Source organism: Canis lupus, chromosome 18 (genome assembly GCF_011100685.1).
Source record: "Canis lupus familiaris isolate Mischka breed German Shepherd chromosome 18, alternate assembly UU_Cfam_GSD_1.0, whole genome shotgun sequence".
In the NCBI taxonomy this organism is placed as follows: domain Eukaryota; kingdom Metazoa; phylum Chordata; class Mammalia; order Carnivora; family Canidae; genus Canis; species Canis lupus.
In genome coordinates this window covers 40,856,228-40,918,313 of record NC_049239.1, presented here as the reverse complement: position 1 = coordinate 40,918,313, position 62,086 = coordinate 40,856,228, and the positions used below count along the sequence as shown (strand labels likewise).

The 62,086-nt window shown below is 38.0% G+C and overlaps 3 protein-coding genes and 1 pseudogene across 3 annotated transcripts; 3 read left to right on the top strand and 1 right to left on the bottom strand.

Annotated features, from left to right (window-relative positions):
- Positions 1-5,465: 5,465 nt before the first annotated feature.
- OR4C11F (olfactory receptor family 4 subfamily C member 11F) lies at positions 5,466-6,398 on the bottom strand. The gene is given in 1 exon segment (NM_001389137.1): positions 5,466-6,398. A coding segment is annotated over 1 exon segment (933 nt).
- Positions 6,399-22,836: 16,438 nt separating this feature from the next.
- On the top strand, positions 22,837-23,766 carry OR4A82 (olfactory receptor family 4 subfamily A member 82). Its single transcript, NM_001389112.1, has one exon. The coding sequence runs from the start codon at positions 22,837-22,839 to the stop codon at positions 23,764-23,766; it is 930 nt and encodes a 309-aa protein (NP_001376041.1).
- Positions 23,767-31,737: 7,971 nt separating this feature from the next.
- On the top strand, positions 31,738-32,650 carry OR4P10 (olfactory receptor family 4 subfamily P member 10). The gene is given in 2 exon segments (NM_001389110.1): positions 31,738-32,229; positions 32,231-32,650. Coding segments are annotated over 2 exon segments (912 nt in total).
- Positions 48,650-49,573, top strand: OR4P28P (olfactory receptor family 4 subfamily P member 28, pseudogene; annotated as a pseudogene).

Here is a 62,086-nt window from a genome sequence, read left to right as displayed (position 1 = left end):
TTTAAATTCTTCTCTAGTTTCCTGGTTGACACTTTCATCTTTTAGCAGGATGGTCTTAAACTCCATGTATTTGAATTTCTTCCAAATTTCTTTTTGTGATTTAGTTCTAGTTTCAAAGCATTATGGTCTGAAAATATGCAGGGGAGAATCCCAATATTTTGGTATCGGTTGAGGCCTGATTTGTGACGCAGTATGTGGTCAATTCTGGAGAAAGTTCCATGTACACTTGAGAAGAATGGGTATTCAGTTGCATTCAGATTAAAAGTTCTGTATATATCGGTGAAATCGATCTGGTTCAGTGTATCATTTAAAGTTCTTGTTTCTTTGGAGATGTTGTAACTAGAAGATCTGTCATTTGCAGAGTGCCGTGTTGAAGTCTCCTACCACTAGTGTATTACCAGCTAAGTATGTCTTTATTTTGGTTATTGATTGCCTTACTTGGCAGCTCCCACATTAGGGGCATAAATATTCGTGATTGTTAGGTCCTCTTGTTGGATAGAGCCTTTAAGTATGATATAGTGTCCCTCTTCATCTCTTACTCCAGTCATTGGGATAAACTTTAATTTATCTGATATGAGGATTGCTACCCCAGCTTTCTTTTGGGGAACATTTGAATGGTAAATGTTTCTCCAACCTTTCCCTTTTCAGGCTGTAGGTGTCCTTCTGTCTAAAATGAGTCTCAAAAATAAAAAATAAAAAATAAATAAATGAAATGAGTCTCTTGTAGATAGCAAATAAATGGGTCTTACTTTTTTATCCAGTCTGAAACCTTGCATCTTTGTGATAGGATCATTTATCCCTTCACGTTCAGAGTTACTATTGAAAGATATGAATTTAGTGTCATAATAATATCTATTCATTCCCTGTTTTTGTTGATTATTTCTTTGTGTTTCCACTTTCTTTTACAGGGTCCCCCTTCCTATTTCGTGCAGAACTGGTTTGGTGGTCACATATTCTTTCAGTTTCTGCCTATCTTGGAAGCTCTTTATCTCTCTTTTTATTCTGAATGAGAGCCTTGCTGGATAAAGTATTCTTGGCTGCAGGTTCTTCTCATTTAGGACCCTGAATATATCCTGCCAGCCCTTTCTGGCCTGCTAGGTCTCTGTAGAGAGGTCTGCTGTTAATCTAATATTTCTCCCCATATAAGTTAGACATCTCTTCCCTCTTTCTTCTTTAAAGATAGATTTTCTCTTTATCTTTGGAATTTCCAAGTTTCACTATTAAATGTTGAGGTGTTGAATGGTTTTTATGGATTTTAGGGGGGGACCTCTCTCTCTCCTGTTCTGAACATCTGTTTCCCTCCCCAAGTTAGGGAAGTTCTCAGCTATGATTTGTTCAAATTCTTTTCTGGCCCTCTAGCCCTCTTGGCACTCTCTGGAACCCCAAATATATGTAGATTTTTCCTTCTGGGGCTATCACTTATTTCCCTTAACCTTTCCTGATGGTCTTTTAATCGTTTTTCTCTTTTTTCCTCAGCTTCCTTCTTGCCATCAACTTGTCTTCTATGTCATGCAATTTATTCCACCTCATTAACCCTCATTGTTACCAGTTTGGATTGCATCTCATTTAATTGATTAATTTCAGCCTGATTAGATCTAAACTCTGCAGTCATGAAGTCTCTTGAATCCTTTATGCTTTTTTCCAGAGTGTGGGCGACCACGAACTAGCTGGAGTAACTGAACCAAACCAGGCCCGGACTTGCATCCTTCATTCACTCAAAAGGTTCAGGAGCCTAAAGGGTGAATGGTTGGTAGACGCTTGAGAAAGGGCTTGAGCAATGGTTCTCAGGGCTCGCTTGTACGTGATCGCCCACATAACACAATAGATACAACTTATTCTGACCTGGTCATAAATGTAAATAAGGGTCTGTCTGTCCTGCTGGTCTGTTTACCATACCTAATATTCCTTTGAAGTATGCACATCTGGAGCAACAAGCTTATCTATTTACCAAGGTCTTCTGGAACCGTGAGTCTGTCTTGCATGCTGAGAAAAGGGAACTTTGGAGGGTTTCACAAACCTGCTAAAAAATAAACACCATCTTGGCTTTGTTTAGCTCATGCTATAGAATGTTGTAAAACCTTGAAAAAGCTGGCACTGCTTGGACATCATCCACTGTGTCCCTCCTGTCCCCATCTCTTTACTTTTATTTTCGTCATCCCCTTATCCTCAGGACCCTGATCGTGTTGTCGCAGCGCGCACAACACCAGAGCCACTAGTAGCTTTATAATTTTGCTTCTGAAATGACTTTCTGACATTTAATTGTAATCCAAATTTTGTAACCCTATGGCAGAGAGTACTATTTCTGATTCTTTCTTTTGTGGGGAGTTCTTTCTTCTAGTCATTTTGTTCAGTGCAGAGTGGCTGTATGAATGGTCTGAGTCAAGAACACCAAGCACAACCTAAGTAAATTTGACCCTAAATGATTCTTCCAATGTCAAAGACCAGAAGACATAGACCAGAAAGTAATAATACAAAGGAGCACTAAAGTGACAAACAAATTTTAAAACAAAGTAGTAGGGCAGTCCTGGTGGCACAGTGGTTTAGAGCCACCTTCACCCTTGGTCTGATCCTGGAGACCCCGGGATCAAGTCCCACATCTGGTTCCCTTCATGGAGCCTGTATCTTCCTCTGTCTGTGTCTCTGCCTCTCTCCTCTCTGTATCTGTCATGAATGAATAAATAGAATCTAAAAAAAAAAAAAAGCAAAGTAGTAAAAAATAAAAGGCCAAGAATCACAAAGAAGAAGAAGAAAAAAGAAGAGGAAAAAAGGAAGCATAAGAGGAAAAAAAAGAAAAAAAATAGGAGAGGAATTAAAGGGGGGGGGGAACTGGGAGATGGTGGTGGTGATGATATTGTAGTGGAGGGAGAATGTAGTCTACCTGACAGGTCCTACAGTGTGATCGTCTTGGTTCTGAGTATATTAAGTTTTGTATTTTAGAAGATGCTCAGTCCCAAATTTATATAAACCAGAAATGCTTGTAGAAAGCCCCAACATTGATCACCAAAGCGTAAGTGAGATATAAAGAGGGGGCAGAATGGGAATGAAGAATCTCACAGAATGAACCCATGCTGTATATACCACTTGGTTCTGGGTGCATGCTGGTCTTGTTTAGAAGGTATTAACTTCTGCCATTGTAGAACAAATGAGGCAGAGGAAACAAAAAACACAAAACAAAACAAAACAATAACATATCTTATATATCTTCTAAAATTAAGTTGAGTATGTTGAAGGGAATCTAGACGTGGAAAATATATCGAAAAACTGTAATTGTAGAAATATGAAAGTGAAAAAGGAAGAAAAAATGGTAAAATATTGTAGCTAAGGTCGGAAAAGTGAAAAAAAAAAAACACCTGGAAATTTACAGTCTGATATAAAAACAAGTGGAACTTGAAAAAGGAGAAAAACAAAAAGGAGGGGTGCCCTCTAGTTCTATATACTGTAAATCCCTCAACTTCTCCTGGAGCTTTCCAGCGCTGCTCGGTCAAGAACTTGCTCTTCCCCTGTCCTTCCAGGTGGTCTTCTGGGGGAGAGGCCTGTTGTGCTGCTTCTCAGGTGTGTGTACCTAGAGAGCTGCCCTCCCTACCACTGGGTTCCAGGCTCAGTGGGAGCTGTTTATCCTGGGAGGCCCTAGTCCCCTGACGGCCCCGCCCCTCCCAGGCACAGGGTGACACCAGGAGGAACAACCCCACTGGTGTCAGCCAGCTCTCCAGCCCTTGTGTCAGCTCCTGCAGTAACTCCCGCAGGTCCCAGTCAACAGGAGCCTGGATGCTCCAGGGGATCGGGGGGCGCTGACCTGTACAGCTCAGGGCACCCTGCAGCAGGAGCATCCTTGCTGTCCTGTGCTCTCCCCACCTCCGCCTGTCCTGGGGGAGCCGCAGGATCCTGGCCTCTGCCCCCTGGTGCCCTGGGATCCTGGGCCTGTGCTGCTGGAATCTTGCTCCCTGCTTCCTGGCGGTGAAGGCAGCAGGGCACAGCCCCCTCACGTGGAGTCGCTGCCTGAGCTGCTCCCGAGGCCCCACCTGGCGTGCTCCAGCCCTGTATCGCGCTTGGCCAATGGTGTGTGGGGCGCTCTCCCCTGGGCGCACTTCCTTTGTGACTCCGGGAGACTGGGGGCTCCACGATCCTGCACCAGTTCCCTGCTAAGCGCCTTTCCATCCTGGAAGAATCCCGTGCAAAATTTTTAAGTTCGCCCTTCTCCGGGGCGGGGCTTTCCTGTCCCTGAGGCTCCTGCTGCCCCCTTAGTCCGACTCCTGGTGGGGCCCCTCCCCCACTTGATTCTTTTTTATTTTTCTCCACCTTCCTACCTTGTTAGAAGCCAAAACCTTTCTCTCTGTAGGGTACAGGCTTTTCTGTCTTTAAATCTCAGGTCAGATTCATAGGTTTTCAGGATTGTTTGAAGTTATCTTCCGTAACTTTTAGAAGTTGGTGGAGCCAGGTGAATTGAGGCTCCTACTCCTCTGCCTTCATGCTCATTTTTTCCTTCAAACTAGGTTTTACCTTTCTGTACTTCGATCTCAGAAAATATGTTGTATCTATGGTGCATTTTAAAATCTTATTTAGTCTTGCCAGCCTAGATTAGTTTGCCTGCTTCCATCTTTGGCTTATAGAATTCTCTTGGTATAGCACTTATATAACAACCACACAAATTAGCTGAATATCTCAAGATCTTTATAATAAAACACTTCAAATATCCTATGCATAATGTGTCAAATACGTTATTAACCAAAAGAAACATTAAGAAAAAAAAATATATCTATATATACACACTTACACACCTTGAGGCCTTTGGTTCACTTGTATGGAACTTTATAAAGATAAACTAATGGGGGAATCCCTAGGTGGCTCAGTGGTTTAGTGCCTGCCTTTGACCCAGGACATGATCCTGGAGTCCCAGGACCGAGTCCCACATCAGGCTCCCTGCATAGAGCTTGCTTCGCTCTCTACCTGTGTCTCTGCCTCTCTTTCTGTGTGTCTCTCATGAATAAATAAATAAAATCTTAAAAAAATTAAAAAAAATAAAATATAAAGACAAACTAATGATATAATTTAAAGAATTTCTAATGTCCCCCCCCAAAAAAAAGTCCCATTGCTCATAATGTGTTGAAAAGACAGTAGGATACCTTATTTGGAACGTGCTATACAGGTAATTACAAGTCATAAAATATTTTATTTATGGATGATCATTTTTTGAACAGTTGTGATTGTATAAATATCTTTCTTATTAATATACCAGAGTGTAGACAGAGTTTTGACCAGTATTTCCCAATCAGCAACATCAGAAGTGAGCTCTCAATAAAAGAAAGAACCAGGCTGGCAATATAAGGGAAGCTACTAGTTTAAGGGCAGAAGTACCGAAAAAAGTAAGGAACTCTGGTGCGATATACTAGAGTGTGTTGGGTAAATCAGGATACACAGTATCATATTTGATATCTGTACAGATTAAGTAATCAACCAAAGTCCTCAATTCATCTTCCGCTTTCAGTGGTAATCTTGATATGCCATAGCTTTCTCATGGCATTTTTCACTTCTGCATTCCTCAATGTGTAGATGAGTGGGTTGAGAAAAGGTGTCCCAATAGTATAAAATACAGCCATCATCTTGTCTATGGGGTAAGTGGTTGGGGGGCGTGTATAAATGAATGTACATGGACCAAAGCATAAGACTACTACGATGATGTGAGAAATGCAAGTAGAGAGAGCTTTTTTCCTCCCTTCCGCACTGTGGTTTCGCAGGGAATGCAAGATGACAATGTAGGAGATCATCAGAATCACAAAACTGCTTGAACAAATGGCCCCACTATTAGAAACCAACAGTAGGTTGATCTTATAAGTGTCCATGCAAGCAAGTTTCAGCAAGGGCTGCAAATCACAGCAGTAATGATCAATCAAATTGGGTCCACAGAAGGGCAATCTCAAAGCCAGGATAATCTGGGCTGTAGAATGGATAAAAGATCCAATCCATGCCAGAACAATTAGGATGGTGCAGACCTGCCGGCTCATGATGGTTGTGTAATGTAAGGGCTTACAGATGGCCACATACCGGTCAAAGGCCATGAGGAGGAGGACAAAAACCTCCATGCAACCAAAGAAATGCAGTGCAAAGACTTGAGTCATGCATTCATTGTAAGTTATGATATTTTTTGCAGAGAGTGAATCCACAATTAGTTTGGGGGCTGTGGAAGTTGAAAAGCAGGAATCAGCAAGGGACAAATAAAATAAGAAATAGTACATGGGGCTCCCAAGTGTCCGGCTGGACTTGATGGTCACAATAATAAGCAAATTCCCAACCACAGTTCCCAAATAAAAAATGAAAAATATTACAAATACCATTTTCTTTTTCATAGGATCTTGGGTCAATCCTAACAGTATGAACTCAGTAGTACTGTTATTTTGCTGCATTATTTCAGGCAAAGTGGAGAAAATGCAGGTTAGAAATAATTAATCTGCAAGGAAACATTCTGTGAAATGAACACTCCATATTTGGAGGTTTAATCCATATGTTTGATCCTTGAAGTGCCACTACCAGTGTATAATCCGCCATTCATGTTGTTTTCTCCTGAATAAAGTGGAAACCACAATATTTATTCACAACTTATTAACTTGGTTGCTTAGGAAACAAGAAATATATCAATAACTATAGAGACCTGATTATTCAGGCATAATAAACATTAATTTAGAGGATTCGATAGAAGACGGCATCTTTCTGAGTTGAATGTGTTTTTTCAGTTTCTAGCAAGGACCTATTTGGATACAAGTCTACAAAATGGGGAAAATTCATCATTATTTACATAATGCACTTTCACACTACTTCAACATGGTAGGTTAGTAATAAAGTATCTTACAATAAATATTCTGAACATTCAAGGATCATGTAGAAACATTTGATAGTGTTTTCCTTAATGAAACCTAAAAGAAAGAAAGAGAGAGGCAGAGAGGACAGGAGATAAACCATCAATGTTTTAGCCGTGAATATTCAGTCAATTGGTCAGTCCATTGTGAAACGTATTTTTTAATCTGTTACCTCGACTGAGTTTTTATTTTTGTTATTTTTGTTATTTTTTATTTTTTATTGGTGTTCAACTTACCAACATACAGAATAACCCCCAGTGCCCGTCACCCATTCACTCCCACCCCTGCCCTCCTCCCCTTCTACCACCCCTATATCGTTTCCCAGAGTTAGCAGTCTTTACGTTCTGTCTCCCTTTCTGATATTTCCCACACATTTCTTCCCCTTCCCTTATATTCCCTTTCACTATTATTTATATTCCCCAAATGAATGAGAACATACAGTTTGTCCTTCTCCAATTGACTTACTTCACTCAGCATAATACCCTCCAGTTCCATCCACGTTGAAGCAAATGGTGGGTATTTGTCATTTCTAATAGCTGAGTAATTTTTTATTTATTTATGATAGGCACACAGTGAGAGAGAGAGAGGCAGAGACACAGGCAGAGGGAGAAGCAGGGTCCATGCCCCGGGACCCCGATGTGGGATTCGATCCCGGGTCTCCAGGATTGCGCCCTGGGCCAAAGGTAGGCACTAAACCGCTGCGCTACCCAGGGATCCCTCGACTGAGTCAGCTGTAGAGCCAATTCTGGACTCAAGGACTTTACCACCTCATGCCCCAACAACACTGTCATTCACTACAGGTTCCACTGTAGTTTCAAGAAATGGCAAATACGTTCTTTGTCCAAATCCAGCAAAGAGGAATGAAATCTTGTTCATGGTATCTAACAATTAAGTATTATAAAAGCATTATCTATCTATTGTTCTATCAGTCCACCTATTGATCTATCATCTATATACCCATCTACATATCTACTTGATAGAATTATAGTTCGAGACATTTGTATAGTTCACATAATAATAGAAGAGTGGCATACATGAAAGAAGCAAAATAAAGTAATTTTTATCTGTTCACTGCTGATTTTAAGCATCTAGAAAGAAGTACATATTTAATAATAAGTATTCATAAAATGAATGAAATATTTAAGAGAATTTACTATTGATACAACCCAATATCTTTGGTCCTATTCAATACTCAGTTACCACTGAAAAAGGCTCCTACTTCTTCCAAAGTAAAATCATCATCTCCGCGGAGTATTTTCTGGAACACTCAAATAGATATTATTTCTATTTGATTATCTCTCCACCAGGAGCTGCTGTCCATTTCTTTTATTTCAACTTCTCACATTAGATTGTAAAACACTTCTAGAAAATTCTCTAAACCTTCTATCTTTCCACAAATGTAATACTTAAAAACGTGTTAGGTGTGCACTGTAGCATTGATCAGATAAATTTTCTCTGAGTGTTAAATACAAAGTTAATCCCCAACACAAATCTTACCAGTTTTGATAAGAGCTTATTCAAAAGTTAGGATGTTCAGTCAACCTCTTTTCTTCTCAAGAAAGAAAGGAATTTCTCACTCACATGAGAATTTAAAAAAAACAAAAAGTGTTCTAAAATTCTGTCTGAGCTCTTTGCTGTCACTGAGGCTCAGGTTCTTGCCTGCATGCCAAAGATAAAGTTGGTCTTGATTTCATCCCACACCTTCTGAAATCAACTCTCACATGGAATTTTTACTGGGAAATGCTTCTCTTTTGCCTTTCCTGCAGCAGTATTTAAACAGGAATGATGCATAATATAGGAGTCTGGGGAAAGTCATTCCCTAAAGTGTCCCTACTCTTTTAATTAAAGCACATGAAGTAGGTGTGATAAAGAACTTAAAGTTCAATATATATTAATAGATTATGGGGAAAAGGTGATCTCTTCTTGTAATTAAGGGTGTTTGATAGGGTCATAAATAATATTTTTTGAATAGAATGAAAAACCTGTGATTACATAGTAATCTAGAGTCCAATACTTGGTATCTGATATCATTATTCAAGAAAATGAATTAATATTTCTTAAAGAAATGGCTGATTCAAAAGATAAAAATTAAAAAAAAAGAAATGGCTGATTCTAAGTTTTGGGCAGGGAATGTACAAGATGAATTGGAGTATCTTGTAATGCAAGAAGGTAAGGATGCTAACACATTCACACACATACACAGTCATTCACACTGTAATGAGAATATTACAAAGGGACAAAAGAGCCAATGGAAAGCCCTCCCACTGCCCAGTGCCAAAAACTGGAAAAAAATATTGAGCAACACAATCAATGACAATGAATTGAAATGTAAAAAATCCACAAGTTGTTATTGATATAACCACTTATATAAATAAATAATAAATCAGATGCAATAGACAAATCTCACATTAAAAAGAATTTCTGGGCAGCCCTGGTGGCTCAGCAGTTTAGTGTCGCCTCAGCCCTGGGTGTGATCCTGGAGACCTGGGATCAAGTCCCATGTCAGGCTTTCTGTATGGAGCCTGCTTGTCCCTCTGCCTATGTCTCTGCCCCTCTCTCTCTATCTGTGTGTGTGTGTGTGTGTGTGTCTCATGAATAAATAAATAAAATCTTTAAAAAAAGAATTTCTAATGATTTTGTAGGTCCTCTCAAAGGGTTATAGGATAACTCTCAATCTCTTATTTGTGGCCTCTACCAACTTAAGTTCCTTCCAAAAGTCACATTTTGGGATGAGGAAGGGGGAGTAAACCTACAGAGGAGAAATCTAGCAACACCACCTTAGCCAGGTGATCAGGCTAAAAGCAGTGGTGATGAGTCACACTGAAAGTATGTACCTACTGGTATGATGTGATGCAAATGGCACTTTGTCTCAGTAACCTTTGTCCCATAACCCACAACCCAAGTCTAATCCTGAGTACAGTACCAAACTCCATGTGGAGGTTTTATAAAATGTCGGAATAGTTCTCCTCAAAACTGTTTTGTTCATCAAAAACAAAAAAATGTAAGGGGCCCCCAGGTTGCTCTGTTGGGTAAACCTCCCACTCTTGTTTTGGCATGATCTCAAGGTACTGTGATCCAGCCCAAGTAGGGCTCTACAATAAGATTGGAGCCTGCTTCTCTGCACCCTCTCTCTCTCCCTCTTCCTTTCCCTCTGATTGCACACACACACACACACTCTCTCATAAATAAATAAATAATAATAAATAATAAATAAATAAATAAATAAATAAATATTTTAAAACTCAAGAAAAGTTAAGACTACACTTATTGTAATGGGCACTGAGTAAGCTATAGAATTGTTGAATCATACTATACACCTGAGACTGCTAGTGCTGTATGTAATCATACCTGAAATAAAGAAAGAAAAGAACATTAGGAGAAACTGTTATGTCTAGAGGTGCAGTAGAAGACATGACAACTGAATGCAATGAGGTATGCTGGTTGAGATTTTGGCAATGAAAAATGGCATTGGTTAAAAACAAAGTAAATGAATAAAGTACAGATGTTAATTAAAACTAGTGTGTTCATATTTGTGAAAAATGTGCCATGTTATTTAGGATGATAACTGGGAAAACTGAGATCAGAGTATATGGGAACTCTGTATCATTTCCACAATTTTCCTGTAAATATAAAACTGAATAAAATATAAATTTATTAAAAATGGATAACTTATTTCAATTAATAATGTCATCAGAGTTTATCTGTTTCTAGCATGGGTCAGAAACTCCTTCCTTTTCAATGCTGAATATTCCGTTGTACACATGCCACAAAACTGAACTGCAAAGTCTATGTCCCATTTTGAGTCTAAAGACTACAACGTGCTATAAACCAGTAAGAGGTGATGTCCCAGTTTAGTCTATAAGCAGTAGGAACCTGAGAATCAAGAAGAATTAATGTGAAAGTGACAAGCCCTCAGACATGAAGAGCTAATGGTTCATAAAATAAAACCATAAAATGGTTTATATGTCATAAAAGTTTATCTGTGTTGTAGCATGGATCCGAAATACCTTCCTTTTCAATACCAAATAAAATTCTATTGTATGTATAGCACAGTTTGTTTATTCCTATGTTTTTTTTTTTAATTTTTTTTTTAATTTATTTATGATAGTCTCACAGAGAGAGAGAGAGGCAGAGACACAGGCAGAGGGAGAAGCAGGCTCCATGCACCGGGGGCCCGACGTGGGACTCGATCCCGGGTCGTCCAGGATCGCGCCCTGGGCCAAAGGCAGGCGCCAAAGCGCTGCGCCACCCAGGGATCCTGTTTATTCCTATGTTGATGGACCCTTGGGTTGCTGACACATTTTGACTATCATTACTAATGCTGATATGGAGGACATGAGTGTACACAGATCTCTTCTGGTGCCCACTTTCAATGCTTTTGGTATATACCCAGAAGTGGAAATGCTAGGTCAGCTGGTGTTTTTTTTTTTTTACTTTCTGATGAATGTCATACTGCCTTTCACAGTGGTTGCACCATTTTTGTATTCTTATGAACCTGAGTTTCCTTAGTGATGTTTGGTATTTTTTTTCATGTACTCTTTCTCTGTTGTATATATATTTTTTGAGATGTTTATTCAAGTCGTTTTTTGATATTTAGTTGTAGGAATTCCATGAATTGCATTTTCATTCTTTTGATTGTGGCCTTTGATGCATAAAAGTTTTTAATTTTAAGGTAGTTTAATTAATTAACTTATTTTTCTGTAGCCTGGGGTTTTTTTGTGTCATATTCAAGAAATTATTGCCTACGATAATGTCCTGAAGCTGTCTTTTTTGTTTGTTTTTTTGATAGTCACACACACACAGAGAGAGAGAGAGAGAGAGAGGCAGAGACACAGGCAGAGGGAGAAGCAGGCTCCATGCACCGGGAGCCCGACGTGGGATTCCATCCCGAGTATTTCAGGATCGCGCCCCGGGCCAAAGGCAGGCGCTAAACTGCTGCGCCACCCAGGGATCCCCCCTGAAGCTGTCTTTTTAATTTATATTTTCTTCTAAACGTTTTATACTTTTAGCTCTTATACTTAGGTCTTTGATTCATTTTATTTTGTAGTTAGTAAAGTTAGGGGTCTGCCTTCATTCTAAACGTGAATATCTAGTTTTTCGAAAACTACTTTTTGAAAAACCTACCTTTCCCCTTTATTCCCTTTCACTGTTATTTATATTTCTCAAATGAATGAGACCATATAATGTTTGTGCTTCTCCAATTGACTTATTTCAATCAGCATAATACCCTCCAGTTCCATCCACATCGAAGCAAATGGTGGATATTTATCATTTCTAATGGCTGAGTAATATTCCATTGTATACATTGACCACACCTTCTTTATCCATTCATCTTTTGATGGACACCAAGGCTCCTTCCACAGTTTGGCTATTGTGGACATTGCTGCTATAAACATCGGGGTGCAGTGTCCCGGCGTTTCACCGTATCTGTATCTTTGGGGTAAATCCCCAGCAGTACAATTGCTGGGTCGTAAGGCAGGTCTATTTTTAACTCTTTGAGGAACCTCCACACAGTTTTTCCAGGGTGGCTGTACCAGTCTGGATTCACACCACCAGTGCAAGAGGGTTCCCTTCTCTCCGCATCCTCTCCAACATTTGTTGTTTCCTGCCTTGTTAATTTGCCCCATTCTCACTGGTGTGAGGTGGTATCTCATTGTGGTTTTGATTTGTATTTCCCTGATGGCAAGTGATGCAGAGCATTTTCTCATGTGCTTGTTGCCATGTCTATGTCTTCCTCTGTGAGATTTCTGTTCATGTCTTTTGCCCATTTCATGATTGGATTGTTTGTTTCCTTGCTGCCTGATTTCAGGTTGTACGACAAAGCTGTGGTCATCAAGACAGTGTGGTACTGGCACCAAAACAGACACACAGATCAATGGAACAGAATAGAGAATGCAGAAGTGGACCCTCAACTTTATGGCCAACTTATATTCAATAAAAGAGGAAAGACTATCCACTGGAAGAAAGACAGTCTCTTCAATAAATGGTGCTGGGAAAATTGGACATCCACATGCAGAAGAATGAAACTAGACCAATCTCTTGCACCATACACAAAGATAAACTCAAAATGGATGAAAGATCTAAATGTGAGACAAGATTCCATCAAAATCCTGGAGGAGAACACAGGCAACACCCTTTTTGAACTCGGCCACAGTAACTTCTTGCAAGATACATCCACGAAGGCAAAAGAAACAAAAGCAAAAATGAACTATTGGGACTTCATCAAGATAAGAAGCTTTTGCACAGCAAAGGATACAGTCAACAAAACTAAAAGACAACCTACAGAATGGGAGAAGATATTTGCAAATGACGTATCAGATAAAGGGCTAGTTTCCAAGATCTATAAAGAACTTATTAAACTGAACACTGTCAATTTAAAATGAGTTTTAAAATCAGGAGATGTGAGACCTACAACTTTTTCAAGATTTTTTTGACTACATATCCCTTGAGATTGCATGTGAATCTTTTAGCTGATTTCTCTATACCTGCAAAAATTGTCATTGGGGTTTTAATAGGGGTTGTATTAATTGTGTGTTGTTTCAGATATTATTGACATTTAAACAATATTGAATCTTCTGATCCACGAAAATGTGATATCTTTCAGAGCACACACACACATTGTTTTTTATAATATGATTTTCTATATATATATACCTGTGATATAGATTAATTTCTAAATTAGGCACAGTAAGAGATTAACAACAATAATAAAATGGAAAAATTACCACAATACAGTATAACAAAAGTTATCTGAATATAGTCTGTGTGTATGTGTGTGTGTGTGTGTGTGTGCGTGCGCATGTCTTTCTCAAATACCTGAATTTACTGTACTCACCCTTCTCCTTAGGATGATGTGAGATGAGAAAATGCTGTTGTGATGAGATGAAGTGAGGGGAATAACACAGACATTGTATTATAGCATGACTCTCCTACTGACCTTTTGACAATATGTGCAAAGGATCATCTGCTTCTGAACTCAAGATAATTATAACCATGGAAAGCAAAACCATGAGTCACTTGATAAATAGACCATAGTAAAACACTCAAATGAAGAATCTGTTGCCTTCCCAATCCAAAGAGGCCTACTGGCTGTTGTGCATTATTTTAGTGTTGGAGGGGATAGTTGGACCAAGATACTCTTCACTTTAAAAGGGATATCTTTTGGTTTGGTTTTATTTAAATTCAAGTTAGTTAACATATTGTGATTATCAATTTGGGGGTAGAAATTAGTGATATATCAGTTGCATGGAACACCCAGTGCTCATCACCTCATGTGCCCTCCTTAATGCCCATCATCCAATTACCCCAACTCCCCATTCACCTCCCTACCAGCAACCCTCAGTTTTTTCTGTGTACTTAAGAGTCTCTTATGATTTTTCTCCCTCTCTGTTTGTATCCTATTTTATTTTTACTTCAAAAGAGCTATCTTGATATGCTTTATATCCCTTAGACCATGGAAATTTCACTAAGCTTCAATTACTTGAATTTTAATTATATATATATATTTTTTGCATCCTGTGACTGCATCCACAGAAGTGTCTTACCAATAAGTCTAGAGTAGTTATGTCTTGATCATTGGATCCACTCAGTGTAATGTCATCCTTACGATTGACCAGTATGGATTCATTGTATAATGAAAGACAATCAAGGTTCCTACAAATTAAATTATGACATTGTGCCAGAGAGTTGACACACCCCTGAGAGAGGTCAGTGAAGGCATGTTGCTGGCCTTGTAAGGTGAAATAAAATATTAAAGGATTTTGATGCAATCTTGCCTCACATTTAGATCTTTCATTCCATCAAAATCCTAGAGGAGAACATAGGCAATACCCTTTTTGAACTCAGCCACAGTAACTTCTTGCAAGATACATCCATGAAGGCAAAAGAAACAAAAGCAAAAATGAACTATTGGGACTTCATCAAGATAGGCTTTTGCACAGCAAAGGATACAGTCAACAAAACTAAAAGACAACCTACAGAATGGGAGAAGATATTTGCAAATGACGTATCAGATAAAGGGCTAGTTTCCAAGATCCATAAAGAACTTATTAAACTCAACACCAAAGAAACAAACAATCCAATCATGAAATGGGCAAAAGACATGAACAGAAATCTCACAGAGGAAGACATAGACATGGCCAACATGCATATGAGAAAATGCTCTGCATCACTTGCCATCTGGGAAATACAAATCAAAACCACAATGAGATACCACCTCACACCAGTGAGAATGGGGAAAATTAACAAGGCAGGAAACCACAAATGTTGGAGAGGAGGCAGAGAATAGGGAACCCTCTAACCCTGTCGGTGGGAGTGTGAACTGGTGCAGCCACTCTGGAAAACTGTGTGGAGGTTCCTCAAACAGTTAAAAATAGAGGTACCCTAGGACCCAGCAATTGCACTGCTGGGGATTTACCCCAAAGATACAGATGCAATGAAAGCCGGGACACCTGCACCCCGATGTTTCTAGCAGCAATGGCCACGATAGCCAAACTGTGGAAGGAGCCTCGGTGTCCAACGAAAGATGAATGGATAAAGAAGATGTGGTTTATGTATACAATGGAATATTACTCAGCTATTAGAAATGACAAATACCCACCATTTGCTTCAACGTGGATGGAACTGGAGGGTATTATGCTGAGTGAAGTAAGTCAGTCGGAGAAGGACAAACATTATATGTTCTCATTCATTTGGGGAATATAAATAATAGTGAAAGGGAAAATAAGGGAAGGGAGAAGAAATGTGTGGGAAATATCAGAAAGGGAGACAGAACGTAAAGACTGCTAACTCTGGGAAACGAACTAGGGGTGGTAGAAGGGGAGGAGGGCAGGGGGTGGGAGTGAATGGGTGACGGGCACTGGGTGTTATTCTCTATGTTAGTAAATTGAACACCAATAAAAAAAAAAAAAAAAGACTCCTAACTCTGGGAAACGAACTAGGGGTGGTGGAAGGGGAGGAGGGTGGAGGGTGGGGCTGACTGGGTGACGGGCACTGAGGGGGGCACTTGACAGGATGAGCACTTGATGTTAATCTGTATGTTGGTAAATTGAACACCAATAAAAAATAAATTTATTTAAAAAATATCTGAGATCAAGAGTCACATGCTCTACAGACTGAGCCAACCAGTAACCCCCAAGGTGCTTAATTTAAGTCTTTTAAAAATATGCAGAAGTAGGATTGGTACATCATATCTATGGTAGTACATTTTTTAAGTTTTTGAATTCTGACCATATTCTTTCTCTAATGGCCATGCAATTTTGCATTGCCACCAACAGTGTATAAGAGTTTCCTGTTGTTCCCATTCCTACTAACATTTGTTATCCCTTGTCTTTGTTTTATAATAACAGTCTGAACAGGTGTGAGGTGATATGATTGTGGTTTTGATTTACACTTCCCGTTAATGACGTTGAGCACCTTTTCATATATTCTTTGGCCTTTTATATGTCTTCTTTGAAAAAATGACTATTCAGGTCTTTTGCCCAATTTCAATTGGATTATTTATTTATTTACTTGTTATTAAGTTACAATAATTCAATATGCATTTTCTTGTATTTTATGATTTTTTTTGTATTTTATGATTTTTAAACTTCTTATCAATTACATGTTTTGTGAATATTTCCCCATTCTGTAGATGCCTTTCAATGTCCTGTGTCTTTCCTTTTTTGAGCAGAATTCTTTGATTTGATATAGTCTCATTTGTTTTTAGGATTTTGTTGCCTGGTTTTCTTTTCTTTTCTTTTCTTTTTTTTCTTTTCTTTTCTTTTCTTTTCTTTTCTTTTTTCTTTTCTTTCTTTTCTTTTCTTTCTTTTCTTTTCTCTTCTCTTCTTTTCTTTTCTTTTTTTTTTTTTTCTGTCTGATCCAAGAAATAATTTGCAAAACCAAAGTCAAAAATCTTTTTCCCTCTTTTTTCTTTGGGGAGTTTTATGGTAGTAAGTCTTATGTTTACTTTTGATTTACTCCAATTTAATTTTATGATTTTGTGAAGTAGATGTCCTATTTTATTTTATTTTTTCATATGGATATCCAGTTTTCTCAAAAATATTTTTTGATGATATTGTTCTTTCCCTATTGTGTGTTTTGGAACCCTAGTCAAAAATCAGTTGACTATATGTATGTATGTTTTTGTCTGGGTTCTTTGTTCTGTGTCATTGTTCCATGTACTGTTTTTATGCCAATATCATACTGTTTGTTTACTATAGCTTTGTCATCCAGCTTGAAATCAGGTTTGGGATGTCTCCAGGTTTACTCATCTTTCTCAAAGATTGCTTTGGTTATTCAGGGTATTTTTGTAGTTCCAAAGAGAATAAGGGTTGTTTTTGTCTCTTTCCGAGAGAAATGCCATTGGAATTCTGATCAGAATTGCATTGAATCTATAGATCGCATTGAGGTATATGGATATTTTCAGAATATTTATCTTTCTAATCCATGAGCACAGATTATCTTTCTTTTTATTTGTGTATCATTGAATCCATTTCATCAATGTCTTATGGTTTTCAGTTTACGAGGGTTTTTCCTGCTTTGTTAAATTTATTCCTAAGTAGTTTATTGATTTTGAAGCTGTTGTAAGTGGGATCACTTTCTTAATTTCTCTTTCGGGGTTTGTCGTTACTTTGTAGAAATGCAATTGATTTTTATATGTTAATTTTTATTTTTCAACTTAATGTGATTCATTTATTATTTCTAATATTTTTTGGTGGAGTCTTTAGGATTTTCTATATATATCATGTCATTTGTTAATAGAGTGCTACTTCTTCTTTTCTCAATAAGATGCTTTTATTTATTTTGTAACCTAGTTTACTAAAAGTCTTTTGAGTAAAAAGTTGAATATAAGTAGTGAGAGCGAATACCCTTGTATTTTTCTGACTTTATCAGGGAAATATTTTGTGGATTGTGGATTTTGGATTGTTTAGTGATTTTTCTAAATTGTTTTCTTAAAAATCTTTATTTTTTGCTATGTCCAGTTATTGAACTGTCCCTTCGATTAGTGTAGTAGTTAGCAAGTTACTTGACAGAGACATCTTTAAACTATTTGCACAAATATAATAATACATAAATCTTGATCTAACATTTGTTGTGTTCAGATTTGATGTAATGTATCTTCTTTAATAGATGTTACAGCTTTTTCTTTTTTAATAATATAATACTTGTGCAAAAATTCCAGCTACACATGCAAATAATGTGTATTCTTTGTTAGATGTATAATTTTATGTATGTGTCTACAGTACTTTTAAAAGTATTGTTTAGATTTTCTCTATCTTTCCTGACATATTGTTTGCTTTATTTTTCAATAATTTAAAAGGGAACACTGAAATCTTCTGTGAAGATGGATTCATATTTTTTTCATATGGATTTACTTAATTTTGTTTCATGCATTCTGAATCTGCATTATTAAGTGCATGTATGAGTCGGAGTCCAGTGGCAAGGAGAAGACAATTGCTATAATTTAAGAGCTGTATTGGAAGTGGTTATTTTCATGATGTGTACAGCTGTAGGAGAACCCAAGGAATGTGTAATGGCCCAGCCATGTGAAGTTGAGTGTATTAGAGTATGGTGGGTGCACAGAAGGGGCGAGCAGAAGAATGGAAATAAGCAATATAGGAAAGAAAAATATATTATAAAATAAAACCTTAGATGGACCTTCATGGACCCATGACGATTATCTGGTATTAACTAAGGGCTATCATTTACTCAACCTGTTCCCATTAGATTCTACTGACATTCTATTTCTCTCTCACCCAAGGTAGGGAGGGAGATAAAAGAAAGCAAAACAAAAACAAACTAAAATAAGGAGAGAAAATGATTGTGCATTGTGGCCTTTCTAAATTCTTTCTTTCTTTCTTTCTTTCTTTCTTTCTTTCTTTCTTTCTTTCTTTCTTCTTTCTTTCTTTCTTTCTTTTTTTTTTTTTTCTTTCACCTGATATCCTTTATTATAAGCAAAATCTCTGTTCCTGCTACATTTCATTAACATAATTATTATGGGAATTTGTTAAACGTATATGTATAAGGACAGTTCCGTCTTTAAATAGGGCTAATTTTAACTGCAGCATTGTAGACAAAGGAAAGCATGGAATCAAAATCTAAATCTGCACACAATATGGATGTACCGTATGTTTACATCTCATTTTTGTTTGCTTGTTTAGCTTTCATGAATTTATTTTTTATTTTATTTTTTCAATAATAAATTTATTTTTTATTGGTGTTCTATTTGCCAACATACAGAATAACACCCAGTGCTCATCCCGTCAAGTGCCCCCCTCAGTGTCCATCACCCATTCACCCCCACCCCCCACCCTCCTCTCCTTCCACCACCCCTAGTTCATTTCCCAGACTTAGGATTCTTCATGTTTCCAAATTCTGACCACATCCTGAACTAGGTAATATCCAGTATCACAAAAAGGTTATAATTGGAATGATAAAAAAATTCAATACTTATTATAGATATATACTTTTAAGTATATATATACATATATAGTATCATGATAAAACAACAGAGACCTCAGTCTTTAAGGGAATTATTCTAGGATAGGAGAGAGGGGGAAAACAAATACCCATAACATTACATCAGTGCTATAACACTAGAGAAGTATTGAATCACTCAGGTAATAACTCTCATGAGATTAATAAAATAAGCCTCAAGCCCATATATGGGCTTCAATGATCTTATAAAAATGTGAGCTTTATTTATCAAATAATAGCCACATATGCATTGGCCACTGTAAGATGCCTGTGGGAGTTTCAGGCCCCTCTGTGCTTTTAATTCAAGGTATTCCCAGTAATGCTCTCCTGAAAGGTTCTTTTGGTTGGAAGATTCACAGGAGAGTCAGAGACATTCCACATGTGTTTCTGTTGTATAGCACAGGCATAGAAATTAAAAAACAAAACAAAACAGCCTGAAGGATCCTTGACATTCCAAAGAGATGTAAAATCCTGCAGAAGTGAGCATCCTGGTAAGTATGTCTGTGTGTGTGTGTCTATAGTATTTTTATATATTAATTTTTACATATATATGTATATTTAAATTGGGAGAAACTAGGATTTTTAACAATTCATTTCAGATAAAAATATTGATCTTATTGAAATCTTATCTTTACATTTAAATTCTTCTGGAATAAATTTTCTTCATGGTTATTTCTAAGATAAGTCATTAAAGATATTCAGAATAAAATATGGATAATTTGAGGACAAATTGAAGATTTAATGATTTTCTTTATACTTGTGAGAGGGTATTTAAGCAAAATGAATGAAGTGTGAGCTCCCAAATCATACAGAAAAAGATTAGATACAGACTCCCCCTTAGTGCTTGTGTAACCTTGGGTTCAAATTTCCTTATTTGCGAAACAGGGACAATAGTACAATAATATACCTCATCAAGTCATAGTGTAGGTGAAATGGTTGTTATATAAAAAGTACTTACTAAATACTAAAGTGCCTAGAATATAGTATTACTTAATATTTGGTATTTAAACATTTTAGTCTAAATATATCACATAATTCAGCCCATACCTTTCTTTTTTTTTTAATTTTTATTTATTTATGATAGTCACAGAGAGAGAGAGGCAGAGACACAGGCAGAGGGAGAAGCAGGCTCCATGCACCGGGAGCCCGACGTGGGATTCGATCCCGGGTCTCCAGGATCGCGCCCTGGGTCAAAGGCAGGCGCTAAACCGCTGCGCCACCTTGGGATCCCCAGCCCATACCTTTCAACTTCACATTTTACTTTATTATAAATATGATAAATCATTTTAAAAAGCCAAAAAATCTGGGTGCCTTGGTGGCTCAGTCAGTTAAGCATCTGACTCTTGGTTTGAGCCCAGGTCATGATCTCAGGATCTTGAGATCAAGTCCTTCACTGGCTCTACATTCAGTGTGGGGTCTGCTTGAGATTCTCTCTCTCCTCCTGTCCCTGCCCCTGCTTGCTCTCTCTCTCAAATAAATAAATATTTCTAAAAAGGCAGAAAAATCATGTCAAATTGTCCTTGATGGATTTTTATACTATCTATAGACTCTTATGCCTTAGTCATAATCCCCACTTCCAAAGAAGCTAATGAAACTTTTTTCTTTTTAACCTGTAGTTGACAAGTGTTTGCAAATAATTCCTCAGATATTGTTCTCAAGTAACTTAAAATTTAAGGGGAGATTCTTGAAAGAAACTCTTTAAATAAAAAAATATGCTAAAAGATGGACTCAAAAGAAACTCCAAAACCGTGCAAATATCTGTGGTTTGTGTTTGTATCGGGGGGGGAGGGGGGGGGAAGAGAGAGAAGTGGAACAGGTTTTGTTTTGTTTCTATTGATTAAATAAATACCACAAGAAAATGATTTGAAGATGAGCCTGGGGATATTCATGCATAAAGGAACTTTCCCAGAGGATTCTATGGGCATTGCTTTGTAGAATGTTTTTCTATATGGATCTGTGTTTTCCTAACTGATGTTCAATCACTGTAAGCTGAGCCACACTGGACCAAACATTGGGAGGGGTGAGTCTTGGACCAATGTCCAGGACACATTCTGAACTGAGAGTTTAACTTGCTACAGTTTTGTTCTACAATTTTATGAAAGATTATCCTTGAATTCATATATGTTCTTTAATCAATCATATTCTTCCACATAAATAAGGACTAGGTTTGGATATTATCAATTTATACATAGAAAAAACTTTGCTAAGCTCTATTGTTTCAACCCAGAACAAATTGATACAAACACCAATTTTTGCCTTTGCATTTAATGTATGTGTAACATGAGTTTTTCAACTATCCCATTGTAGTAGAATACAAAATGCACAGGGAAAACCAATTCACTGATGAAAGTACTGATAATCTGTTTTCTTATACGACAACTTGTTCTTTTCCATTTTGGGGAGCATTATTCTTCATCCTTGATCATATCAGAATCATAAGCCTCTATAATATAACCTTAAATGAACTTTATTTCGCTCTTGGCACAGGGCAGGCATATACAGTATCACTACCAGCTGAAGAAGGAGGATTGGGAAGAATGAATTGCTCAGTACTAAGAAAAAAAAGAATTTTTACAATTTGCAACAATGTGTGTGGAGCTAGAGTGTATTATGTTAAGCAAAATAAGCAACAAATCAAGTCAATCAGAGAAAGACAAATACAATATGATCTCATTCATTTGGAATTTAGGAAACAAAATAGATGAACACAGGGTAAGGGAAAAATGAAAAAATAAAGAAAGGGAAGCAAACTTTAAGAGACTTTTAACTACAGAGAACAAAATGAGGTTTGTTGGAAGGAGGTGGGTGGAAGAGGAGCTAGATAGGTAATGGGTATTATGGAGGGCACATGTGATAAGCACTGAGTGTTATACATGTAAGGTACAAATCATTAGATTTCAGACCTGAACCCAATTTTACCATATATATCAAGTAGCTAAAATTTAAATAAAAAATTGAAACAAAAAAGAAATATGAGAGCTACACATAACACACACAGATATATATAGCACAGTGAAGGGATGGTATTTGTTTAAACTTATATGGGTAGTTAATGGCAGAAATGGAGTAAGACCCATATCTTTTAAGAAGGTGGAAAACAGCTGGAAGCCTATTTACTCAGTGAGTAATGTGGCATAGACATTAAGAGCATAAAAATTGCATCTGATACAGGCATCTGATATCTTAGGTTGCTACCTAATACTTTAATGATTTGGTGCAATTAGTGAACCAACCTATTTTTCTGTTTCCTCATATGTAAAATGAATATCAGAATAGTAACCATTGCGTTGTTATGATTTCAATGCTTGCAAAATGTTTACGATAATTTCAAACATAATATGTTTTTATTCAATATAATTTGAAATATAATGATACCCTTGCTCTGAAAGGCTTTATAAGAGTGTAACAAATTCTCTAAATCTTTTTTTATAAATAGTCCAAAACTTAAAAAACACTATTGAAGATGTAACATGTTCTTTATCATTTCAGATGAATTAAGTTTCTGTTGTGTCTCTGGAATGACCTCAACCTCATGGAAAATCAGAACAATGTCACAGAATTTGTTTTCATGGGTTTGTGGGGAAATAAACAAATGGAGCTACTGTTCTTTTTCCTGTTCCTGCTCTGTTATTTGGCCATCTTAATGGGAAACTTCATCATCTTACTCACGATCATCTGCAGCCATCTAATTGAACAACCAATGTACTACTTTCTCTGCCACCTTTCTCTCATGGACCTCTGCTACACTTCCACTGTAGTCCCCAGACTAATCAGGGACTTAGGTGCAGCCAGAAAAAACATTTCCTATAACAACTGTATGACCCAGCTCTTCACTGCCCACTTGCTGGCAGGGGTGGAGATATTCATCTTGGTGTCCATGGCTTTAGACCGTTATGTGGCCATTGTCAAGCCCCTGCATTACATGGTCATCATGAGCCGGCGGAGGTGTAACCTGTTGATTTTCATGGCCTGGAGTGTGGGGTTTTGGCACTCTGTTGCTCTATTGCTCTTGGTACTCAATTTACCTTTCTGTGGTCCTAATCAGATAAATCATTACATATGTGATGTGAAGCCTCTTTTGAAACTGGTGTGCAGAGATATTCGTGTTGTTAATATCTTAGTGATTTCAAACTCAGGAATGGTGGTGGTTGCTGTGTTTCTTGTCCTGGTGGCTTCTTACATTCTCATATTATACAATCTGAGGACCCACTCCTCTGTAGGGAGACGCAAAGCTCTCTCCACGTGCAGCTCTCATGTAATGGTGGTCATTTTATTCTTTGTGCCTTGTATCTATATTTATGTTCTACCTGCAGGGAGTGAAAACAAGGATAAGGAGATCTCTGTGTTTTACACTGTGATTGCTCCCTTATTGAATCCTCTCATCTATACCCTGAGAAACATGGAGATGAGAAATGCCATGTGGAAGGTGTGGTCTAAAATGGCACATACGAAATTCAGGTAAAGGTGATATTCATTCCACTTCTGACCATGTGTTCCCAGAGCATTTATTATTTGAGATGTTATGGAAACATAGCTTTCTTTGGGGAATTGGACTAAATGAGCTCTAACATTATAAGAGACAAAGAAGCAAGTCACTGTAGTTCAGATTGCAATATGTACACTAAAGTTGCCAACTGGTTCCACATGTGGTTGAATGGGTTTGAGGAATGCTAGAAATGTCTTTCTAAAACACATGCCTAATCATAGCACTGTCCTCTCCAATAATGTACACAGAACAATATTTCCTTGGAATAAAATCCAAAGTTCTCACTTGTTTATCACAATTGGTCCTGGCTGAATCTGCTAGTCTCAGAAGGCATTATAATGGTAGAAAGGATGGTGTTAAAATGACAAGTTTTGGGGTCAGGGAGAGCTCAGCGATTACTGACTCTGGTACATTTTTATCTTTGTGTCTTGGTTATTTGCTTTAATTATATATGCATCTCCATCTTTCAAATATCTATGAAATGTGTAATGATGTACTTTATAAAGTTGAAATATTTCTTTGGCTAACACGTGTGAAGATTGAGGAGGGCATGTGGCTTCTAGAAACATAGATTTTTCCTCTTTTTGTACTTTTCTTCATTTCTTTCCCTTTCCTAGGCTGCTTTCAGTCAGCTACACTGCACTCCTCTACATTCTCCAAACATACTGTAAAGTCTATCAGCTCTATAACTGTTCTTCTATCTTTTCTGCTTATAATGCTGCTCCCACGATGCATTCGTGTTCATATCTTACATATAAAACACACTCCTGATATTTTCTTATTCCAGAAGATTTTGCCAATTCATAAAAAAACCAGTAGTATTTATTATTTCTTCCTTGTTCTTTTGTTGCTATGAAACTGTGCAATTACTCCTTTTAAAATAATCCTGTGTTCCATATTGGTGTTTCTTCCTATGTGTTTTTCCAGTTGGATTGAGTCAACTCAGTCAAAAATGTACTGTATCTTTATTTTTCTTTTATCTATTTTCTAGGAAAACCTATACAAATTAAATAAACAGTGAATTAAATTCAAAGATGCTATCTTTTCTTTTTATTGCATTTTACATGCTGTTCTCACATATCCAGAACTTCCCCTTATGTTATGAACTACCATGCATTAGTAATAAAATATGTAATGTCAGAAAGGTTAAAAATTAAACATACATCCCATGTAGCTCCCTGGAAAGGTATAAAATCCATGAGATTCCAGCTCCCTATTATGTCTTTTTACTTATTTTCTACATTTGAAGGTGCTATTACTTTAATTTTCTTTTATCCTCTTGTCTTTTGAATCACATAATCCCATTAGCTCTGTGTCTTGGTTCCCATTTGTGTAGACATTTCTCTCTGCTTTGCCTTTTCTCAGAAGAATGATTGCATATTTTGCACATTGAGTTTGCTCAGCTGAATTACTCCTGCCCGAGAGTAAGGAGAAGTCCAGGAGAAACCATAAATGTGATGGTGTTTATCTTCTATGTCAGGAAACCTTCCTTTGTTATTTGTAGTCTTACAACTTTTCACATCTAACTGATTACTGATTTTTTTCATGGATCCATGATAACCTGTAGGATAGCATTGGAAAATGTTCTATTTCTAGGAAATTAAGTCTGTCTAGTTATAGTTTGGTTTGACTTCGTTTAAGATATTAATTTTCCAAGGATTATTTGGATTATTTTGTAAAGAATAGGAATGTAGTGTGTATATTTGTTCTAGCCTATAGAACATAGTCTTCAAAAATAATGTCTTCAAAAATACCTGAAATCTATTTTATAAATAATCCCATATAACCCACAAAACAAATGGTTTTAGAAGTGGTTAGAAAATAAAGAAAAATAAAACAAAATCAATTCTCAGAAGAGCGAGTTAATGTGAACTGAGACACATGGAGGGCTTAGGGTTACACACAAGGTACTTGTATGCATCTCTAAGGAGTATCCCAGTGTATTTGTGTGTGTCATTGGTAAACATATGACCAGCTATATCCTTTTGTGTATTGACACAAGCTTTGAGAGAAGCTTGTTCAAAAACATTATGTTGAAATAGACACCAGTAAAACAGTGAGTTCTGATTCCATCATACTAAAGTAGTAGAATCTCTTATTTCTGCAGGGTTACTACAGTTTCAAAGCCTGAAGCAAATAGTAAACATAAAAACCTGCTCCTTTCTGTCACAGAAAGCACACATTTCCTTTTCTTATTCTTATCTAGTAGCTCATTGAGCAAATTGTTTTAACTTATAAAGAATTGTGTTTTTTTCTTTACACACACACACACACATATGTATATATATTTATCGAAGTTCTATTTTTTACTTTATAAATTCCTTTTTTATTGGAGTTCATTTGCCAACATATAGTATAGCACTCAGTGCTGAAGCATATAGTATAACACCCAGTGCTCATCCCATCAAGTGCCCTCTTCAGTGCCTATCACCCAGTCACCGCATTCCCCCATTCCTCCCCTTCCACTACCCCTTGTTCATTGCCCAGAGTTAGGAGTCTCTCATGTTTTGTCACCATTTCTAGTTTTTCCCACTCATTTCCTCTCCTTTCCTCTATAATCCATTCAAGAAACAAACAATCCAATCATGAAATGGGCAAAAGACATGAACAGAAATGTCACCAAAGAAGGCATACTCATGGCCACAAGCACATGAGAAAATGCTTCGCATCACTTACCATCAGGGAAATACAGATCAAAACCACAATGAGATATCACCGCACACCAGTAAGAATGGGGAAAATTAAGAAGACAGGAAATAACAAATGTTGGAGAGGATGTGGAGAAAGAGAAACCCTCTTGCCCTGTGGGTGGAAATGTGAACAGGTGCAGCCACTCTGGAAAACTGTGTGAAGGTTGCTCAAAGAGTTAAAAATAGAGGCTTCCCTATGACCCAGCAATTGCACAACTGGATGTCTACCCCAAGAATTGTGTTCTTATTGGAACAATGGAACTAACATTATTTATCTTACAATATGCACTATTGTGAGATGAAATTATATGATGACCCTAAGACACAAAATAATTTCTCAATAAATTGTTGTTATTGTGGTTGTTATCATTATTTTGCAGTGGTTAAGATCCTATAACAATTAATCTAAAGTTTAATGTGTATAAAGGAAATTGTTAATATATGGATCTGTGCATAATGGAAGAATATTGGTTCACTGAATGTCAGTGTGCACATTTTGGGCTCAGCCAAATAACCTGCAGAAATGAAATCACATGGGACTAAGCCAAATGGTAAACAGAATAAATTTTGCATTGAGTTCTGTTCCCCCCCCCCATATTTTATTATATTCTCACCTGACAATATAACTTTTTTAACCTAGCGTGTATAAAGAACATGTTGTTTATTCTTTTACCATTCCTTTTCTTCTGCCCTCCATTCCCCTACCATTTATTTCCTCATTGTTAATCCATGACAATAAATAACCCAAGTTCCAGTCCTGATATTGTAGGTCACTATTCTATCCATCTATGTACTCTACTGATGCAGGTTACTGTAGATAATGATGCATATTGGACTGTACTGCATCTGCTTGGTTCTGAAAAACCAAAAAAATCTGAGTTTCCCATCTCAGATTTATCTAAACTACTGTAAAAGTAAATTTCCAACTGGAGCAAGAAAGCCTACTTAAGAGAGTCTTTCTTTAAAAATAAGATCAGGAAGCCATAAGTGAGGAAGAATTTATGCACGTCCTCATTGAAGAAACCATGAAGATTTTTGAAATTTTCAGAGAGCTGCAAGCCCTCAGCCTGGACTTAACTTCTTCCTCACCATGACCCCTCAATCATCTGCATTCTTTACTTCTAAAGGAGCTCTAATCCCTCATTTAGCCCAACCAATCCCAGCTGCCCTAATTCCAACCTCTGTTTTGCATTCGAGAACCTGAATGAGAATTACACTCACAGCCTTTCAGCTATATGACTCTGCTTCACTTTGTCTTCCTGGGAACACACTTTAGATTTCTACTTGAGTCTGTATCTTTGAAATTGCAATTCTAATGGCCCAAATAAATTTTCATATTATTATTGTTATTATTTTTTAATGCATGAGAGACACAGAGAGAGACAGAGACATAAGCAGAAGGAGAAACAGGCTCCCTGCAGGGAACCCAATGCAGGACTCCATCCCAGGATCCCAGAATCATGCCCAGAAATGAAGGCAGATGCTCATCAACCACTGAGCCACACTCAGGGATCCCAAATCGTTGTATGTTTTGATTTTCAGTGAATTCTTTCTTAGCACTACCCTAATACTATTTCATGCAATATGATTTTTTCTTCAGAAAGCAAGATGAGCCCAAGGTCGGCTTGTGGAGCCTCCAGAGAAACTTCTTGACACAGGCTAGCACACAGATAAGTAAAGTTATATCCAGAAAATGCCCACAGGCACCAGGGTCAGTACCATGGAGAGCAACTCAGAGCCTTGGATGAAGTTCTGTTCAGAAATGCCTCTGGGAGATAATTTTTCAGAGTTGCAAATACCTATTAATTCTTGTGTTGTCATATGTTATAATATGCTCTTTTGAATCAATTTTCCCTTTAGAGTTATGCACAAAATAAATAACTCCTAGAACTTAAAATGTATATTTGTTTTTGCAAGAATCTCAAAATACTTAAAATTTTTTGAAGTCTGAAAATCCACTTCTTACATTCCTGATGGTCAATGGATGTTTAAGTTCTACTCTCCTTGCATATATATAAAATGTCCTAAGACATGTTGATATTCTTTAAATAATTTTAGAGAATCAACCTAAATGTGTCTAAATAATTGGTTTATAATCTCTACATTTTATTTCATCTTTAGATACTGGAGAAGAATCGGCAGAGTGAGTACCTCAGGAGGGAGCCCTCCTGATTTGATCTAAAACTCTTCTTACAGAGACTGAAAGCTAATGATCGGTGAATTAACCATGGCACTTTCATTGGACAATGCTCCACCAAACTGTGCTGCTTTGGATTGGTTATCTGTTACTTAAATTTATTCCATTTAATCTCACTCGTAGGCTTTATTTTCTGTAGCAGCATAAGTTAGTTTGACTACTACAAAAACAATTTAACCAACAGTAGTCTTATTATACATTATTATGAGGAGAATTCCACTTGAGAATGAGAACAGTAGAGTTGAGGTTAATGAAATCTTTAAGTTTCAGTGAACTTTATTGAGTTCCTTTTTGGTTGCTTTTACATTTTTCTCCATATTCTCTTATAAATAGCCCAGTTTATGATTGCATGTCCCAATGATGAATAACTTACTAACTTTCAAAAAATCTTGTCATCCTAAAATGGACTGGATTTATCTGACTGAATTAAGGTAACTTTATAGTGGGCCATATTCTGATATCATTAGGTGAAAATTTGAACTCATTGTGGAAACTCTACTTTAACTATAAGAACAATTATTCTTATTGTTTAAATAGCACAATCAAAAGTCAATGCAGCATGATTATGTAGTGCAACCAAAGAAATAAAGTAATAATTTGTATCTTTACAGTGCAGGGAAATGGCAGGCTAGGTTATTAGTATTAAGAAATGCCAAAGACAACCAATGTTTTAGAGTAATTCTATTTCTCTTTACTAACTGATTGTTCCAAATTGAAATTTATCACGGTCATCCTCTTTAATATGTGTTGTGATATTTTGTGGGAGGATTTTGTTTCCTTGTGAGGCTGGCTATATATGTGCCCGTGGCAATTTCAGAGACTGTTGACTCCAAAAGGTAAAAAAGGAAACTAATGTGCGGATTTGAACCTTGAATGACACTGGGGTGGTTTACATTATTTTTTTTATTCCTCAATATATTTCTGGATTATGTAATAGTTTATGGATTCTATAAATGTGGACAATGAAGTTTTAAGAGGTCAGCAATAACCTCAACATTCATAAATGTTATGGAAGGGGAAAATTAATTTTGTGTACTGAGGTCTTATTAAAAGTTATTGGATATAGGAAAGGCAGACAATAAGGTAAGTGAGGAAAATGTTTGAATAGTGTCTTTGCTTATAATTGTTGATCGACTTCTCATAGAACATTGGCCAGATTAGTCTGATTTTAAACTGTACACATCAATTGTAAATAACCATAACTAAAATGGAATAAAGCAAATATAAGGACACAGTTGACTTAATATCAAACCTCTGACTAGTAGGAACATTTAGGTAACTGGTTTTCTTTTTATATTCAGATTGTTACTGCTATAGAAACACAATCTGAATCAAAACCGTTCTCCATTCAGAAATTATCCTACGTTGTGTGTCTACGTCTCTTTTGTTCTGTGTTTCCAACCAGGGAATGAATATTTTTTCCTTTCATCACTTATGATTTCAATTATTTGACAAATTGAGAACATGTCATCAAGAATATAGTATGTGTTTCAAGGACAATAATTTTCTCACTGGACTGCACTCACATCTTCCTTTTACTTCAGCAAACAGCAGTGATCATGATAACATGTCCCTTCATAAATCAGGATAAATATTTAAGAGCTATTGTGGGTGGAACATCTCTGATAATCCAGACATTGAGACACAATCTTACCTGAACGAAAGCTCAGTTTGCTAAAACCCATTTAAAATTATTTCAAAATTATTTGGAATCAAGAATGCTGGACCATATATTTATATGAACTGCAAAATATATCCCCCCAAGTATTCATAAACATAGATTAGGTAATTGGTAATCTGTCACCTTGTATACTTTTTTTTTTAAATTGGGATGAGAATCAATATGCCTCTTCTCCCTGCAGGCCTCCCGGATACCCCACCTTTGTTCTTTGCTCACAAGAATGGGATGCAGCCCTCAGACTGGGTGGGAATCAAGATATCTGTCCTCCACATGATTTTACATTCTGATGCTAATAAACTACTTAGATTGCCTTTATCTGAATCTCTTTTTGAAAATCAGGGGTTTGAGTCTCAGTGCTGAGACAAATCTCCCTTGGAATTACACTCTATAACAGCTTCTTTGGTTGGATTTTATGCCTAGACTATGTATAAAAACTGAAAATCCTAGGAAAAGTCCTGAAATGCAAATATTCTTGGGTAATTTCTTTTTTATTTTTCATTTACACTTGCTATCACAAAATTATATTATTTTTTTTTAATTTTCGTTTAGTTTGTAATCTGTAAATCAGATAAATGAATAAATTGGCTCTTTTTTTTTTTTTACAACTTAAATCCTTTGACAGTCTATTTGCTGCATAATTTTCAAGCATTCTTTGCTTTTAATGTGCCTGAACCTATTTTAGTTAAATATGTACAATTTATTTTTGTCCACAGGGCAAGAAAGATTATCTTTAGTTTTTAGGGTTTTTTTAGAGAGAGAGAAGAGGGAGTGGGGCAGAAGCTGAGGGAGAGAATCTTAAGCAGGTTCCATGCCTGACACAGGGCTCTCTCCTGTTCTTCTTTCAGGATGATCTGGACAAATTCTGTTTTATTCGGGACTGTGTTTTCAGGATAGATAATTTATTTAAAAATATCAGTTTGTGGAGCGCCTGGGTGGCTCATTTAGTTAAGCATCCAACTCGATTTCAGCCCAGGTCATCATCTCAGAGTGCACATTATAACGCACATGTTTATTTTTAAAAATCATGTAAATTATATTCATTTTGTTATCTAATAGTATAACTGACAATAATAAAATTGCTTCTTTAACAGCAAACTAACATTTAAATATCCCTGAATCATTAATGGTAATGTTGAAAATCTACCCTATTATTCATGTTATAGAATTATTTACAATAGATTTCTAAAATGAGAAATATAAAAAAGAAGCATAACTCTCAGTGTCAGGAATAATTAATATTACTTATTCAATAACATCAATCTGCTTTTTGGTCAATTTTATGGTATTGTTCTCATGATGCTAATTTTGTATAGATTCATGGTTTCTTTCTTTTCAGATACTGAACCCATCTGTTTACAATATATGCCCGTCCAAAACACATGGAGAGCCAGAGGAATGTCTCAGAATTCATTCTTTTGGGACTTTCGCATGACCAGAACATGCAAATATTTTGCTTTGTGCTCTTCTTATTCTGTTATGCTGCTCTCTTGGTAGGAAACCTTCTGATCCTTGTCTCTATTCGATGCAGCCCTCTTTTTCACCAACCGATGTACTACTTCCTCAGCCACTTATCCACTTTGGACATCTGCTATACCTCTAGCGTTACACCCAAATTAATTGCTGACCTGCTAGTGGAAAGAAAAGCCATCTCCTATGGTAATTGTATGTTACAGGTCTTTGCCATGCACTTCTTTGGAACGATTGAGGTTTTAATCCTTACAGTCATGGCCTTTGATCGCTATGCTGCCATCTGCAAACCTCTCCACTACCTGCTTATCATGAACAGGACAAGGTGTAATCTCCTAGTCTTAGCTGCTTGGGCTGGTGGGGCTGTCCACTCCTTTCCTCAATTTTGTATGGTAATCAGGTTGTCCCTTCTGTGGGCCTAATGAGATTGATCACTATTTCTGTGATATATTTCCTTTGCTAAAGGTTGCCTGCACTGATACCTACATCACTGGTGTCCTTATGGTTGTCAATTCGGGAATGGTTACCTTGGTGACATTTGTGGTTTTATTTTTTTCTTATGTCATTATATTATTCACTTTAAGAAATCACTCAGCGGAAGGAAGACGCAAAGCCCTCTCTACCTGTGGATCTCACATCACAGTTATAGTTTTATTTTTTGGGCCTTCCATCTTTGCCTACCTTAGACCTCCAACCAATTTCCCTGAGGATAAAATATTTGCTCTGTTTTACACCATCATTGCTCCTATGTTCAATCCCTTAATCTATACTCTGAGAAATTCAGAGATGAAAAATGCCATGAGAAAATTTTGGTGTCAAACATGAGAGCTCAACATCATTTTAGCAAAACAGAGGGGCAGCTACATGCGGATAGGGGAGGGAGGAAACCATCTGACAGGGCAATTCTCATACTGGTATCATGTTATGAGTGACAGAATTTAGGACTTAGAGTTTCATAATAACTCAAAGAAATATTAATTCAGCCATACAAACATAAGCTTAAAACATAGTTAATTTTGTGGATTTTGAGATGGCATGAGCGAGTTTACATGCATAAAGAGTTATATGTGCAGTTAAGACAATGCCATATGAGCTGTGAATTATGATGTAGAAAAGAAAATTCTAATAATAATTGTATTAGAAAAGTCAGGTTTGGTGGCTAGACCACATGATGAAACACTCTGGATGGCAAATGAGTAGTTAAAACCCATGATTTTATAACCAAGTTTTGGTTCATGATAGGATCTTCACCTAAGTGAACTCAAGTGGTATTTAGAAGTGAATTTCACATCAAGAAGTTTGCATTATAGAACCTGATTTAAAGCGATTCCCTGTTTTTAAACTCTTGGCTACACATCGGAAATAAAAAATAAACTAGTATGGCAGCCCAGTGGCTCAGCGGTAGAGCACTGCGTTCAGTCCAGGGCGTGTTTCTGGAGACCCGGGATCAAGTCCCCAGTCGGGATCCCTGCGTGGAGCCTGCTTCTCCCTCTGCCTGTGTCTCTGCCTCTCTCTGTGTGTTTCTCATGAATAAATAAATAAAATCTTTAAAAATATATATATATATATATATATATATTACTGGTAAAAATTGATTGAAATCAGTCACTCAGGATATTAAAAATGCACTCACTGCTCTTGTACTGTTGGCTCACGTACAAAATCCATAAAGGAACTGCTATCTATGAAATGCCAGAAATTAGTATTAAGTCTCTGTTTATTAGACCCAGAGACTTTCTTATGTTCACAAGTAAAACATAAGCAAAAAGCAAATAAGAGCTCAAACAAACAAAAACTTCAATCAAAAAACCCCGTGACATAAGTCATGGAAATGAGTGGAAATACAAATCATCTTTGTAAATAACCTGAAGAGTAGATGCATGAGAAATATTTCCTAGAGGAACCTGAAAAAAAATTCGATGTGATCTGTTTAATTTGAATGTCTGACGAGATACAAAAAGAAATGACTTCTTGGAAACCAGAGCAAGTATCCTAAAGACAGAAGAAATTGTGTAACCAGGATAGGATGATGATGAAAATACACAAGGATGGTTTTGTCCATATAAATGCAATACTAAAATTATAATGATTATATAAGGCCCTATACAGAAGGAAGGAAGGGTGGAAAAATTGACTAGGGAAATGTAATTCATTTGTGTTTTTATAGCAGAGACTAACTGGACAGATGACTAGTTGGTCGAGTTACTAATAAAACAAAAATATTGCCAGATTTAAAAGTTCAAGCTTTACCCCTTATTTAATGTTTATCTTTTACCAAATTTACTCAGTTTACCATTCTGCAGTTCTGCTCAGATAATATCACTACATACGTGATATAAAGTCCCTTTTGAAACTGGTGTGCAAAGACACCTGTGTTGTACTATCTTAGTGATTGCTATTTCAGGGATGGTAGGGTGGTGGTGGTGGCAGCCTTTTCTGTTGTCTTGGTGGCTTCTTACATATTCATATCACATAATCTTAGGACCCACTATTCCACCAGGTAATGCAAAGCTCTCTCCACCTGCAGCTCTCATGTAATGGTGGTAGTTTTATTCTTCATGCCCTGTATCTGTACTTAGGTTCTACCTTCAGGGAGTGAGAACAGAGATGAGGAACTCTCCATATTTACACTGTGATCGCCCTCATGCTGAATCCACTTAACTGGATTTTGAGAAAGATAGAGATGAAAATTGCCATGGGGAGTGTGTGGTCTACAATGACACATCAGAATTCATGTAAATAAGGTAGGATTCATTGTACTTTCAATCCTGTATACCAAAGGCCTGTATTATTTGAGATATTATACAAAGCATATAAGCTTTCTTTGGGCACTTGGGTTAAATTACCTTTGACTGACGTTACGTGAACCAAAGAAGCAAGTGACTGTGAATCAGATTGCAATCTGTCACCTCTATGGATCGAAATAGTTCCACGTGTGACCATCTGTATGTGAGGAAGCAAGAAATGTCCTTTTGAAGTACATCACTGATTGATCATATCACTCCTTTCCCCCCAAATCTGTAAGGGATCCTATTTTCCTTGGAATCCACCCAACCTTCCTGCTTCTTTATCAGAAACCTTCCATAAATCATTTGAGTCTAATTTGCCATTCTCAGAAGTCTCTATGTTGGTTGAGTGTGTGGTGTTACAATGACAGGCATTGAGGTCAGAGAGAAGTGGGTATATACTGACCGCTAACTTTTATCTCTGGGTCTTGGCAATTTGCTTTCATATTATGAGTCTCCCTTTTAAAAATATCTATAAAATGGTGTGATATTGTACTTCCCAAAGATGTAATGTTACTTTGGCTAACACAAGTGAAGTTTTAACATGGCACATGGCTACCAGACTCATGATAGTTATTTTTCCTCTTTCTTTGTTTTTCTCTCTGTGTGACCCTTTGCGCAGATGTTTTCATCCAGGTATTCTGAGTCCACCTTCATTCTCCAAACACACTCTAGAATCTATTTGTTCTGTGGCTGTATTTCAACTATGGAATTTCCTGGTCAGCAGTACAAAATTTAATGATAGACCCCATCCATCCCCCTTAGGAGGGCAACTTTGCCTGAAACAGTGCACTCTTCCTTTTTTATGGTTTCCTCTGCTTTTAAAAACTTTTCTTATTCTGCAGTTCTCTAGACCTCTTTTCTATTATCTAGGTAGGAGCTGCCTGATTCATGAATCATTCAATAAAATCAGCTGGATCTTTTAAATGACTCTGGTGAATTTTCGGGTTTAACAGTAGTAAGGATTCTTTAAGTGCTCGCATTTTGTTATTTTATTAGGATTTTAGAAGATTTAAGTATCTTACCCAGACGTGTTAAGCAGTAGGGCTAGGAAAGGGTATCTAAGCTCTCTGAGTTTCAAGTTTCAAGTTTTCAAAAACTATGCTGCCTACCTGTCCACGAGCAGCAGTAACTGTTGTTCTTACTAGTAACTTTAAAAAGAAGCACAGATGTCTGGTTTCCGGCTTAGCTGGGGCCACCTATTGATGAGGAAATGGAGATGATGTTCTTGATTTTGTCCTGAAGTCAAGTTTGGGCTTGAGTGGTACTTGTTTCTGAGGAACAGGGGTGTGTATTAATGTTATGTTTTCCTTAGAAGGAAAGAAGAATCTTGGAAGCCACTATTTGGCCTGCACAATGGCCTGACCCATTCAATAACCATCCTCGAGTTCTGCCAGGGTCTATCCCATGTGCGAGGTCTTTTGGATTGGATTGCCAAACACTTGTTACTATTTTATATCCCAAATTTTAAACTTAATGTAATGGTTTCTTTCACTGGTATCATTTATTTCTGGTCTTTCAGAAATTGTAAATTCTATGATAAATTTATGAATTAACAAATTTCTAATGATATGTCCATATCACAACTATACCTAAAACATAAGGACGGGCAATACACCATGTTTTACTTAAACATATTCCTTTTCTTTCAACTGCAAAATCTTTGCTAACTGTATTAAGACTTTTCAGGAGCACTCTCTTTGTAATTCATTGTTTATCAAACTGCTTCTTATTGTTTATTCAAATTTGCTTGTCACAGGCTCTCCATTCAAATCACCCAAATCATAAAAAACAAAAAAAAAATTGAGTTGAGGTCTCAATCTAACTTGAGAGGTTTCACACAGAATTTGTAGGCTAATTTCAAGTTGGGTCTTGGCACCTTAGACTCTGCAGAACACGTGATCTGTCCTGTTTGCTAAGATTCCTGCCCCATGTGCCCCATCCAGGTTGCAAGAAGTCTGGCCTTAGAGGTTTTGGAACTGACTCTGAAATGGCTCTGTAAGCTGATTTTAATTGCAAGGACTCATCTCTATTTGAGTATAATTGGTCATCTGCTCTTTGAAATTTATTACAAACAAAATCTGGCAAAAAAAAAAAAAAGTCTGAGCCATAAGGTCATGTGACACATTGTTTCTCTTAAGACCAGGTATAACTCCATATCTAATGATGCTAACTCTATATTTAACTGGTGATACTTGGACTAGTCATGCAATATCATGGATTTCTAAACAAATATCTGAACCTAGAATTGATGGAAAATGTCTTATTGTAGCTTAAGTAGATACTATCAAACTATATTTCAATGTTTTTGTACAATTTTGCACTTCACTAGCAATATAGAGTTCCAGTCCTGATACTGGTAATTTGTTTTTCTTTCTCTCTCTTTTTATTCTCTCTATTGATATTGATAAGTTTTTCTTGGTTTTATTCATCTCTTTAGAGGACCAACTTTTGTTTTTGAAGGGGAGCAGAATATGTGATCCCAGAATATGCCCCTTTAGCATGTAGCCTATTTTGAGCTGAAGGCAAGCAAAGTCCAACAGACTCAGGTAGAGTTGTTTTACCTCTCCTTGAAGTGCCTAAGATAATTTAGGTAGAGGGCTGTATCAGGAAGAGAGCTAACAATAGACACAGATTTTTTACATCAGAAAGACTTATCTGATTGGCAGGACAAACATCTGTTTACCAAAGTTTTGCTCTTCTATCTTCTTGTGAATTGTCTTCTTTGCCTTTGAAGCTCTAGAGCCCAATCCCTTCTCCTGAGCTCACGACTGCACAAATTTTAATTGCCTGACTCTCAGGGATTTTAATTGGGATTCCTATATGTACAAAATTAAATTTCTTTTTAATCTGTTCTGTGTCAATTTAATTATTAGATCAGCCAAGGGAGATCTGTACATTAGATCCAGAAGGGAGAAGGGAGAAGAGATAGTTTCCATCCCATATATTTTCTTTTTTTAATTCTCTATTTAAGGCTGCTAGCTATATCCTTGACTTCATTCCTATTATAACTAGTAAATAAATTTATAATCTAGTATGTCCTATTTTCATATTTGGTCTTAATTTACTTCTATATTTCGAGATATACTTTCTAGGATATTTGTAGACCATTGATCACTAAACACTTATTTTTCATGATAGAGGCAGTATCACTACACATTCTACAGATTTTAGATGTATAATAAAGGAATATAGTGATCATAACAATATCAATATATTCAACAATTTAGATAGGTGGGCAAATCCTTTAGTATTAATTACCCAAGCACATTAAAAAATAATAGATATTTGGGGCACCTGAGTGGCTCAGTTGATTAAGCATCCAAGTCTAGTCTTGATTTCAACTCAGGTCACGATATCAGGCTTACAAGTGTGGAACTGCTTGGGATTCTCTCTCTCCCTCTCCCAATCAAATACATAATAAATAAATATGTAAAATAAAATAAGATACTCTCAATAGTTTGTATTTCTCAAAGAAACTTAGTATATTGTTTTGTCTCCCTACGCCCTGTCCACATAGCTTCAAACTTCATAGCTTCATAGCTTCAAACTTTAAAGAAAACAGTAATATTCATTTTATACAAACTCTTTTAAAAAGAACAGAAGCAAATGTTCTGCACTGAATGTACTAGTCTAACACATCTTTGAGACTTATCAATTGTACTAGCTTCTCTGAACCTTCCTTAGACCTTTCAATCACTTCACTGTCATTGTGGACAGTTTTAGTTCTTCTACATTTTAATGTGAATTTAGCATGATTGCAGGATATAATATCTGTTGGGCTGGCGAGCCTGGGGACCTCAAAACGGCCAAACCCAAGCCAGCAACCTCTCAATAAGGCTGCTTGCCACCCTACCCTAACTTAGCACACAAAGACCTGTAACCCTTGCCCTAATCGGAATGCTGGCCTGCTCCCATCTTCCCGCTGAAAACTCTTTATAGACCCCCCAGCAGTTTGCTTGGGCATGACTTCCTTGGCCCTAGACTTCCCTGCTCTCTTGCTCTCTCCCTCCCCTAAGGCTGTGGAACCTCCACCGAGAGGATGTCCTATTAAAAGCCTGTTTCGACCAACTTTTGCCTGGCCTCTCTATTCCATTACACTACCGATCCGATTAAACCTGACATTTGGTGCCGAAACCCGGGAGGAGATTTAAGGATCGCTCCAGGAGAGGGTCCTCTCTCCTCTCGCCACCAGGACCTCAGCTGAGACCCAGGAGATCGAGGCCCCACGCTGGTGGGGAGCCTCTCTCCTCTCACCACCAGGACCTTAACTGAACCCAGTATCTGGAAACACCGGGTAAGTCCCCCATTCCGTGTCTCCCTCTGGGTGGTCCTGCCTGAAGCCCTGGCCGCGCCAGGGCACCTCCACCGAGGCACCAGGTGGCTCTCCACGGGTCCCTGGGGATCAGGAGACGCCGTCATCCTCACGGTGATCTCCGTTTCTGTCTGTGACCCTGAGCTGCAAACGGGGACGCCTGTTTTCAGTCTCTGGGTTACCCAGCGGGAATCATGGGAACTGCCCAATCCAAATTTGACCCTGAAACTCTGTTGGTTTTTTACTCTGTTGGGTAAAAACTCCATTTTACTAGGCCAATTTCAAAACTCTGGGCCTTTCCCAGGACCTGAAAAGGCGCCACCTCATTCATTACTGTACAGTGGCCTAGCCCCAATATCGCCTAGACAATCAGTCTCAATGGCCCCCTGAGGGTACTTTTGACTACCCAATTCTCATGGACCTGGACAATCTCTAACCAGGGCAAGTGGACCGAGGTCCCACAGCGCAGGCTTTCTGGGACCTCTGCTCTCGCTCCTCCCTCTGCTCCCAATGCTCTACCACTCAGGTCCTTTGGCACCGGCACTGCTCCCTCCCTCCCTTCCACCTATTCCCTCAGCTCTAAAAGCCCCAGAATCCTTTCCCCCTGCCCCTCCCTCGGAGTCTCCTGAGACCTTGGCCCATCCACCTACTAGGTGGCTACCAGCCCTCCCCCCTCCCTATCCGGAATCCCTTGCCCCCTCTCCTTCTCCTCCTGTCTCCCAACCACATACCTCTTTACCCATTTCTGACCCCCGACCTTCAGCCTATACCTCCCTCTGATCTCCAGCGCACCAGATCCCACAAGGTCTCCTCCACCCCTAACCTGGCCTGCCCCCTGCGAGAGATGGCAGGAGCTGAAGGGGTTGTTCAGGGCCATGCTCCTTTCTCTCTCCAAGACATTTCCCAAATTAAAAAGCGGCTGGGCTCTTGGTCTGCTATCGCAGGAAACTATATCAAGGCATTCCAATATTTGGCCCAGGCATAGGACTTGACTTGGCATGATTTGCATGTTGTCCAGACCACCACCCTTACACCAGTGGAGAGGGAAGGCTGCTGCCTGAGAACACGCTGACCAGGTCCATTTAACTGAAGCTGCTATGCCCATCAGTGCTCAGTTCCCACCCGTGGATCCCGGATGGGATTATCAGGCTGGCCAGGAGGGCCGCGGATGCCTGCAGTTTTCCTTATTAGGCTCACTGAGGCCTTAACCCAGTACACTTGCCTGGAGCCTGTCTCCCCAGCCGGGGCTACTGTCCTGGCAACCCATTTTATCACTCAGTCCTCCTCTGATATCTGTAAAAATATTAAAGAAGACTGAGGAGGGTCCTCAAACTCCCATTCCTGACCTGGTGAAAATGGCATTTAAAGTCTTTAACACTCGAGAGGAAGTGGCTAAACTTATGAGGCAGGCCTGGTTCCAGCAGAAGGTCCAACTCCAGACCCAAGCCTTGCTGGCAGCTCTGGGGCTGGTGGGCTCCGGGAGCCCACAGAAAGGGGGATCCAACTGCACCCCACCTGGGGCTTGCTTTGGATGCGGCACCGAGGGACACTGGCCTGTCAGTGTCCCAATCGCCAATGCAGCCATGCCCTCAATGTCGAATGATGGGATACTGGAAATCCGCCTGCCCTGGTCTCAAGGGATCCTCGGCGCCTCCATACAGAGGAAACCCACACCCGGGAAGTCCATCCTTCCAATTACTCAGATTGGACGATGACTGAAGGGGCCCAGACTTGGACACCTAACTCAGCCTGAGCCCAGGGTCCTGTTCCAGGTAGTGGGTAAGTCCATCACTTTCCTGTTGGACACAGGGGCTACTGACTCTATTCTGCCTTCCTACTCGGGGGCCAGGGTTCCCTCTCCAGTAGTGGTGATGGGAATTGATGGTACCTCCTCTATTCCATGGACTACCCCACTCCTCTCTTGCAGCCTGGATGGGTTCTCCTCCCCACACTCCTTCCTTATAATTCCTTCCTGCCCAGCTCCTCTCCTCGGCCAGGATATCCTATACAACCTCAAGGCCACCATTCGTCTTTCTCCCTCACCCACTCTTTCTACTCCCCTCCTCTTCATCGAAAATCCTGACATCTATCTATCAACTTCTCCTCGTTTAAATCCTGCTACCCTCCTACTTCCCTCCTCTACTAACCCTGAACCATCCCATTCCTGCTCTCATCTCCTGGAAGAGCTGACTCCCCCACATCCAGGACTTTCAAATCAGCCCCTCCCTAACCCTGACCAAATCCTCTTTGTGGCCAGAGACATGCAGCATAGGCCATTGTTACCCTCCATGCCATCCTGGAGGCAGTTCCCTCCCCCTTGGGACAAGCTCTCGGAAGGCAGAACTTAGAGCTCTCACCAGGGCTCTTCACCTGTCCAAAGGGCAATGAGTTACCATATACACTGACTCCAAATATGCCTCCCTCATCACACATACACATTCTGTCCTCTGGCAAGAACAAAGGTTTCTTACAACCAAGGGAACCCCCATAATCTATGGGCCCCTCATTTCAAAACTACTAGAGGCCCTCAGCCTTCCCACTGAAGTAGCCATTGTCCACTGTCACAGACATCAATCCTCCAAAGACCTGGTGTCCCGGGCCAACAACAAAGCCGACTCAATTGCCCGAGCCACTGCCTTAGGCTCCTCACCAGCTCCCCTCCTCTTCCTCAACACACCACATTCCCACTTTTACACAGACAAGGAAACTCAGACACTAAAAAAGATGGGAAGAATAGCCGGGGGAAAAGACCGGATCTTCATTCAAAAGAAACTCGCTCTTCCAAACCACTTAGCGCCTATGATCATTTCAGACATACATCAATCCCTACACATTGGTCCCAAGGCCTTACACCAATTCCCAGAACCCCTTTTCCACTATCCACATTTCTGAAAGGTAATTGGAGAGGTGCATTAGTCTTGCAAAACCTGCTCCACTGTAAATGCTCAAGGGGGAATTCGCAGGCCAGGACCCAATCACCAGCTCCAATCATGGCTACCAATCTGGCAAGGACTGGCAGATTGACTTTTCCCACATGCTGTGCCATAAATCCTTTTGCTACCTATTAACCTTAGTGGACACCTTTACAGGGTGGATAGAGGCTTTCCCCACAGCTTGGGAGATGGTAGATGTGGTGGCCACCATACTTATCGAACACATCATTCCGAGATTCAGCCTCCTGCAGATCCTACAATTTGACAACGGCCTGGCTTCCATCTCCAGCCTCACCCAGCAGGTTTCCGGGAGCCCAAATATTACCTGGAAACTCCATATCCCATATCACCCCCAGTCTTCGGGTAAGTTAGAGTGTGCCAACGTCCTTCTCAAGGAACATCTCACCGAACTTACCCTTGAAACCCGCCTGTTCTGGACAACCCTCCTCCCACTGGCTTTAACAAGACTCAGAGCTACCCCTAGAGGACCATAGGTTCTAAGTCCCTTTGAGCTTCTCTATGGGGTGGCCCTTCCTGTTCACTTAAAATCTTCCATCATCACCTCCTCTTCTCCTATCTTACCTACCTTACCTAATTCTTCTAAGAGCCCTCCTGCGGGCCCATGTGGATTCAGTCACCCCTACTCCAGGAGAACCCACCTACAGGCTAGCCCAGCTCAGGACCAGGGCCCCTTCTGGATAAAACTTATCCAACAAGGCCCTTCCCTTGCCAGCAATTCCTGCATGGGCAATCTGTCCCACTGTTTTATCTGTGCCGCTTTAGGCAAAACTCCCCTTATGGCCATTCCCCTCCCCAGTGCATTCACCCACACCTCCAGTACCTTATCTCTCTCTCACTAATGTTCCCCTATTTCCTGACCCTCTCAACCATCAATTGCCCTTCCGTTATTCCATCCCTAACTCATCCCTTTGCAACATTACCTGGTCAAACGTCACCTCTCCTCATGCTCCTATTGGCCATTTCTTTTGGTCCAGCGGCACCCTATCTAAATTTCCCAATACCTCTGCCTTGCTCTTGTCTGCCTGTCTCACTAGTTCCATGATTAACTATCTATAGTCAGGCAGAAGTAGCCCTCCTCATCAGCTCCCTGGAAAAGCAGAAACGAGTGATCTTTCTCCCACTGGTTGTCAGGGTCTCTCTGGCCTCAACCCTGGTGGCCACAAGGTTGGATACGGGGGCCTTAATCCACTCTGTAGATTCCTCCAAGGACCTATCTGAGAGGCTTCAAATGGCTATAGAGGCTTTGGCAGAGTCTTTTGCTTACCTACAATGCCAAATAACCTCGGTGGCCCAGGTAGCTCTTCAGAACCGAAGTGCTTTGGACCTCCTCACAGCCGAGAAAGGAGGAACTTGTATGTCTTTCAATGAAGATTGCTGCTACCATATCAACGAAACAGGTGTAGTTGAAACCAATCTCCACATCCTCGCCAAAGTTCGTGAGTCTCTCCAAAAACAATATCACCCTCTCAACCCATCTACACCCCAATGGTGGCAGACCCCACTAACCACATGGCTCCCACCTCTCTAAGACCACTCCTAATCATTGGCATACTATTAATGGTGGCCCCTGCTTTCTCCGATTCATCAAGGAATGAATCTGCAAAATATCTCGGGTATCAGTCAATCAACTTCTTTTACACCCCTACACTCGCCTGCCCACCTCCGACAGGCCCCACTAAGCCCTATATCAGCAGGAAGCAGCAAGATCTGAATCTTTGCCCAATTATAACATAACAAAAAGATCGGAATGTTGGGCTGGCAAGACTGGGGACCTCAAAAACGGCCGACCCCAGGCCAGCAACTTCCCAAAAAGGCCACCTTGCCGCCCTACCCTAACTTAACAAAGACCTGTAACCCTTGCCCTAACTGGAACGCCGCCCTACCCCCATCTTCCCACTAACACCACTTTGCTGCCCTACCTTAGCACACAAAGACCTGTAACCCTTGCCCTAATCGGAATGCTGCCCTGCTCCCATCTTCCCACCGAAAACTCTTTATAGACCCCCTGCAGTTTGCTTGGGCGCGACTTCCCTGGCCCACAACTTCCTTGCTCTCTCGCTCTCCCCCTCCCCTGTGGGCTGTGGAACCTCACCTGAGAGCGTGTCCCATTAAAAGCCTGTTTCGACCAACTTTTGCCTGGCCTTTCTATTCCATTTCACTACCGATCTGATTAAACCTGATAATATCAATATTTAAAAATTAATTACATAGCATATGCTAGTAACTAACAAATAAAAATTATATTTTAAAAATCCCGTTTGTAATATCATAATCTTATAAAATTGTAAAATAATTAAGGATGACTATAGCAAGATGTAAGGCATACATTTTCTCTGAAAGCCAAATATTTGTTAAGAGAATATAAACACCTTAACACAGAAAATACACTGTGTTCATGGACAGATGACTCAACGTTATTAAGATGTGAATTCACCCCAAAGGAACCTCCAGAGTCAAGCATTTTCAAAAGCAGAATTATATGCACATCTTTAAAATTTTTCAAAATTGATTTAAAACTTATATGGAAATGAAAGGGCCTTAAACTGGGTCCCACAACTTTAAAAAAGAACAAAGTTGGTGAACTTAAGCCATCTGATTTCATTTCATTCATTTGTCCCTCTGAATGAATTGTCTTTAGGCATAGGCATAAAATAAGTGGATGATTCCTAAAACCTAAGTACTTGTGTTAGCATTTGCAGGCATATAAAAACACATTTTGCTTATTTTTTTCTTCTGAGCTATTTTTAAGGAGTTAAATCAACTCTAAAAATTCCCAGCCTGCTTTCCTGTGGGATGAAGATCCACTTCTCTCATCACTGAGTTTAAGTGAATACTTAAAGTCCACTTCCCTTGTAAACTAGAAGGTTTAAGACATGTTGAAACTTTCAAAGTATTTGTAGAGAATTAATCTGAATGTGTTTGAATTATGGCTTTGCAATTGCCTTCTTTTATTCCAGGTTTTGACTAGAGACAAAGTGGCAGAGTGAATATCTGAGGACTGAATGCAGCCCCAAACTAACCGGACAGACATTGAGATCTTATGGTTAATGGATTACCCCTTGTCACCTTGGTTTGGGAAGGGTACCACCCCACGTGTGCTAGGCTAATTGTGTGTTCTTTACAATAATTGTATATAAATTCATCCTAAAGGCTACAACTTCTCCTGCAGCATATGACAATTTGATTACTATACAAATGTTTTAGCTTACTTCAGTTTTAATGGGACATTAGCTTTAAGCAAAATTCCCCTTTTTGGAGAGCAAAACAGTAGAGTTAGTTGAAACATGTTCAAATTGACATTGAATTTCATTGTGACCCCGAATCTTGCTTACAGGCAGTCCTCCGTATTATTATTATTAAGAAACAGACTTTATGCTTGAATATGTACAATGACAAAGAATTTCTTATTATTTCAAAACATCTGCCATCCTAAAATAGAGTAGTTTCATTTGAGCCAACTACGGTAAATTTATAGCATCCCACCTTCTGTTACACTAAGAAAGTTTGAATGTGTGGTAGAAACTTTTATTCAAATATAAGAACTTCTTTATGAATACTGTAATTCAAAAGACATACATAATTTGTATTCAACAATACCAAAAACCAAAGTAATCCTTTGAATAGCTTTTTGTAGAGGAAAAAAATTAGACTAGTGATTAGTGTCAAGAAAAATGCTACAATAACCAATTGATTATGACATTAACACACTTTCAGTAACAGATTGCTGAAATGGGAGTTTATCATGATCATACTTGCTAAATCCATGTTATGAATGTTCTTTTTAATTTCCTTTATTTTTCCATTGGTTGTGTGTGCACGCATGACGATCTGTGGTCTTAAACTAGTCATTCAAAGAGGAAAGACGGTAAAAGAAAAATGACAGCTTTAAATGATACATGTCACTGGCTATTTCATATTACCTCATGTATCCCTCATTAAAATTCTGAATTTTGTAATGGTATCTTAATTGTGAAATGAGTACCATGAGGCCCAAAGAGATTAAGCAATTCACTCATGGATCACATTGGCCAGTTTATTTGAGATGTCTCAATGTTTTGCACCTTTCTGTGTTGCTATTGTTTCAATCTTTTGTTCATGGTTCCCTGAAGTTCTTACCTCACCAACTGTGACTTCACTTTTCTCATGGGAGGATTCCTCAGTATCACTATATTGTTTTATGACAATAATTCTCATCAACTGACTCTTTCCTCTTCCCCTTTACCTCTACAAACAGCACTGATCACAGAGCAAGGTCCCTCAGAATACAGGATGAGGTTTTGAGCTATTGGAGATAAAATCCTAATGATGATTAGGAAGACAAGCAGGATCGTGTTTTTTTTTTTTTTCTTCTTCTAAGATTTATTTATTTATTCATAAGAGACACACACACACAGAGAGAGAGGCAGAAACAAGCAGAGGGAGAAGCACAGTCCTCTCAGGGAGCTCAATTGGGAACTCAATCTCAGACCGAAATAAGGACCTGAGCCAAAGGCAGAATGCTCAACTGCTGAGCCACGCAGGTGTCCCAACAAGCAGGAATCTTGATTAGGAATATTTGTCTTTGTAAAACTGAAGGCAAATTATTTCAAATGTTTTAAAATCAGAGAATTCTATAATATGTGTGTATATTAAATATTCCCTACCTCTTTACTAACATAAATACTCAAAAGACAGATGGGTTGTCTGTTAACCCGTTGTCTTGCATATTCCTTTCTGCTCAGATGAGGAACCAAAAGAGTTCTTTCATGCTCTCCTTTATGACATTCCTATCAGTTAGGATGATAGATAGCCCCAGATTGAGGAAGAATCAGAATTCCTGTCTTTTAATATATACAGTGTATTCCTTTTCAAATCAGAGAAATTACTAGGATTCTCTTAATGTCTCTTCTTTTTAGGCTCAGAGAAAAATTACTTACATATAAATCAGTTTGTTATAGTAATTAGGTATATCTTAAGAATTAACATTGTTTCTAACTCATGAACACATACCAGTACCAGGTGTAATGAACAGAAGATAAGTCAATGATCCTCATGCTCCTAAAACTTCTCAGATTCTTTAGTTACTGTTAATTGCTGAACACTCTATGATATAAGTAGTGATGTAATTATTTTATTTTTTATATAATGGAGGATAGGAAGCCTTGTTAGGATTCTGAAAGCAAAGTAGGAACAAATTGAAAATTTCTACTTTTATGAGGTTAGAATTGCGAGTAGTAATTTAAAATAGAATTGATGTGGTAAGGTAGAGACCATTCTAAAAATGTCATAGCTGTCAATTATTTGCCTTGTAAAATCTTCTTAACGCCTATCAATAACATTGATATTAAATTTGTGAGTCACTCCAGATGATGGTTGCTAAATAATATTGCAACATGATTTACAATTTTTTATTCTTTTTTTTTAATTTTGTTTGAGAGAGGGAGAGCATGTGAGAGAGCATGAGGAGGGGGAAGTAGTAGAGGGAGAAGCAGACTCCTAGCCAAGTAGGGAGCCCACCTTGGGACTTGATCCCCGGACCCCAGGATGAAGACCCGAGCCAAAGGCAGCTGCTCAATGGATTGAGCCACACAGGTGCCCACATTTCTTATTTTTAAAATAAACACCTGATGGTCAGATAAGTCTGTCACTTCAGAATCAGACTAAGGTAGAAGATGTGTTAGTTCTTGCAAACCCACTAGGATCAGATATTTCCTCCTTAGTGGGTAAAATAGTTTTTCTAGATGTTTTTTCATTATCCTACACTCATTTTGCCCCGATTAAATGTCTTAAGATAAATGTTACAAAGATGTGATTTCCTGAATATTACATTTAGTCATTATTGCAACAAATACTACCAAGTGCTACTTACCACAAAGTTTGTCTTCAAGTTGCTTTCACCTTTATTTCCTTTAATTGGCATTTGATTTTTCACATTGTAACTAAAGAATGAAATTTTCAGTAAGAGCCATGACTCATGCATAATTCAAATATATTTGGGCAATTCAAAATCTTATCTTTCCTTGATCAATTGCTATCACAAACTTCAATGATCCTATGTATTTTTTAAATTGTATTTAACTCATAAAATAAAAATTTGACAAATTAATGGGCTTCCTGAATATTTCTAAAAATTTCAGTCATTAATTGATATTCTTTCTTTTGCTGTCTTGTTTTCAAATACTTTGCCTTTTAATGTAAGTGAAATTCCATTGGTTTAAGATGATCCATTGACAATATTTGACCATGTAGGAAAATATAGTATGCTCTACAGAAATCAAAGTTCAGTAGTTCAAACTGGATCTTTAAACAAATGTGCATTTCTTCAGGATTCATTCCCAGAACATTAAGAATATTTTCTCAGGTAATTTTAAAGGAGGATCATTTATTTTATTTGTAAGGTATAAGAACTGGAAAATATGGACAAAATCTTTTCTTGTTTAAGACTAACTCATATAATTAGCAGGTCTTTTATCTAAATATGTCATTAATAGTCATAAAATGTATTATCAAAATAATATTTAAATTTTTTAAAAAGTACTAGTAACAGTGAATAAAATATGTAATTATTCTCATGATTGCCATTATGAAATTATGTCATGCTAGATTTATAAAAGACAAAATAAAGAGAATCAGCTTAATTCAATAAATCAAGAAAAATTAATCTTTATGTCAATATTAGTTTTAATAAATTTTACGTTATTGTGTTTATATAGTTAATTTTCACCTTTGGTTATGTGTTCTTTCTTTCAGAAACCTAAGTCCCTGTGGAAGCATACGCCAAAGTAAATATATGACAAGCCAGAGAAACATCTCCGAATTCATACTTCTAGGACTTTCAAATGACCAGAGCATACAGATATTTTGTTTTGTCATTTTCTTACTCTGTTATGTTGCTCTGTTGGCAGGAAATCTTCTGATCCTTATCTCCATTCGATGCAGCCCTCTTTTTCACCAACCAATGTACTATTTCCTTATACACTTATCCTTAATAGACATCTGCTACACCTCTACAGTTACACCCAAGTTAATTGGTGACTTGCTAGTGGAAAGGAAAACCATCTCCTATGACAATTGCATGTTACAGGTCTTTACAATGCACTTCTTTGGAGGCATTGAGATCTTCATTCTCACCGCCATGGCCTTTGATCGCTATGCTGCCATCTGCAAACCTCTCCACTACGTGATTATCATGAACAGGACAAGATGCAATCTCCTAGTCTTAGCTGCTTGGGCTGGTGGGGCCATTCATGCCTTTCCTTTATTTTCTACTGCAATTGGTTTGCCCTTCTGTGGTCCTAATGAAATTGATCACTACTTTTGTGATATTTTTCCTTTGCTTAAAGTGGCCTGTACTGATACTTACATCACTAGTGTCCTTGTGATTGCCCTTTCAGGAATGGTCACATTAGTTACCTTTATTGTCTTATCTGTTTCTTATGGTATTGTTCACTTTAAGAAATCTCTCAGCTGAAGGAAGACGCAAAGCTCTCTCTACCTGTTGGTCTCATATTACTGTGGTCATCTATATTTTGGGCCTGTAGTCTTTATGTACCTTAGGCCACTTATTACTTTTCCTGAGGACAAAATATTTGCTATGTTTTACACCATCATTGCTCCTTTGTTCAATTCCTTAATCTATTCTCTGAGAAATTCAGAGATGAAAAAAGCCATGAGGAAAGTTTGGTGTCCATCAGTATTTTCAAAGGAAGCATGAAATTAATTTGAAGAAGTTTATTGGTTAAGCAACTCTGGGAAAAAGAAGAGGGAGATGTGAATGAAAATATCAGGGACTATCTCACAGGTTTTGTATATCATCAGTCTTGCAAGCAGAATGAAGGGGGCAATAGGACTACAGGTTTAAAGTAATCATGGAAGAAATACTAATTCTTGCATTCCAAAATTAACTGGAAACTTAGGCTTGTGGAGTACTAAAATGGTAGAGGTACTGTAATCTTCATGAAGAAACAATTGAGTCAATGGACATAAACCAATGGTATATTAATTAGTGAATTATAAAAGAATATATTTTGATGATAATTTTATTAAAATACTTAGAGGCCAGACCACACAATAATAGATATTCTTTGTTAGTTCAGAAGTTGTAATCTAATAAAAAGTTTATGATCTAAAACTAAATGAATTAATCTAAATTTGTGATAGAACATTCATATATACATCCTCTAGTTCATACAGAAATCAGTTGTGCAAACTAATATTTAGAGTAGAACCTGTTTTAAGATGGTTCTTCGGGGTCAACTCTCTTGATGCCCAACTGAAATCAATAATCATAAACAGTGAAGATAGGGTGAGAACCTACAAATCAGAATGCTGATTCCACCTATAGGCCAGAGTTTAATATCATTTCCCATAATCTTAATGCTTGCTCCTACCAGCCTAAAATTGGTAAGTAAATGGTTAGTATTTGGAATCACAACCAAAACTTTTCCTACTACAATAAAAAAAGACAGAGAGAGAGAGTGAGAGAGAGAGAGAGAGAATAAGATGTGATTTCACCACAAAGCAAATGAAAAAACTAATGCATTTTGGTTGCACATGGATTTATTTTTAAAGAGTTTGCTTATTTATTCATGAGAGACACAGAGAGAGGAAGAAACACAGGCAGAGGGAGAAGCAGGCTCCCTGAAGGGAACCTGATGTGGGCCTCGATCCTGGATCCTGGGATCACACCCTGATCCAAAGTCTGATGCTCAACCAGAGCCTCCAAGGCATCCTGCACATGGGTGTCACTGTCCCTGCCTAGCATCACAAAAGAGTATTATACTGCATATCACTAACCCAGAAAAAGATCCAAATCCAAAACTCAAAATACAATTTCTACTACACTTATGCATCACTTTTGCCCAGTTGTAAAGTGAAAAGTACAAGTCAAATCATTGTAAGTTGGGGGCAATCTATGTATGACATTCTGGAAAAGGCAAAACTATGGAAAGAGCAAAAAGATCCATCCGTGGATGCCAAGGATTAAAGATAGGAGAGGCATGAATAGGTGGAACGTAGAGGATTTTTAGGGTAGTGAAACTTCTGTATGTCACTGCATTTTGGAAATTGTCATTATACATGTCAGACCTCACAGAATGTACAGCAGCAACAGTGAAGCCTGATGTAAACTGGATTTTGGGTAATAATGATGTGTCAGTGTAGGTTCATTTGACTGTAACACATGTAGCACTCTGGGGGAGAGGCTGTCCCAGTGAAAGGGACAGGTGGGTATCTCTGTAGTTTCTACTGTATATTGTGATGAATGTAAAACTGCTCTAAAAAAAATAAGATGTATTAATTAAAAACAAATGCATTGCAGCACAATACCTGGATGAAATCATCTTGTAACTAAATGAAGCATCTTCTGAAAAAGATTTCTAGTGTAAACAGGTAATACCCTAAAATCTTTCAACTGTAATATCAGGTCTTTTGCTCGTGTTTCATAGTTTCAACGATATGATCTCTTAAGAAACAAAGCAATTATGACAGAGAAGGGACTGGATAGTGGAATTTTATGAGAAGAAGTTTGTCACAATCCTGGAAGAGTTTCATTTGTTATTAAAATTTTATTTATTTACATGAGAGAGAGCATGAGAACACACAGGACTGAAAATAGGGGGAGAAGAAACAGAGGGAGAGGGAGAGAAGCTGGCTCTCCACTGAGCAGGATGCCAGACACTGGACTTGATCCTGGGACCCTGAGATCATGATCTGAGCTGAGGGCAGATGCTCAACCAACTGAGCCACCAAGGTGCCCCTGAAAGAGTTTCAGATTAGGCACATGTGATGCAAGAAGTGCAATCATTCTGGAGGCACTGTGCAAAGAAGCATGAATAGCAGGGAAAAAATGATGAGGGAGAAAACATGAAGTAGAGTTTTTATAGCAATGAAAAATTGGACAAACTACCTTCTCAGCAGCTACTAATAAAGAAACAAGAATATTGCAAGGTTTGATTTTATCTTTTGAAAGACCATCACAAAACATTTGTCAGTCTAAAGATTGAAAGGGCATGTGCTTAAAATGACCAACTTCATTACTAGAAGAAAGATCATCTTCATGTGTAGAATGGGTAGATCCATAAAATGAGCACTACCATGTAATTGGCAATCAGATTAGAAGTCACAAATTGGGGATCCTTGGGTGGCTCAGTGGTTTGGTGCCTGCCCTCGGCCTGAGGCGTGATCCTGGGGTCCCGGGATCAAATCCCACATCAGTCTCTCTGCATGGAGTCTGCTTCTCCCTCTCCCTCTGGCTGTGTCTCTGCCTCTCTGTCTCTCATGAATAAATAAATGAAATCTTAAAAAAAAATGAGTCACAAATTACCAGTACACTAGAAGTCCTCTTCATAGTTCTTTAAAATCACCACCTTCAGAAAGTAATCACTATCTTTATCTATAAAGTTGATGAAATTTACCTAGTGTTTGATTTTGTAGAAAAATACTAATGCAGATTATACTCCTCAGTGTCTATTTTCTCATTGTTATGTTCATGAGATTCATTCTTCATGCTTTATCTATTTTATGATTGTTTTCATTGATCTGTAGTATCTCACTGCATGGATATGTGACAGGTGATCCATTCTCTTGTTGCTAGACATTCAGACCTTTTCCTATTTAAGGATATTATGAGCAGAGCTGCTTTGAACATTTTGTAACACGTCTTTTGGTGACTATTTTTCAAATACATGCTTTTGACAAAAAATGCACTTAACCCCTAGGGCAAAGAAAAATTGAACCTAAAAGCATGTGAAAGGGAATAGAAGGGAAGGGAGAAGAAATGGGTAGGAAATATCAGAAAGGGAGACAGAACATGAAGACTCCTAACTCTGGGAAATGAACTAGGGGTGGTGGAAGGGGAGGAGGGCAGGGGGTGGGGGTGAATGGGTGATGGGCACTGAGGGGGGCGCTTGAGGGGATGAGCACTGGGTGTTATTCTGTATGTTGGCAAATTGAACACCAATAAAAAATAAATTTATTATTAAAAAAAGAAAGATAAAAAAAGAAACTAAAAGCATGAAAAAGATAAAGCAGTCACAATGAAATAGTATTTGAAATACATATATATCATATTATTTTTGTTAATATTACATATAAAACAAAACAGACTTTAAAGCAAGAGCCATAATCAATTCCTAAAATCATTGTTGATAGAATTTGCAACCCTGAAACTTTTACAAATCTGAATGTGTATGCATGTAGAAGGACATAGAGGATTTGATCCAAAATAATAAGTAGCAAAGTATAGATAGATAGATAGATAGATAGATAGATAGATAGATAGATGATAGATAGATATAAAAAAAAACTACACTTATCAGCTGGTGAGTGAATATGAGTAATTTAAAGTAATTCAACCTATTTTGTGCCACAAATTCATTTTTTCTTTTTTTTAAATTGGAGTTCAATTTGCAAACATATAGCATAACACCCAGTGCTCATCCCGCCAAGTGCCCCATCAGTGCCTGTCACCCAGTCACCCCAACCCCCTGCCACTTCCCCTTCCACTAACCCTTGTTCATTTCCCAGAGTTCGGTGTCTCTCATGTCACCCTCACTGATATTTTCACTCATTTTATCACCTTTCTATTTATTCCCTTTGACTAATTTTTATACTCCCCAAATGAATGAGACCATATAATGTTTGTCTTTTTTCGATTGACTTACTTCACTCAAAACAATACCCTCCGGGTCCCTCCATGTCGAAGAAAATAGTGGGTATATGTCATTTCTAACAGCTGAGTAATATTCCATTGTATACATAGACCACATCTTCTTTATCCATTCATATTTTGATGGACACTGAGGCTCTTTGAGGAACCTCCACACAGTTTTTCCAGAGTGGCTGTACCAGTCTGGATTCCCACCAAAAGTGCAAGAGGGTTCCCCTTTCTCCACAACCTCTCCAACATTTGTTGTTTCCTGTCTTGCTAATTTTCCCCATTCTCACTGGTGTGAGGTGGTATCTCATTCTGGTTTTGATTTGTATTTCCCTGATGGCAAGTGATGTGGAGCATTTTCTCATGTGCTTGTTGGCCATGTCTATGTCTTCCTCTGTGAGATTTCTGTTCATGTCTTTTGCCCATTTCATGGTTGGATTGTTTGTTTCTTTGGTGTTGAGTTTAAGAAGTTCTTTATAGATCTTGGAAACTAGCCCTTTATCTGATATGTCATTTGCAAATATCTTCTCCCATTCTGTAGGTTGTCTTTTAGTTTTGTTGACTGTTTCTTTTGCTGTGCAGAAGCTTTTTATCTTGATGAAGTCCCAATAGTTCATTTTTGCTTTTCTCTTGTCTTCATGGATGTATCTTGCAAGAAGTTACTGTGGCCAAGTTCAAAAAGGGTGTTGCCTGTGTTCTCCTCTAGGATTTTGATGGATTCTTGTCTCACATTTAGATCTTTCATCCATTTTGAGTTTATCTTTGTGTATGGTCAAAGAGAGTGGTCTAGATTCATTCTTCTCCATGTGGAGGTCCAATTTTCCCAGCACCATTTATTGAAGAGACTGTCTTTCTTCCAATGGATAGTCTTTCCTCCTTTATCGAATATTAGTTGACCATAAAGTTCAGGGTCCACTTCTGGGTTCTCTATTCTGTTCCATTGATCTATGTGTCTGTTTTTGTGCCAGTACCACACTGTCATGATGAACACAGCTTTGTAGTTCAACCTGAAATCTGGCATTGTGATGCCCCCAGATATGGTTTTCTTTTTTAAAATTCCCCTGGCTATTCGGGGTCTTTTCTGATTCCACACAAATCTTAAAATAATTTGTTCTAACTCTCTGAAGAAAGTCCATGCTATTTTGATAGGGATTGCATGAAACGTGTGAATTGCCCTAGGTAACATTGATATTTTCACAATATTAATTCTGCCAATCCATGAGCATGGAATATTTTTCCATCTCTTTGTGTCTTCCTCAATTTCTTTCAGAAGTGTTCTATAGTTTTTAGGGTATAGATCCTTTGCCTCTTTGGTTAGGTTTATTCCTAGGTATCTTATGCTTTTGGGTGCAAATGTAAATGGGATTGAGTCCTTAATTTCTCTTTCTTCCATCTCATTGTTAGTGTATAGAAATGCCACTGACTTCTGGGCAATGATTTTGTAACCTGCCACGCTACCAAATTGCTGTATGAGTTCTAGCAATCTTGGGGTGGAGTCTTTTGGGTTTTACAACAGTATCATGTCATCTGCAAAGAGGGAGAGTTTGATCCCTTCTCTGCCAATTTGAATGCCTTTTCTTTCTTTTTGTTGCCTGATTGCTGAGGCTAGGACTTCCAGCACTATGTTGAATAGCAGTGGTGAGAGTGGACATCCCTGTCTTGTTCCTGATCTTAGGGGAAAGGCTCCCAGTGCTTCCTCATTGAGAATGATATTTGCTGTGGGCTTTTTGTAGATGGCTTTTAAGATTCTGAGGAATGTTCCCTCTATCCCTGCACTCTGAAGAGTTTTGGTCAGGAATGGATGCTGTATTTTGTCAAATGCTTTCTCTGCATCTATTGAGAGTATCATATGGTCCTTGTTTTTTCTCTTGTTGATATGATCAATCACATTGATTGCTCTATGCATGTTGAATCAGCCTTCCATCCCAGGGATAAATCCCACTTGGTCATGGAGAATAATCTTCGTAATGTATTTTTGGATCCTATTGGCTTGTATCCTGTCAAGAATTTTTACATCTGTGTTCATCAGGGATATTGCTCTATAATTCTCCTTTTTGGTGGAGTCTTTGTCTGGTTTTGGAATTAAGGTGATGTTGGCCTCATAGAACGAGTTTGGAAGTACTCCATGTCTTTGTATCTTTTGGAACAGCTTTAGTAGAATAGGTATTGTTTCTTCTTTAAACGTTTGATAGAATTCCCCAGGGAAGCCATCTGGCCCTGGACTTTTGTGTCTTGTGAGGTTTTTGATGACTGCTTCCATTTCCTCCCTGGTTATCACCCTTTTCAGGTTTTCTATTTCTTCCTGTTCCAGTTTTGGTAGTTTGTGGTTTTCCAGAAATGCGTCCATTTCTTCTAGATTGCCTAATTTATTGGCGTAAAGCTGCTCATAATAAGTTTTTAAGATCGTTTTTATTTCCTTGGTATTGGTGGTGATCTCTCCTTTCTCATTCATGATTTTATTAATTTGAGTCTTTTCTCTCTTCTTTATAATAAGGCTGGCTAATTGTTTATCTATCTTATCAATTCTTTCAAATAATCAACTCCTGGTTTTGTTAATCTGTTCCACAGTTCTTCTGTCTCTATTTCATTGAGTTCTGCTCGAGTCTTTATTAACTCTCTTCTTCTGCTGGGTGTAGAATCTATTTGCCATTTTTTCTCCAGCTCCTGTAGGTGCAAGGTTAACTTTTTTACTTGAGTCCTTTCCAGTTTTTGGATGTATGCTTTATTGCGATGTATTTCCCCCTCAGGACTGCTTTTGCTGCATCCCAAAGATTTTGAATGGTTGTATCTTCATTCTCATTAGTTTCCATGAATCTTTTAAATTCTTCCCTAATTTTCTGGTTGACCCTTTCATCTTTTAGCAGGATGGTCCTTAACCTCTACGTGTTTGAAATCCTTCCAAACTTCTTCTTGTGATTTAGTTCTATTTTCAAAGCATTATGGCCTGTTAATATACAGGGGATGATCCCAATCTTTTGGTATCAATTAAGATCTGATTTGTGACCCAGTATGTGGTCTATTCTGGAGAAAGTTACATGTGCACTCGAGAAGAATGTGTATTCAGTTGAGTTTGGATGTAAAGTTCTATAAATATCTGTGAAATCCATCTGGTCCAGTGTATCATTTAAAGCTCTTGTTGCTTTGGAGATGTTGTGCTTAGCAGATCTGTCGATTATAGAAAGTGCTACATTCAAGTCACCAAGTATAAGTGTATTATTATCTGAGTATGTCTTAACTTTGGTTATTAATTGATTGATATATTTGGCAGCTCCCACATTCAGGGAATAAATATTGATGATTGTTAGGTCCTCTTGTTGGATAAATCCTTTAAGTATGATATAGTCTCTCTCTTCATCTCTCACTACAGTCTTTGAGATAAACTTTAATTTATCTGATATAAGGATGGCTACCCCTACTTTTTGAGGACCATTTGAATGGTAAATGATTCTCCAACATTTTATTTTCAGGCTGTAGGTGTCCTTATGTCTAAAATGAGTCTCTTGTAGACAGCAGATAGATGGGTCTTGCTTTTTTATCCAGTAGGCAAGCCTGCACTTTTTGATGGGATCATTAAGCCCGTTCAGAGTTACTATTGAAATATATGAATTCAGAGTTCACATTCAGAGTTACTATTGAAATATATGAATTTAGTGTCATCATAATACCTATTCAGTCCCTGTTTTTGTGGATTGCTTCCTTGGACTTCCTCTTTCTTTTACAGAGTCCCCCTTAATATTTCTTGTAGAGCCAGTTTTGTGGTCACATATTCTTTCAGTTTCTGCCTATCTTGGAAGCTCTTTATCTCTCCTTCTATTCTGATGACAGCCTTGCTGGATAAAGTATTCTTGGCTGCATGTTCTTCTCATTTAGGACCCTGAATATATCCTGGCATCCCTTTCTGGCCTGCCAGTTCTCTGTGGAGAGGTCTGCTGTTACCCTAATACTCCTCCCCATAAAAGTCAGGGATTTCTTGTCTCTTGCTGCTTTAAGGATCTTCTCTTTATCCTTGGAATTTGCAAGTTTCACTATTAAATGTCGAGGTGTCGAGTAGTTTTAATTGATTTTAGGGAGGTATCTCTCTGTCTCCTGGATCTGAATGCCTGTTTCCCCTCCCAAGTTTGGGACGTTCTCAGCTGTGATTTATTCAAATAAATATTCTGGACTTCTGTTCCTTTCAGCACCCTCAGGAACTCCAATTAAACGTAGATTTTTCCTTCTGAGGCTGTCATTTATTTCCCTTAACCTATCCTCATGATCTTTTAATTGGTTTCTCTTTTTTCCTCAGCTTCCCTCCTTGCCATAAACTTGTCTTCTATGTCACTTACTCATTCTTCTACCTCATTAACACAAGTCGTTAAGAACTCCAGTTTGGATTGCATCTCATTTAATTGATTTTTTAATTTTGGCCTCATTAGATATAAATTCTGCAGTTATGAAGTCTCTTGAATCCTTTATGCTTTTTTTCTAGAGCCACCAGTAGCTTTATAATTGTGCTTCTGAATTGGCTTTCTGACATTGAATTGTAATCCAAATTTTGTAACTTTGTGGGAAAGAGGACTGTTTCTGAGTCTTTTTTGAGGTGAGTTTTTCCTTCTAGTATATTCGCTCAGTGCAGAGTGGCCAAAAACAAGTTGTACTTGATAGAAGCACAAACTCTTCTCACTGTAGCATTCCAGCTGTTCTCTCTTTAAATTTCAGACCTAATTCAGAGGTTTTCAGGATGATTTGAAAGTTATCTAGGTAAGTTGGTGGGGAAGAAATGACTTGGGGACCCTACTCGTCTGTCATCTTGCCCCTCCCCCCACAAAACTATTCTTGACAAATGTCAAATTATCTGTAGAGCAACTTATCTAATGACAATGCAGTTAAAGTACAAAACAGTAATAAAAATGTAACTTTTAAGCTCAAGTATATGTTACTTAAAGAGCTTTTTAAAGGTAAAAGGTAATGGAAATAAATCATATTGGAAAGTAGAGAATAATTTTAAAATTATAACAAATAGTATTTATCAAAAATGTATACCAACACTTAGAGGTAAATTCCTAGCTTGTGTTAAGACAAAAAATACATTATTACATCAAGAGTTGATTTGTTACCACCTAATTATAACTACACTTTATCCTAGCCAATGCACTAGGTGTTATATGTCAGTATTGGATCATTAAATTCTACACCAGAAACTAACATTATATGGGATCCCTGAGTGGCGCAGCAGTTTGGCGCCTGCCTTTGGCCCAGGGCGCGATCCTGGAGACCCGAGATCGAATCCCACATCGGGCTCCCTGTGCATGGAGCCTGCTTCTCCCTCTGCCTATGTCTCTGCCTCTCTCTATTTCTCTCTCTGTGACTATCATAAATAAATAAAAATTTAAAAAAATTAAAAAAACTAAAAAAAAAAAGAAACTAACATTATACTGCATATTAACTACCTGGAATTTAAATAAACATTTGAAACAAACAAATTAAATAAAATAAAGAAAAACAATTCCGCACCTAACTCTAATATTTTGCTGTATGCTAACTGAAAGTTAAATAAAATTTTGAAAAAAAAAAAGACCATAGTTGTAACAATGCATAAATTATTACCTATAAATTTTTAGGACCAATAACATATTGAATTGTGGTATACCAAAAGTCATTGCTTTGGAATCTGGAAGAAGTGACACTTAGTATCACCAGTTCTAATTAACATTATTCAATATTTTACTGAAAGACCTAGCCAATTCAGTAAGATGTGCAACCAAAAAACAAACTGATAAAGATTGTATCCAAAATGAATAGAATACCATTTCCACAGATTCTACAGAAAGTATGAGTCATAAGAGAATATTTTGAACAAGTATATGCTAAATTTAAAAAGACTGACAATGCCAACTTTTGGTGAGGTTATGGGGACATGGGAACTCTCATACATTGCTGGTGGACATGTAATAGAGCACCACCACTTTTGGAAACAGTTTGGCAATTTTTTAAAATGCTAACATACATTTAACATATAACTCAGCAATTCCATGCTCAGGTATCAATCTGAGATAAATGGTAATATATGTCCTCACTAAAGCTTGTACATGAGTAGTCACATCAGCTTCATTCACTATGGCCATTACCTGGACACAATTGAAACGTCCATCAGCTAGTGAATAAGTATACAAAATGTGGGAGAGCCGTACAGTGGAATACTATTCTTACTAAAAGGAATGAACTACTGATAATGCAATGTGATAAACCTCTAAAACACTATGTTACATGAAGAAAAGAATAAAATTGAACACTGTATTGTTTTTAGAAGTCTATTTCTCTCCTGTTATATTATGTGGCTTCACTATTTCACAAATGAGAGAAAAACAGATGTGTCCTTGAGATTCCCTAGCTCTCTGACCAAAGCTCTCATAAAACATGGATCCTGAGTTTCATCCTGTACCCAGAAATGACAATTATCAGGTCAAGGTGGTTCTTGTCATTCACCTCAGCTGTGTTATGCCCTATTTTTAATATCATTCCCTCAAGTTCTTCTTCCCTTAGTAGGTCTCCAGACTTATCAGAGATGATTCTGTTTTCCATAATTGCTAGCTTATCATGTGTGAGCATGTGTCTGCTATGTTACTCCTTCCCACCCAGGAATCTGGCATTCACATTTTAAACTGAACTATAAGGAGTCTATCTGTAAAATGTGAGTCTTTGGACCTGAAGAAATAAAGAAACAATTTAATAGACAATTCTGATTCCATTGCTCACTCTTCAGAAACTGTATGTAATGACCCATTGCCCTCGGAATAAATCTAACTTTATGAAGAACAGTACTGTATGTAGAATTCAACATAAGTTGACCTTAATATGATGATGGGACTAAATATGTGTATATTAGGTCAAACACAGCAGAGATTCTGAACCTGTCACATTTCAATTGTGAGGTTTTGACCAATTTGCTTCAAGTTCATGAACCTTTTTTATTAATCAATATGCACATTTTGGATAAGCAAATGACTCAAATGATGTTTTACCATGATACACCTGTTAGGATGGACAAAATATGGGACACTGTCACCAACAAATGCTGGTGAGGATGTGAAGCAACAGGAACTCTTATTTATTGCTGGTGGGAAAGCAAAATGGTTGGCCATTTGGGAACATGTTTTTTCAGTTTCTCACAAAACTAAACATGTCCTTACTGTATAATCCAGCAATCTCACTCCTTGGCATTGACCCAAAGGAGATGAAAACTTATACCCATATAAAAACCTGCTCATGGATGTTTAACAGCAGCTTTATTGATAATTGTCAAAACAGTTGGAAGCAGCCAAGATGTCCTTCAATAGGTTAGGATAGATAAAGTGCAACATCAGACAGTGGGGTACATTTCAGTGCAAAAAGAAATAAGGTATAGGCCATGAAAGGATGGGGAAGAACTTTTCAATGTTCTCTCCATGGTCCTTAGCATTCAGCTTAAACACAATCACGAGACTCTTCTTGATCTTCCCTGTCACTAATTTTCCATTTTCGTATTTTACTACGCAGACTTTTACAAGCTCAGTGTCCAGCTTAGAACCCAATACACAGGAGTTGTTCAATAATTAGTTATTGAGTGAATAGCTATAACCATATTGAATTAATTAGGTTTTCTGCATACACTTTTTCACCCCCTGGCGTTTGTTATACATCTTTTCCCAAAAATACTCTCAGCCTAACATAGGCCTTTTCACTCTGATGATTCCCCTTCATCCATTTTTGATGTCTTTTCATCTAGGAAATCTTCCTGACTCCCGATCTTTGCTGTGTGTCCCCCAAACATGCTTTCCTAGCACCCTGTGCTGCCACTACCTTACCATTTATTAACAGGATGTTGTCCCTTTCTGCTCCTCTCTGGGTCTTTCTCTGTGGGTTCTAAGCTCTGTGAAGGCAAGACCAGGTTCCTCTCAATTCATCATTGAAGGCCCAGCAACCATCAATGTCTTTGATATATTCTTTGGACTTAAGAAACTTCTATTGATGAATGAGAGAGGGATACATTATCAAATATAAATAAATGGAATATATTTATTCTCAAGTTGTTTTGCATGTAGATGGAACCACACACATATTTTTAAACACAGCTTTTCATAATGAAATGTTACAAGTAAACTAATTAACAGAGTACAATGACATGAACAGCTCACATTCATAAGATGAGGAAATCTTGTTGAGAGCATGGTGAATATCAAGGTAAGCTGTTTGCTCCTTCACTGAGAATCTCCATTTCAATTTCTTTCTCATTACACAGTTTAAGCAGAAGTTAAAACAAATTGTGGTTTCTCGAGGAGATCTACCTAGAATTCTCAAAAGTCTTAATCAGATAAGAGTAGGAAAAAAGTCCCTTGTGTCCAGTACTATTTCTTTGCTCTACAATTTCTTGCCTTTATTCATCTTCCTTTATACCACTATTTACTCATTCAATATTTATTGCACATCAGACACACTGTCTTATCAAAAAATTTTTAATAAGTAGTTAAGTACTCTGTAGAGTGTGACTCTATTTAATAAATAGGAATTCTTCTCAAATAATTAGATGTTGATTTATTTGGACCCTCATTCTAT

Excerpts from the sequence above, each read along its gene's own strand:
- OR4A82 (NM_001389112.1), top strand. The coding sequence starts at position 22,837 with ATGGAAAATCAGAACAATGTCACAGAATTTGTTTTCATGGGTTTGTGG.